The sequence below is a fragment of the Marmota flaviventris genome, chromosome 18 (genome assembly GCF_047511675.1).
Source record: "Marmota flaviventris isolate mMarFla1 chromosome 18, mMarFla1.hap1, whole genome shotgun sequence".
Classification (NCBI taxonomy): domain Eukaryota; kingdom Metazoa; phylum Chordata; class Mammalia; order Rodentia; family Sciuridae; genus Marmota; species Marmota flaviventris.
The window spans coordinates 53,904,687-53,976,775 of NC_092515.1; positions in this window are offsets into that span (position 1 = coordinate 53,904,687).

A 72,089-nucleotide genomic window follows, 5' to 3' on the forward strand; every position below is an offset into this window, starting at 1 on the left:
AAGACAAAAATTTTCAAGCTGAGAAAATTGACTCAGAAAAAGGAAGAACCTGTAGACTTTGAAGAAGCATATGTGCTGTTTACATACTTTCATCCTTCTGAAGATGTTATATATACCTGCCTTTCAAAAGAACTCATCACTGTCTGACTTTTATAAAAAGGGCTGGTGAAGCTTCACAAGCTTTGGAGAGGTCCTGCCTCCCAGGACACACAGAACAAAAGGACTTGAGCCTGATGATACAGCAGAAGCAGCTTTTCTCTACAATTTGGCAATTTTCCTTTGTGAGGTTCAGTTTTGCAGATGCATTTTCCCCATTTCGGCTCTAAATATTTGGAAAGGATATTTTCCCTCTTTCCTACACGACGACTAAAAATCAAAATGGTGTCTTATTACTAAAAAGGTTAAGATTAGGTAGTAAACCAAAAAAAAATTAGTAGCATTATTGGAGCTTCTCTGCTGTTTGTGGTGATGTTATCTATTGAAATCACTTCAGGGATAAGATTGCTGAGGCAATCAGGGTTTTTTGTTTGTTTGTTCCTTTGTTTGTTTCTTTGGGTAACTGGGGATTAAACCCAGGGGTGCTTAACCACTGAGAAACATCCCTAGCTCTTGTTATTTTGAGACAGAATCTCCCTAAGTTGCTTAGGGGTGGCTAAATTGCTGAGGCTGGCTTTGAACTTGATATCCTCCTGCCTCAGCCTCGCTGGGATTACAGGTGTGCCCCATACTGCAGTACCTTATTCACTATTTTCTTTAAAACATAAATAATGCAATATATTTTTGATAAAAGGCTGCTGTGGAGTCTAGAGGTAGAAAATGTATTCTTCTTATACTACTAGGACTTAATGTTCTGTTGTAAACATTTAAAGATAATAGTGTGAAGAAACACTCTGGCCTCCTCCTCTTTCTAGCAGCTGTGATGATTCAGAACCAGATAGAACATCATAGCCTTCCACTTACCCCTTTTGTATTCCATCTCCCAATTTTTAGGATGTCTTCCCCTCCCCCTTTAACTAATATATTTTTGAAAACTAACTCAATAGTCAAGACTTGCATTAAAACAAAAGGAAGGAAGGAAGGAAGGAGAAAGAGAGAGAGAGAGAGAGGAGAGAGAGAGAAGCTAAATTAATTTCCAATAACTATGTATTGATTCCTGGGCCACATCTATTAAAAATGGGATTCTGCTCAGATACTGAGCCATCTCTGCACAGATGAAACTCACTCACCATTATTCCAGCTTTGTATCTTCTCTTATTCTTCCTGTTTCCACTGTGACTGTCTCATCTCTCTTCTCCATGATTCTACTTACTCTTTCCAAGGGTCTATTTAAAAAACCTATACTTCTCTCAAAGTCTAGACCCTCAAATTCAAATGTCAATTGTCCTTTCTCTTTCCCAAATTTCAAAATTAACTTTTTCATAAGAAATGATGATATAGTTTGATCATATGGCTTTATATTATTTTGAAGTTGTTTTTAGCCTTATTGCTGTCCTCAGAGTTTAGAGTGTGGATTATTTTGGAAGTAAGGCTAATTCCGTTTCATCTTTTTATGTACTTAAACTCATACTGGACACGGACACAGTGAAGCAGCAATGACAGTGCCCCTTTCTCTGCCACCACCAGCCTGCTGTATGCTCACACATTAAGCTTCCTTCCTCTTTCATAGTATAAAACAAGATAGCTCATCCTCAATGCCCTGCACCACAGAGCAATTCCTTCAGAAGATTTTAGGCATCAGAAAAAAAAAACAGCAACAATGTGATTCAAATACCATGATAAAAACTGGAGTTTCTTACCTCATTAACAGAAAGAGCATAATGATCACACACACTTTAAAAAAAAAATGAATGTGTGTTATTTCACAACGGAATTCTCAAAAATTTTCAAGACATGAAATTATAAAGACTATGCTATTGGATCACATTGCAATGAAATTTGAAGTCATAACATAGGGCTTTTAAAATCCTATGTTTTATGGGAAATAAAAGAACACTTCTTTTTATCTATCAATAAATTTGGACAAAATAGGTAATTTTCTTAATTAAAAGTGAATGCTCAAAATTGATCTGAGAAGTAGAGAAGTAGAAAATTTGTCCAAAAGAAAATCCAACAGTGATGAATATATTTTCTCAAAGTCACCTTGTGGAAATAGAAAGTTTTAACAAACTTTCAAAATCCACATAATGACACAAAGATCTCTCCTGATAATTTTGTGATGATAACGATTCCACCAGAGTTTAACAGTTTGCCAATTTTCATTTGGGCCAGGATTAGAAAACTGAAAGGTGCATTTTGAAGTCCCACTTCCTTAAAAACAATCACAGGCTGCTGATATACTTTCAGAAGTTATGCACACAAATTCACACACAGTTGTCCAAGACAGCCCTTAACGTGCAACACTTTTGAAAGGTAAAGATCCTACTTCACTTTGGATCCTACATCCTGCTGTTGGATCCTATTGGAGAACCATGACATTGAAACTTATGGAAGAGTTCACCTTGAACATTACCAGCAAAAATAAATCCACAAATATGAAAAACATCACAGTGACAGAATTAATGTTAAAGTATTAAAAAAAACAACTAACATTATGTAAAATATTTATGAAATACATTGTGAAATTTTATTAAAGGACATAAAGGATACCTTAATAAATGCAAAGATATTCCATGTTTATGTAAGGAAGATGCTACACTATAAAGATAATATGTGGGTTAATTTGTAGGCTTCTGTTTGTCTAAAATTGAAGGCAATTCCAAACAAAAATCTGATCACATTTTCTTGAGAATTTGACATGCTATTAACATATAATATATTGATAAATGATTATATCAGTAAAGTTCTGAAAGCATTAAAATCTTGAAATCAAACTATCAAGGGGAACTCACAATGTCATAGTAATAAAAATAGCAAACATTTGGCACCAGAACAAAAAGCAATAGATCCACAGAACTGAATAGGGGGCTAAGTTTATGACAATTTAGTGTATGACAAACCCTGCAGAGAAATAAATTCATCATTTTGAGGAATATTGAATCCCTCCTCGCAATATAGGTAAAAATATATTTCAGATAATGAAAACCTATCAGTGTGAAAGTGAAGCTCTTCTGGATTAGAAGAAACTGCTGGATGAAAGTGTGTGACTTTAGAGGAAGAACAGACTCTTTAAGTAAATCTGAAGGAAAAAAAAAACAACCCATGAGCATAGAAGGAAAGACTCAGGACTATGCTAGGACTATTGATATGTTGTAGTGAAGGTTGCTTTAGACACAGTAAAATTAAAGGTTTGCAGCAGGTCTCGAGAGGATCTTGTGAAATTAATATTTCATAAAGGAATAGACTATGTAAAAATGTCCTAAATATCAACAACAACAACAATGCCCTTTATAGAAGCACAAACAGAGAATGTAAACACACATTTCACAGAAAAACAGACCAAGTTAGCATAGAAAGAGAGTTAGAAACTTTAAGGGTGATCAATGAGATGAACATAGCAAAATACCACAATTTCTACAGCAAATTTTTAAATAGCGGTGTTCCTGAGACTTTGAGAAATGCAGATCCTTCCGCCTTGCTCTTTGTAAGGTCAACTGGTACAGAATCCCATGAAGCATGGTGACAGCCTTGGAAAGAATCAAAAGTGCCCATGGGTACAGGATGATGTGTAGTTCATCCTTCTTTCCAATGGCCAGACACTGGAAGCAAACTAAACATCCATCAAAGTGAAATGGGGAAATGAAATTTGCCAAATTCAGGAAGCCAAATACCACATAGCTGTAAAAGCAGTAAAACAAATCTCTGTACATCACTATAGGTAGATTCCAGACGCATAATCTTGAGTGAAACAAGCCATATTCAGAATGAGGTCTAAACTATGATACAATCAATGTATGTTTCTAAAGCAACACAGCAGAACATGTACATATTGGAAGGATATTAAAACTGTGAATAAGGGGCATAAAACAGAGGGAACGGAACAGGCAGTAAGAATAAAGATGTCACCAAAATAGATTAAAAAATAAAAGTCTTATGCCAATGATGGTACTGCTTATCCAATTGAGGAGCACAGCAAATTAAATCAATCCAATTGTGTACACTGATGCCCTCTGCAGAGAAATTCAAATCAGTTAAAAAACGAACCAAAGGAGATGTTTACATAGGGAATGTCAAGTATGGGAGAATCCAGGGGGGGACATCTATTGATCCTGTGAGGGAAAGGTGTCAGGACACGATGATGAGTAGATAAAAAGAAGCCATGTCCCTAAACTCAGAAGAAGCAGCTGAAAAAGAGCTGTGTCTGGTGTGGAGGAGCTTGGTGGAACATTGTGCTAAACATTACTTACTTGAGTTAATTTTCTCCTGCTGCTCTAACAACCAAAAACCTAGTCAATTGGAACACAGATTTATTCCTTGATACTGCGATAGGCTACAGCTTCAAAATGAGTCTCCCTGGGCTAACATCAAGCTGTCTGCTGCCATATCTCTTTTTGGAAGCTGGAAGGGAAAATCCATTTCTCCATCTTTTCTCCTCCCCGGCCTCTGGAGGCCCTCCCTCTTCTATCTCCAAAATCAGGGACGTTGTACTTTCTCACCATTATTCCCTTCCTGCAACATCTGCCTGTCACTCTCCCTCCCATGTTCAAGGATTCTGGTGACTAGATTGCAATCTCCCAGCTAATCCAGAAGAATCTCGCCATTTATGGTCATTGTCTTATCATCATTATTCCCTTCCATGGGTCACGTACCTCATGCACAGGTACTGGGCATTAGATGTGTGCATCCTTGGAGAGTCATGATTCTCTCTACCACCCTGTTCTTGAAGGAAATCAATAGATTTGCTATAAACTTGACAAATCAGGAAATAGCCTGGAAAGCATATTCTTTAATTACCCCCAGGTAACCAATAGAACTAAAACAAAATGGCAGAAGAAATGAAGTTGAAAGTTCTTTTCGTTAGAGGGGCAGGAGTGTGAACAGAAAAGGGCAGGTCAGGGACCCTTGCATTTCATTATATTCTCTTCCTGCCACCCCAAGGTTTTCTGTGCATTTTAGCCACACCCATTTAATACCCTTTTCCCTCTTGGTCCAGTCTTGGCTTCTCAAAGGCTTTCTTGCAGCCTCATTCAGCCAGCTCCACCAAGCCCATCACTCTAGTTATTTCAGTTCCTCAAACACACCAAGATCCCGGCCCTCCACTCTCTGTACTTGCTCCATCTGCTGGGACATTTGTCCCCTCCTTCCACACCTATCGCAGCTTCTTCCTTCTCTTTGGGTGTGATATCGACAAGCTACCTCCTCCTGAAGGTTTCCCCTTGTCTGCCATATCCCATGTTTTTTCCAATCTCTTTTATTATAGGTCCTTCTTTTTTTTAACTGACTCCATGTTCTTTTCTCAGTCTCTATAAGAACTCAAAATCCTTCACCCTGGGTTCTCCACATCTTCTTTTCTCACGATGAATGCAGAGCATAAAACACATCAGGTTCTCAGGATGTCCTTGAAGATTGGAGAAAATGAATGCTAGCTCAATATATCATTACAGTCAAGTTATTCTTGAGTGTCTCTTGGGGGATGGGAGCTCGCCTTCTCAGAGGACTATCCATTCCTTTTGGTTGATAACTGTGTCTTGGAGAGTATATAATGTGACATATGCAACATTGATCTTACCTTTCCCATAACTTCACATCATTTTGCTACAACTTATCAGATAAAAGTGTTGACATGATCAACAATTAGCTGCAATTTGTCATTCTTTCTGGATTACCAACCACCAAGGGAACAGAGAAAATGGTTTTGCTGTACCAAGTAAAGGGATTGTGGGGCAATTCTCTATTTCCATGAGACAAGAGGTGCAGGTGGAAAGCGGGTAAACTAGGTGTGATGATGCTAATCTGGCAAGAAAAGAGCCACTGAGCTCACGTTCCACAGCCACTTGCCTGTTTTCTCGGGATCATCTCCCCCTCAGCTACCTGCCAAGTGTGATTATGAGGTTCATCCTTTGCTTTGTCTCCACCAGCTAGAATGTATCCTCTAGGAGCCTCTAGGAGAGTAATGCTTCATGTCTGTTCTGTTCACTAGCATTTTCCAAATGCCTAGAAGAGTATACTTAGCCGACACTCAGAAAATATTTCTGGAAAGAAGGAAGGAGGAGAGGGGAGGCAGGAGGGAGGGGTGGAGATATTATCAGGAAGCAGAAAGAACTGACTTCAGTCATTTTTATATCATCGTGGGGGAAATAGATTGAGAAGTTCTTGCTATTTCCTTGATTCTTCAAGGTCTTTTAAATAAAAGAATAGATTCTAAGGAAAGCTGTAAAATTCTCCTCCTACCATGTCGGATGACCAGTTCTAGAATAGGAATCATGTAGGCTGCTCTCTCAGGACAGGACACAGGTTATCAAGCCTCCTTCCAGGTCCAGGACCCCACTGTATTCCTCTTTAGAAACATTAATGCCAGCTTCTAATAGCTGTTGCAATGTGGAAGATAAAAGCAAGAAAAGTAGGGATTCCACCAGAGAACCTCACTGTGCTGTTCCCTTCCTGAACTCGTTGTGTTGAATTTGCTCAGGACTTCCTGGCCCAGATCCACTGTTCATTCTTTCAGAAAAAGAAAACTTTTTTGAACTATTTTCTTTTGAGATGGTAGATGATAAATGGGGCTCTTTGCCAAATCTCTACTGCTTCTGTGTTTCTCTTTGGTTCTTAAAAAGTTGATTCACCACTCAAATGAAATCTTGGAGGGTGGTGTCTTTTCCACGGTCACTGAAACACTGTCATCAGTTATGCATTTCTGATTAAAGAAATTTCATAGATGCCATCATATTGTAAGTGTGGACAATATCAAAAGAAGCCAATTTTAATAAACACGTCCTTCCAAAAAGATATGAGAAGCATCCTCCTTCTGCTGTGATAAATACTTCCAGGTGGTATTTGATGGACAATAAGAATTCTGTGCAGCTGGCATTCAGAGCAGAGTTTGGAATTAGAATTTCAGATCATGCTGGCAAGCCTGTGTAATTCTTTAATTCTTCAAATGGAACACAATTTGCTCAATCTTATACAGCATTGTGATTCTAATTAAAATATACTACACAATATAGAAATATTACATCGACTTGCAAATCCCTACTTGATGGAAGTCGGGAGGGAGAAGGGCATCAAAAACCACTGTTTAGTTATTGGTACTATACTCTATCAAAAGCATCCACCTCCAGAGGGACCACAGCAGTTCAGATGATTTATGAAGCTAAGCATTCCCCAAAAAATGCTGCATTGCCAAACGCAGTTGGGAGCCAAGTCTTCGTCTTCTTAGAAAAACTTTAAAAATAAACAGGTCTGCTTCTTGGGCAACTAGGTTTCCCCAAAACATTTTTTTTTAGTCAAATGCTATAAATGGCATTTTCAGGAATAGCCACCTAGGGAGAATAACACCAAATTTAAGACCAGATGGTGCTTCCTGCTTTGAGCTGATGATGGAGGTCTACTCGTGAGGAGTCTAAGGGGGCCACGGGGTGGTGTGATCAGTTAATCACTAGCCTTTGAAAAGTTGCCCATGTTATCAGTAAATGCTTCATTTAACTGAAGAGGACAATCGTGGATCACCCAGGAGCTCAGTCCCGTCCATCCTCCTGTCACCCTGAAGAAGAAAAGGAGACAGAATTTGTGCTCAGAATCTGGATGGCAGAAATCTAAGAACTCCTAAAACATGACTCTGGTGCTTAGAACTATTGCACAAACATCAGTGTCGGGTTTTTCAATGCTCCAAAGCAATTTTATTCTGGCTTGAAATAGAGACTGGCCTTGAGGGCTTCTTGCTCAAAATAAAAAATTTTTAAAAAGTGCATATTTTGAGCTCTCAGACAAGTATAAGATATTCTTGTTTGACTATAAATATGTATTGAAGACACATTTCTATTTGAAGAATTTTACCAAGTGACAGGAACATCCCCAAACCGGAGCTTTCATAGGCTGCGTACCTTTCTGAATGTATGAATGAATTGCAGCCCGTGTAACGGCCGGATTCTATAAATCTTCAAGACAACTGACTCTGGGATTGGACCCTGTACTAGGACAACATAATTCTTTAGGTTTTCTCATTGAATTGTACAAAACTTGGGGTTTTTACTTCTAAGCTTGACTTCAATAAAGCAACACTCTCTCTTTATTCCACAGAATCCAAAGGACACTGAGGCTAAATATAACGTCTTTAGATAGCATCCTTGCTCCCAAGTAAGCTCCTTCATCTCTGATCATTCTCTTGTGACTTGTAATGCCTCCTGTTTGGAAGCGTAGGCTTCTCTGCTCCATAAACAGCAGGCTTCATTACATGATTTGCATTAACCAGTGGAACATGATGGAAGTCAGGTATCGCACATTCATTTGGAAGCCATAGATTCATTGCTTCTTTGTCATTGCTACTTTTCCCCTGTGCCAATACTGTGTCCCAGTTAGTGGTAGCTCCTTCAGGCTAGATCCTGGCAGGATTGTAACATACAGAGCAAAGATGCACCTAAGTGGCAACCATTAAAGTGATGCACAAGACAAATGAGATATACAAGTTATTTTGTTATAAATTCATGGATCTTTTGTTTATCAGCCCCAAATCTTAGCAAAAATTGATTAATATAATACCGTTTTAAAATTTGTTACTGTCATTCCAAAGTTATTAAATTGCAAGTGTATTAACCACATGGTGCTAAATACATTCACACATGTAATTTTATTTTTAAAGGTTGTGGAATTTAGAATCTGGAAGACGAGAGGTGGCAAACTCAGCACCACGCAACCTATGTCCCTAATCTTTTACATAAAAAATAACACTGTGCTATAGTTTTGGAAGTCAACATGCTTGGTTCTTTGACCGTTCTGTCCTCCTCATAATTCTCTGAAGATACCCTAGATTTTCCTGAGTGTTTTTCTGACATTCAGAAGGTCCCCCATCTCCCACATGACTCATCTGCACCTGTCACAGTCCTTCATGTCATAGATTTGAGCTCAGATGCCACCTTCAACTTAAAATCTTGGATCCTCCCAGCAGATCCCCCCTTTTTTTTTTTGCAGGGGTGTGGGGGGTATTTATCGGGGATTAAACTCAGGGGCACTTGACCACTGAGCCACATCCTTAGCCCAATTTTTTTGTATTTTATTTAGAGTCAGGTTCTCACTGAATTGTTTAGTGCCTCACTTTTTACTGAGGCTGGCTTTAAACTCACATCCACCTATCTCAGCCTCCTGAGCCACTGGGATTACAGGTGTGTACCACCACATCCAGCCAGAGCCAATTTTTACCATTTCTTCTGCCTTCATGCTAAACATCTTTTTGTAGGCTAGTGAAGGACACTAGTCTGTAAGCTCCATGAAGTCAGGGACCTTAGCTATTATGTTCCTTACTCTTTTCTGAATGCCCAGAACAATGCCAGTCAGCATCAGGTGCCCAGTGCACATGACAGGTAAGGGAAGTGCCACATGTCCACAAGCCTACTCTGCTGTGCTGACGTCTCACCATAGAGCTCATCCAAAGAAGACAAGGTTGTTTATCCCCACACCACCTTACACAGTGATTCGAACATGAAAAATACTTATTACCCAATGTGAACTTAATTTTAAAGGATGGTAATATGGTGGGTCTGTTTGCATCGAAATTCTTTTATTCTTTTAATGGCTTGTTTTTATAGCTATCTTAACAGTTAAATTGTCTGAGAGCAAAGGGGCCTGTAATATATGTGTTAGAACAATATTAAGAGATCATGGATCATTTGTGAGATTGGGGAAGGTAGGTCAATCTAGTGAATCTAATTCAAGAAACCAATAGTTCTTGCCACTAAATTTCTAGCCTATGGCAATGGTCATTCACAGCACTCTAAATTCTAAACATTGGACATCTATAATTGTCACAATATCCCCTTGGCTGCCCTTCAGCATCTCTTACTCTTTGAGTTGGACTTTTCTGCCTTGAGTCATAAGGAGAAATTCTATATGGCTGTGTTGGCAGGTTTACACACCCTTCCTGAGAAGGCTAAAACCTGAACAGATAACCAAAAGGAAGTGCATCTGCCTGGCCCTAGTGTCTGTGGATGCCTTTTTCTTTATCTGTCATCCCCCCAGCAAATCTTATCACAGACCATTTATTCAACAGGTGGTCAGTGCACAGGTAGGGTACAGATCAGCTGGCTATCCTGCAGGCCAAGACCAGAGGGATAAAAGGGTTTTGTTTTACTTAGATAGTGCTTGAAATTCAAAAGCTTGATCAAATGGCACATTTTTAAACCAGAAGATATAAGATAAAAAGCGAATGTCTTGTATCTCTAGGAAAAATCAGACAGGACCACACTGGAACTTCATTATTTTCTTTGGAAAACCCATCCCTGGCTCTAATAATAACTCATTAAAAAAAATAATATATATATATATATATATATATATATATATATATATATATATATATATATATAACCAGGGTTTGAACTCAGGGGGCACTTAACCACTGAACTACATCCCCAGCCACTTTTAAATGTGGAGGCAGGGTCTCACTGAGTTGTTTAGAACCTCTCTAAGTTGCTGAGGCTGGACTTGAACTTGTGATCCTCCTGCATCAGCCTCCTGAGCTGCTGGGATTACAGGCATTAATGTATCATTTTGTGGTTCCTGAAATATCCAGTCTGTATTCCGACTGCTACTGTAGCAATTACCACAGACTTAGTGGTATAAGACAACATAAGTGTGCTACCTTAAAGTTCTTTAGTTCCCAAGGCCAGTGGAGTTCTCATCAAACAAAATCAACACCCAGGCAGGGCTGCATTTCCTCTCTGTAGGGAAGGATCCCTTGCCTTACTTATTTTCAAATGAAGCAGTGGTGCATATCTCTGTCCTTCCTTCCATATTTCCATATCCCTCTGATTACAGGAAAGGTTTAAGGGACCCTTGAGATCACCCTGAGGAATCTAGGCGAACCCTGCCATTCTGGATTTATTCATAGCAGCTAAATCCCTTCTCCCTTGTAAGGTGACACTCTAAGGCTTCAGTAATTAGTACATGGTCTTCCTTGGGAGCCATCGCTGTGCCCATAACACAGTCAAATCAAGTAAATGAACTGCTTCTTCATAAATCCTGCCTGTGAGTCAGCACTTGACAACACCGCAGTCTTGTGGCATAGCAGCAAGAGGTTTGTAATAGACTATCTTTGTCACACTGAATCTCCTGAAATTTACAAAAAGCACCATCACTCTGAAAACTAGCTGTATGTCAGAGAAACACCAAATCATTTGGTCTCGAAATTTTAAAAAAATCAACAAATGTGGAAAATTATTTTATGACATCATATTTCCATTAACTCTCCTACTACATCTCTGGCCCTTCATAACCATGGAAGGAACTCATTTCACATTGAAAATCATGTTCTTTATTCTGGCCCACACTGTCCCCAGAATAAAATGATAGGAAAAAAAAAAAAAATCGGACTCACATACTGCCATCTTCTCCCCTTCCCTGACACAGACACACATTAGTTTTTGGCTAAATTGAATCTTTCCTGTTTCTTTGAATAAAATTTGACCCTATAAAAATCCTGTGATTTCTAATGACAATTGAAGTTACCTTTAACATTTGCTGTGTGTTTTTAACCAAGTGGGTCAATTACTGTAAATCACGTTCCAAGACACAAACAACCAACCCTGTGAGGGTCAGGACCTGACGGGATGGTACAATGACAAAACCTTGGATTTCATCTATGATTTCTTGGTCTGGCATCTTCCAGCTTCACTCAGTTTAGTAAAGACCATCATATTTGAGCAATCGGAAAATAATACCCATCAGAGTGAAGATGAAACTGGGAATGAATGTATTAAAGAAAAGACGAGACGCTTCGGTACCAACTCCAAATGCTGGGCTGGTTTCCCACTGCAGACTTCTATCTGTGGCACCACTGAAGGTGGACTGTGGGACTTAGGCTGTTTACTGCCCCCTCCCAGTGCCATTTGGTCACCCCAGTGGACATCTGGGTCCTGCCTGAGGATAATAATCACAGCCAAAGGTTTGACTATCAAAATTACATGGTGTTTGCTGAGCATGGTAGCACACACCTGTAATACCAGTGACTCAGGAGGCTGAGACAGAAGGATCATAAGTTTGAGGCCAGTCTCAGCAACTTAGTGAGGCCCTGAGCAACTTAGTGAGACCTTGTCTCAAAATTAAAAAAAAAAAAAAATTAAAAGGGCTGGAGATGTATCTCAGTAGTTTAACACCCTAGGTTCAGTCCCAGGTACCAAAAAATTTTTTTTAAAAATCATGTGCTTTTCATCATCTAATGAAGAATTACAAATACAAATTATTTTTACGAATAATGTGCTGCTCTCTTTTCCTTGTGCATGGCAAGTCCAAAGGCTTCGCTGGGGTCCCTTTAAAGCATCTCACGGGGTCCAGCATTCCTTGATTGAGAAAACAGAATGGGCTTTCTCACGAGAGTGATTTTCCTGTCGCTGGAGACAGGCAAGATGAAACTGAAAGATATTTATTTTCTGAGTAAGATGGGACTTTTTTTTTTTAATGCAATTTTGTTGCTGTGGTTTGGAGATGGTCTGACTGTCCCCACGGGTCATGTGTCAGAGGCCTGGTTCCCAGGGTGGCCATGAGGGGAGATGGTGCAGATCATTGAGAGGTCAGGCCTAGTGTGAGGGGCGTAGGTCTTGGGGTGCTGTCTTCAGAAGAGAACGCTGATCTGCTGGAGCGAGTTCCCTCCAGAGTGAGTCGTCACAGAAGCTTGAGTCTACACCCTGCATCTCTCTGGCTTCTTGTTTGGAGATGTGACCTCTTCCTCCCACATGTATTCCTGCTGTTCACTACGAGACCCTCGCCAGAGCCAGCTCTGAAAGGGTTTGATCTTTCGGCCTCCAAAACTGGGAGCTAAAGAAGCCTCTTGTCTTCATAAATTTAGCCTGTCTCAGACATTTCATTATCATAATGACACACGGACTAATATACTCATTTTAATGAAAGCATGTCCACAAGCTAGTTTTAACAACAAGAAAAAAAAAAAAATACCGTACAAGTTAGATTTTAATTCAATTGTGAACCTTTCATGAAAATGATGCCAAGTCACGCTGACAAACAAAAATTAATGTGAAATGAATAGTCGACCTCAATGTAAAAGCAAAATCTATAATATTTAAAGAAGAAAACATAAGAGGTCTCTGTGACCTTGAAATAAGCAAAGATCACTTAGGACACCCAGCCACGGGAGGTGAGGAGGCTCATTGGATTTTATTAACAAAACTAAAACCTCTATTTCTCATCAGATATGTTTCAGAAAATAAAAAGACAAGTCACGGAATGAGAGAAGATATGTGCAATATTTCTGCCTGACAAAGCACTTATATCCGGGCCGCATAAAGAATTTTTACAACTGCATGAGAAGACAAAAATGAGTTAAAATTGTCACAAAATGGAATGGGCACTTTACCAAAGATGTAAGAGTGGCCAGTCAGTACAGGAGAAGATGGTCGATTTAATTAGTAATCAAGGAAGTATAAAATAATACCGGCAGATACCACTATCAAAGAATGGCTGAGACTGAAAAGCTAGCAATCAGCACTGGAAATCAGAGCTGCTGGTTCTCAGGGCTTCAAGCTAGGCCTGGAACCTCACGGTGGCATTCCTGGCCTCCAGCCTGCAGATGACAGATGGTGAGACTTCTCAGCCTCTGCAATTTTGAGAGCCATGGTAAGTCCATATGTGCATGCCCATCTCTATACTCCACGGTGCTGCTGGCCTGGAGAACCGTAGCTGACACACCCCTCCATTCCTGATTTCGAGAACTCTCCTAAGTTGCTTGAAGCGGGTCATTTTCACACTGCATTTCTTCAGCAAATGGCACATACACTGGGGCTTGTGTTGTAATTGGACAAAATCCAGCGCATAATTACATCTACGATCACCATGTTTACCACGGTCACACAGGGAAGTTCTGACTCTTTGGGCGTCACTAACATATCTCTATGTGTTGTCTTCGAATTATGCTGCGTACACAAGATAATATTTTGTTTTTAAGGGGAAAATGACTTATCCCTAATCTTTGCAACAAAATCAAAAGAGAATAAAATTGCAGGTGATTTTTCATCTTTATCTTGTATCTGGAGAAACTGAATCTAACTTATTAATTTCATAGGCGCCTCTAGGTCACTAATGAGTCAGAAATAAACTCAGAGACTTAGTTTCCATTTTGCTGATTTTCACACCATTTATATCTAATTCCCAAGGACTTAATAATAAAACATCAACAAAGTCACTCGAAGGCAATACCATTTCTTCAGTGCTTCTAAGTGCTTTCCTCTAGGGATAAACAAGCATGTCTTTATCTATTTAATAATAACTCTAAATTGTGCAAATAAAATAGCCCTGATAGCCCTATTTTTAAGCTCAGAAAATATCCTGACATTATTTTCATATTTAATATTTGTATACAATCAATAAAAATATTAGTCCCCAAACAGGATTTAAATTAATATCCTATCCTATATTCCTATTAATAGATGGACAACCATGAAGCTTCAGTGGTCTCTTTAGAGGCCTAAAGTTATATTTTTGTTATAAATGTAAACAGTTTGTTAAGAAATAGCCTCACAAAATATTAACATTTGAATTATTTGAATTGCCCCTCTCTAGTTCAAAAGTCTACTGTAACAAAGAAACATCAGCACTCCTACATGCTGGTGGGACTGCAAATGGGTATGACCACTCTGGAAAGCAGTGTGGAGATTCCTCAGAAAACTTGCAATGGAACCACCATTTGATCCAGTTATCTCACTCCTAGGTTTATACCCAAAGGACTTAAAACCATCATACTATAGTGAAGTGGGCACATCAATATTTACAACAGCTCAGTTCACAATAGCTTACTATGGAACCAGCTGAGGTGCCCTTCAACAGATGAATGGATAAATAAAATGTGCTCTACATACACAATGGAATGTTACTCAGCCATAAAGATGAATAAAATTATGGCATTTGTGAGTAAATGGATGGAGCCAGAGAATATCATGCTAAGTGAAATAAGCCAATCCCAAAGAACCAAAGGCTGAATTTTTTCTCGGATATGCTGATGCTAATTGACAATAAGAGGGTGAGGGAGATAAGAGGTACTTTGGATTAGTCAGAGGGGAGTGAAGGGAGGGGAGAGGGCTTGGGGGTAGGAATGATAGTAGAATGAATTGGACATTATTACCTGATGTGCATATATGATTACACGACCTGTGTACCCCTACATCATGTACCACCAGAAGAATGAGAATTTATACTCCATTTATGATTAATGTATCAAAATGCATTGTGCTGTCATGTATAACTAATTAGAACAAATTTTAAAAATTTAAAAAAAAATACCAAAGAACCATCAACTGAGACGTTTAAACAACAGAAACTTATTTTTTCATCATTCTTCAGGTTGGAAATCCAACATCAAGGTGTTGGCAGGGTTGGTTTTGTTGAGGGATGTGAGGAAAACTCTGTCCCACACCCCTTCCCTGGTGTCCTGGAGGGCGTGGCAATCACGGGTGGTCCTTGCCTTACAGACGCCTCATCCTCTGCCTTCATCTCCATGTGGCATTATCCCTGTATGCTTACACCCCAATTTTCCCTATGTAGAAGGACACTCAGTCATAATGGATCAGGGGCCACCCTACCCCAACATCCCCACCTCTTATGTTATTAAATCTGCAACGACCCTACCTTCCAACTAAGGCCATATGCAGAGTTCTGGAGGTTACGACTTCACATATGGATTTGAGGGGCATGTAACTCAAGCCCACACAGCCCCAAATCATCTGTTTAGTTTCCCCTTTATACGTCCTCGTTCACACACATCTCAGCCATATTTCCAGGTGCACAGTTTTAATATAAAACAAGTGGGAGGTTCTTAGGGACACTGTCCACTCACCTGCCCACCTCTTGAGATGCAGGGTGGTCCTAACATGGGGTATAACTATGCCCAGGAGCTCCACCCAGGGCGCTGCAAGCTTCAGGCCTCTGTTCAAGACCACAGAAGGCACATCATGCTGCTAGACCCCACGGTAGAAGCTGCCCGTCCACACCACACCTTTCCGTGCCAGAAAAGGGATTCCCTTCCCCAGCAGGACGGCATGGAAATTAGGTTAAAGAAGCACGGGTGCCCAAGGGGTCAGGAACCAGATGCAGGCATGGGGCAGTATGCCAGTCCCACGTGCCTCCCCATCCCTATCCCTCATCCACCAGCAGAGTGACCACCACCCAGGCCTTGTGTGCTGTGCCCATCTCAACCTTGCTGCCTTCTCTCACCCTGTCCCTGATTCAGACTGAACTGAAGCTCTCAGGTACCTGGCCCCCACCATGGTGTCCCCCCTTTAGCTGCACCCTGCTCATGGCCACTACTCCTACCCCACTCGTGCAACACCTGCACTTACTCTCCACTTAGACATCCCTCCCTAACTCTTGACAGCACCTCAAACTTACTCTTCCTGCCCTGAAACTGCCTCTTCACTTGCTGGACTGATTCTCTGTGTGTAGGTTCTATGGGGGAAGGACAGGAGGGATGTTACCTTCATCTGCTAGCTGTGCTCTCCAACTTAGGTTAGAGCCTTGTCATTGCCCAGCAGATAACGGTGGGTGAGTTAATGAAAGCAGAGAGCATGTAGTTGAAGGGCACTTAATATATCCAGAATGTACAAAGAACCTAAACAGGTCAATATGAAAATTAAAATAAATGGGAAAATGAAAGGAACAGACACTTCTCAAAAGAAATGCAAGTGGCCAACAATTATAGGAAAAAAACACTCAACATCTTGAGCCATGGGGAAATGCCTATCAAAACCACACTGAGACTCTAGTTCACTCCCATCAGAATCACAGTCATCCAGAAAACAAATAATAATAAATGCTGGTGAGGATGCTAAGAAAAAGAAGTTTAGACATTGTGGATGGGAATGTAAATCAGTACATTCACTATGGAAATAAGTATGGAGGTTCCTCAAAAAAAACTAAAAATAGAACTCCCATTTGACCCAGCTATACCACTTCTCTGTGTTTACCCCAAAGAATTAAAAACATACTTTAGAGATACAGGACTACCCTTGTTTATCACAGCACGATTCACAATAGCCAGGCTATGGAATCAGCCTAGGTGTTCCATCAACATATGAATGGATAAAGAAAATGTGGTTCCTATACAGAATGGATGCAGCCATCATGAGAAACAAAATTATATAATTTGCAGGAAAATGGACGGAACCAGAAAGCATTATGTTAAGGGAAATAAACCAGATTCAAAGTGACAAGTATCATGTGTTTTCTATGTGGAAGTTGGAAGAAGGAAAAAATAAAAAGATGTCATGAATGTCACAGTCAGACTACTGGGGGGAAGAAAGGGATGGGGGAAAGCAAAGGGAGGTAAGAGGGATGAACTTGATCAGATCATCTTGTAAGCATGCAGGAATATACCACCAAGAACCCATCATTCTCTATAATTAAGATGTACCAATAAAAATAGCACTTAATGCTGTCTGTGTTTTACTAACTGTCTTCACATGATGACGAAACCCTTTGCTTGACAAAGCCTTTCCTCACTGGTAAATAGCACACAGTTAGACCCCCATGTCAGAATTGGAAGCTATCTTAGACACCATGTAGGCAATGACCCCTCTTATTTTTAAGATGAGATAAATAAGTTTCAGAGAGGAGGAATGACCTCCCTGCGCCCAGCCAGATTTTTGATAGAGCAGAGCTAGAATCTCGGTCTTGTCTTAGTTGCTAATGCCCAACTCTGTCTCAGGGGATCCCAGGATTGTATACCTGCCCCCCAAGTCCCCATTCTGCTCCATGAGATCCAGCCACAGCCATGCCATTGGCGTCTGCTGGTTTCATCCTGCATCCCACAGGCTGCCTTGCCTTCAAATAAAGTACTCAAAATGGCGTCGCAGACATGTACACTTCTAATAACACTCAAATAATGCAATTCAAGCTGTTTCCCCAATCCTCAGTTCTCTTGCTTCCACTGCCTTAGGCTCCCTTTAAATGCATCTATTTTTCTGTGATTCCGACAGGAATTTTTCCATCTTTGGACTGCAGAACTAGCCCCACGTGCATGTTTATATCAATGTGCAATCAATCAGAGTTTGTTCTTTTTAAAATAGTTTTCTTTTTAAAGACTCAAAGCCATTTTGCACATTTTTCCCCCAAGCTTTAAGTTTTTGAATTGCTGGTTCACATCCATTGGTCACTCAGGAAGGAAATTAACACTCTTTCTGATTGCAGATCAAGATTTTCTTTTCTTATTATAATTGCTATTATTTCATCCTGAATACAAAAGTATTCTAGTGCTATAGAATTATAAAACAACGGTTTGGTAATGAGTTTTATATGAATTGCAGATACAGAGCAGGGAAAAGGGACATCTGAGAAAATGGCTCTTCTAAAAAGAGCAAAAGTTGAATGGGAACCTACAATAAAATGCAGATGTGACCAGAATACATGATGCTGGTGCTATATTGTGGTCAAAATAGTCTGCATCCCTGTGCAATACAAATGAGTGCTTAACATTTAGCAGCAATGGAAATCAATAACAATATTACAATGTTCTTTGACAGGGGGACTTGTGAAATAGTAGCTTCTAAAACCTTTTGAATTTGTGGAATTTGGGGTGTTTACCAATCGCACTTCTGTGGCTTATCATCTTGATTTCAACATTAACGGTAACAGGGAAGTGTCTGTTTAAGTCATCAGGCAGAAAAATGACCTGCTACCTAACCAACAGAGTGGAGAATCCACTGGCAGGAGGACTCATGACTTTGCGAGGTCGACTAACTGTGCTCCCCACCTGATGCTGGGATCACAAGCCCAGGTGTGGAGATGCGTCAGCATCACAGGATGACTGTTGAATGCTCAGATGTGCATGGAGACATTCTCAATTCTAAGTTTACAAGTTCTAATTTTAATTTCCACCTTTCTTTTCCAACCAGTAAATCTGAAATATCCTTGAAATGTAGTCAGGTACCTAAATTATAATAGAGCCCCGCAATTTTGCACCTTGGAATTAATGCACATTTCACCTGCCTTTTCAATCCTTACATCTTCTTTATCATCAAAAGACAACCATTTTAACAAAAATTCATATATACAACCAAGGCCAGGTGTTCATTCCGTCTAATGACACTGACTTAAATGCAATCAAGTATTGGTTCCTTTGTATTTTGTAAAACAGAGATATTATTTAAGACATTTCTAAGATGATTCCGTTACCATCCGAGTAAGAGAAAATCCACAGCTTGTCACCTAGAGTTTATGAAGCTTGGAGGCCAGTCAGAACACCAAATCTGCTAAATGTCAGTTCACCCACCACCAAAAAATATTATACAAAACGAACTACAAATTATCACCTTAGCGGTAATAATAGTTGCCAACTTATTGCTTACTCCATATTTAGCCCGAATCACATTCTAGAAGGTCCAAATTTATTCCACCCACATGAACACATACAATTAGAGTGCAGTCTCGTATATCTCCCAGCATACATGTAGCCCACAGGTCTCCCTTCTTATATTCTGTCCTGATGCATGGCTCTTCTGTCCACCTGATTGGCTAACCCATAAATCTGGCAGTCAAGTCAATCTCTTTTCTGTGCCCTTTCACAGATAATCAATATGATGTGCCCATAATTTGGCCTACTAACAGACCTTGAGATGCTCTCTGGTGGTGTGTTGGCAAAACCCTTCTCTGTGACAAACTATTTCTCATAGCATGTTGGGAAAAAAAATGAAGCATTAGAAGAAAAATTGACAAATCTAGATTTTGGAGAGCAACAAATCAAACGATGTAGGGGGCCAGGCCAAATGTCTTCAATACAGACTCTTCAGAGAATCAGAGTATCGTGCTACAAACCCAGCTGTTGATCTTGGCTCACCATTCAAAAATTTGCAGAGAAACTTCATGCAAACCTAGTCTTTAAATGCACCTTTTCTATCCAAATGGGCCTTCTGTTTTCAAAATAAATATCTTGACTTTATAAATTTTTTAAAATGTAAATGTCAATTGACAGTTTTCCCTATAGGATATCTACGCAGGTTTCAAAAATGTCATGACTTCTTGTCTTGGAGGTGCCTTTAATTTCCTTAATTCCAGAAAAATCAGTAACTGAAGGATTACCATAACTGCCCTAACCTCAATAGTACCGTTCTAGTCATTTCTTGATCAAGGAGACCCACTATCTTGATTTCTTAACATAGTAGATTAGGTTTGCCTGGGTTGGGACTTTATATTAGGGACTTATAAAATATGTATTCTTTTTCTGTCTAATGTCTCTTACTCAGCACAATGGATATGAAATTGATTCATGGTGTGTTATGGAAATGGTTTGTTCCTTTTTTATTGTTGTGTAATCTTCCATTGAATAAATACACCACAGTTTATCTATTAACCATATTGATAGACATTTAGACTATTTTCAGTTTGGACCTACCCAAAGATGCTTCTACAAATACTCTTATCCATGTCGTCTGGTGAAGATGTGTGTATATACTTATGGAGCAAAGTGTTAGATGAGTATACAAAAATTTAACCTTATTAGCTATTCTCAGTTTTCAGGGATATTGTGCCAACTGGCATTCCTTGAAGCAGTGTGTGAGAATCCCCATTATTCCATTTCCTCACAAGCATTTAAATTTATTCATTTATTTTTTAGTGTTTTTCATTTTAACCATTCTGGCGGGCATTATGCTATAGTGTGATGCCTTTTTGTTTCCATTGAATAAAAAGTATCGAAGACGTTTGCACATGTTCATCTGTTATTTACATAACTTCTTTTATAAATTACCTGCCTAAGGTCTTATACATGTTTAAAGGTTCTCCTTTGCCTTGCTACATTGTAGGATTTTTTTTTTTTTAATCCGAGATTGAACCCAGGAGCACTTAGCCACTGAACCATATCTGCATCTCCAGCCCTTTTTATTTTTTTGTGACAGGATCTCACTACGTTGTTTAGGGCTTCGCTAAATTGTTGAAGCTGGCTTTGAACTTACAATCCTCCCCTCCCAGCCTCCTGAGCCGCTGGGATTACAGATGTGCTCCACCACACCTGGCTGTAGGAATTCTTTATATAACTTCAATACCGGTCCTTTGACTGATAAGAGCATCAAAAGTGTCCTCTCCCATGCTGCTAGTCTGCCTTTCCACTTTCCCAGTGATGTTTTATGGTGAAAAAACAGAGGTTTTTTTTTATTTTTTTAAGTTATTTTTATTTATTTTCTTATTTTAATTTTTATTGACACATAAAAATTATATTTATTTGGTATCATGTGATATTTTATACATATTGGGTAATGTTCCAATCCAGGCAAGTATTTCTGTGTCCTCAAATATTTATCATTTCTTTATTATGAAATCCCTTCTTCTGGCTTTTTTGAAATACTGAGTTCATTATCACTCTTTGGTGTCTTCCTACCATGTGACACAACACCAGACTTGTTTCCCCTCACAACACCTTAGAAACCATTGATCAACCTTAAGCTCTTGATAGAGTTCAATTGGTCAGTTTTTCCCTCCAAGGTCAATATGGTTTGTGTCCTGTCACCAGCGTCTCTGCTGGCCCAGACTCCTTCCTCCCAGGGATGCTGGCGGACATATCTAGGAAGCTGCTGATCCAATAGGTTCCAAAGGTGAAAACAAGATAAAATCAAGAATGACTGTGATATCAAGTTCTGTGCTGAGCTATAAGATTTCTTGCAAACTGTTGAGACATTCTCTACCTTTTCAAAGAAAGGGGTATAAAGTCTTTTAAAGGTGAACTGGTTACATTATAACCAGAGTCTCCTAGTGATGCTATTTATTTTCTGCAACACATATCTTTTAAACAAAGATAGGTTCAATACATGACCCTATTGGTCACCTGAGTTACCAAAAAGCAGGGCCTTAGATAAACTATGGAGCATTTTAATGTCAGGAGCAGGGAAACCTGTGAAAAGAGTCCTTGGCTTATCTTAGAATTCCTATAGAACTTCTTTTAGTGATATACGGAAATTTTTTCCCACAAATGTGGTTTGCCATGATTTTGCAGTTGGTTCCTTTGAGATAAGAGTGCTTCTTAGAATTTTTTTTCTTGCAATCACATTTTTTTTTAAAAAAAATGTTTATTTCCATGCTGAAAATTGGTAATGTGGCCAAACTCGTCATCTATTTGTGTTTGCAAGAAATGGAGTGAGACTATTATAAAGTGTGGAAGGGGAATTATTTGCCAGCAATAACATAAATAAATTCAGTCGATTTTTGATTGATGGCAGTGTCCTGCTTGGTAAATAGAAAACCGGGGAAATGCACAAGAGCTGGACCCTGATGTGTACTGCAGCCTGCACAACCACATCATGCCGGCTAATCACAGGCGTAGAGTGGAAATAACTGTTGTCACACAGTCTTAATAAAGACCCTAAATCAGAGTTATTTTAGTATCTCAGTGATGATGAAAGAAATAGTCCCCCAAATATGAGCAAAGTGATTAGTTATTCAATAAAGGTGAAACTACGCCTGATAAACCATCTGACATGAGATCTCTAAAAACTTCAGCATTAACAGGAGGGGGAAATAGGCTAAGTAAATCATCAAAACATACACAGACCTTCATTTTACGGTACTTTGGGCTGCGTGCTTTCAACTTCTCTGTTACACATTTTCTCAGTTGGAAAAAAAATAAAAATCTCTCAATAGTAAGACCTGCCTAGGTCCCCACTCCTGCTCAGAGGTGTGAGTATCTGAGAATATTCACCACCAGCCACATGGGAGCCTGGCCAGCTCTGTGGGCCATGCCTGATAACAGTCATCAAAGGGGCAGTCCTGGTCATCAGGATCCTGTGACAATGCTCAGAGCCGGCTTGTTTTGTGCACCATGGTGCCTTGGCACCATCAAGTTCACGCGGTCGGCGATGAAGACACCTGCTCTGCGGATCATTGTCTGAGTGAAAGACAGGCTTTCTGAATTCTGAAATGAAAAGTCTTGAAAAACGTTTCCCACCTACCTTCCAATTCCTGGTACTAACTTGAAGCAGAAAGAAAAGCCCAGAAGCAAAGGCAAGACTGACGGTATGGTTTTAAGCTGTCATGCTCTTGAGCATTTCAAGAGTGTTCCGTAGAGATCCCCCTTGAAAGCACCGTTCTGCAGAAATAATGCTGATTTCCTAAGACAAGGTCAAAATGACCTTCAATTCCCTTATGCTTTAAACTTCAGATACAAATTGTGATTGTAAAATTAGAATAATGAATCTAAATCCGCTGGAGTACTCTAATGCTGTTAGTTTATTATTCGCTTGTTTGGGACACCATCTCTTCCCTCAGGGCCAGCTGAGCCTCTTCACAAGTTCCCCATAAATGTGTCTCATCTCCCTAATGAACCTGCTAATTGCCATTATTCACAATAAACCTCCTGTCTCCTCCATGAGATGGTCTGCAGAGGACTCTCCCCGCCTGTGATCCTGCCTCTAGGAAAAGCTCCCTCACCTCCGTTCTGCCCAGATGCACCTCCTCCCCATTCAGGACGCCCAAGGGCTCTGGGCCTGAGCTTGTGTCACTGCAGGTTGCCTGTGACCTTCCTGGAGACTGGATTTTGCTTCTGTCCCCAGTGTCAACTTCCACACACCCTGTTTATCAACATGCCATACATTTCAGAAATCTCCCTGCGAGGAAGAATGCCTTGTGTCACCTTGGCTGGACTGCAGGGCACACTTGCTGGTCACTGCTGGCCTGATGCTGTGAGAGCGTGTTTTGTAGATGTGAAGAACACTAAAATCAGTAGACAAGGTGCTCTCCATAAAGTGAGTGGGCTGCATCCAATAAGTTGAAGGCCAAGGAACAAAGACTCAGGTTTCTGGAAGGAGAAGGAATCTTCCTTAAGATGATAAAACAGAAAAGCTGCCTGAATTTCCAGGGTGCGAGCCTGCCCTGCAGATTTAAAATTTGCCAGTCCCCGCCATCGCAGGACATGGTTCCTTAAAATCTCAATCTCTCTATGCACACATACACTCACATATAAGTATGCATATATAAACATTTATATGTATAAATAAACATAATAAAATATATAATATCTACTTGATGCATCCTATTATGTATGTAATATAATAATAAAATTCTAAAGATATATATATATATATACTATATGAGATAATACAGAATATATATTATAATTTATATAATATGTATATATTATAATACATACTCTATATAATCTATATAATATATATACTCTTTATATTTAAGGTACAGTGTATGTATTCTGGATATATAGACTATATATTCTAGGTATTCCAATATACCCTGCAGTTCTATTTATCTGGATAAATCTGACTAATATGTTAGAAGTCATCACTGTGGGCTTGGGCTTGACCTCTTCTCTGAGAACAGACATGTGCATCCCACCATGAACTGTTCATAACACAGCAAACCGAAGCCGTCCTGAGCAGAGCTCCTGTCCTGTCTCTCCTTGGACTTCTCCAGCCAGGGAACAGCAATGCCCACCTCTAGCCACATGGGCCTCTTTGTGGGCTCTCTATGACTCACCCACCTGTCCCTTCCCAATATCCAGTCCATCCCAAGTCTTGCCATTTGGTCTCCTCAATATCTGCTGAATCCAATCTGTTTTTTTTTTTTTTTTTTTTGCATTTATTGACATTTTCCTGATCCAAACTATCACCAGCATTAGTGACCTCCTGAAGTGGTCCCCCTCATCCATACTTCCCTCCTCCCACTGGTCCTCTATGCCCTGACTGAGTGACCTTCTCCCACAGAGGTGGCCTGACTGTGCATTGCTCCTACTGATCTTAGGAAAAGCTCTGAGTTCGTGCTATGGCCTCAGGTGCCTGCTGCCCACTCCCAGGGTCCTGAGCTTCATGCTCCTCCCGTCTCCATCTTGGTCTTTGTTGGCATGCTGTGCCCTCTGCTACTCAGCATTGATCTTTTTCTTTCGAAACTCCTCAACTCCTTTCCCCAGTGTCTACCTTTAATGGATGCCCTCAAGCACCACGTCCTCATTTCCTTCTGTAATCTGCTCTGCTTCCAGCACTTTCCAGAACAGTAATCATAGAGTCATTCATTGAACCATTGGACTATGGCATTTCTCTCTCGTCTCATTACCAAGTCAACCTGTGATAACAAGGATTGGATGTGCTGCTCCTCCACTTTGTGTCCTGAGTATCAGGACCAAGCATGTTTTTAGTAAAACTAGGGTCATCATTCCCATTTGATAGATTAAAAAATAAATGAAACTCACAAAGGTAGAATGTGATTGCCACAGCAGAACTTGAACATGAGCCTCCTCGGGCTTTGGTTTCCAAATAAGTGGTCACTCTCCTGGGCTCTAGCATTGCCCCTTTTATGTGACATAGCAGTTATTGCTTTTAGAAATAGCACACCCTACCCCTATATCACATCCAACAATTATTAACCACCTCTATGGAAATCTCTGCTAATTAATTCAAGGGACATAAACATACATCATTCATTTAAATGCCATTCATATAAATATATTAACTCCATTTTTTTCAACCACTAAAAACAGTGTTTCCCTGTAACTACATGATAATGCAATTAAGGTGCTTTTCCTCTAATACCATTCTATATGGAGAAGCTGCAAAGCACAATTACTGATTTTTAGGATTTCTTTTACAAATCAAATGGGTTTTTCCTATTCTTTAATCCCAAATTAGTTAAAGGGTAAAGATTTAACCTCTAAATAAATACTCAGATTTACTTCTATGTCCTCAGACTATTTGGTCACTAGAGAATAGGATATTGCCTTTGAAAACAAATGGGTAACCCCGTGGAAAAGCCACAGAGGGAAGGCAGCTGTGGCTGGTCAGCTCAGCCTCTGGTGACTCTGGGATGGCTTTTATGGCGCCAGATGGAGCTGCCTGTTTGTGGGTCCCCACAGCCCAAAAGAGGAGTTACTAGAGAATAATTAATTACTGTTTTTTTTTCTTTTCGGTGGTTGCACATTTAGAACAATTGTTTCTATAGGTTTCATAGAACTAGGTCAACATTGCATTGAGACTAGGGCCACTTATCAATGAGAGGAAAGTGTTTTCCACCTGTCCCTTGTCCCTGACAGGACCTTGGGTCAATCCCCCACAGCCTGGGCCATCCATCCTGTTTGACCCACTTCCACGCACCCCTCACGCTGCCCCTCAGTGATTCAACTCATGCTGCTGCTTCTTCCTACCCCAAACCATGAGGTGTTGATAGCAGGGAACCTACAGGTCACCACATCAGCAGGCAGATTCCGATTCACAAGCATGTCCGAAATCAACTGCAAAGCACTGTGTCAGCCATGACTCCTAACACAGGGTGCAGGGTATAGCCGGAAATCAGAATGCCCCTGGGTGCATCCCACCCCTGGTGCAAAACATAAATGACTACTCCCACTTCCTGGACCGATCTATCCCACGACATGTCCTGATAGCTGTTTGAAACCCAACGTTGTAGAATTTTTATTTTTATTTTTTATTTTTTGGCCTTGATAGAAATGACCCTAGGGGGAAAAGGCAAAGAAGTCCTTCACTAGAGGACCTTGAGGCCATAGTTACATCTTGATAATACCTCCATGCATCACCTCCTTCTTGGATGTATGTGTCAACCATGTGCCTCTTGAAGTCCTCCCACCCCTCTCTCCTGCTAAGGAGGGATGGTGGAGGCTGGCGCCCCCTGGTTGTGTTCACTGGACACGTGGATGGAGAAGCCTTCCCTGTGATGTTATCCTGAGCTCAGATGGAGGACCAGCATCAAGGAACCAAAGCCATCTTATGAGGAACAGATGCTCCTGTGATGGGCAGCACAGAGCCTGCCCTGGCCTTCTCAGGCTCCTCTCCCCTGCTTGATTCTGAAGCTGAGTCCAAAAGGACAGGGTGGGAAAGCAAGCAGAGGATCCCAGCACCCACGCTGGCTGCAGAAGACCTCCAAGCAAGCCCCTAGCATCTCTGTTTTACAGATGCAGCAGCTGTGCCCTTGAGACAGAGCTGGGTAAAGAAGATAAAGCACAAGGGATGGGAGGCAAAGACACTCAGGAGTGTTCCAGGAGGACTGTGGGTTCCTTTGCATGTAAAGGCTTGCTTGCAGCCCAAATGAAATACTTCACCAATTGGGTTAAAAGAAAAAAAAATCATTACTTTGCAGTTTTATTTGAAAGAAAAGACTCTAAATCAAGGTGAAATTGATATCAAATCAACATAAATCACTTTTAAAATATAATTTAACTTCTCAGCTCTTGTAAGAATGTGTATTTATTGTTTTATCTTACCTTAACATAAATTCTATGCAGTGTGGCTTTACAGACACACGCACCTACTTGCACACACACACATGCATGCACACATGCACACGCATGCAATTGTTTTGAAATAGTCTTGATTTAAACAGTCATGGTTCCAAAGGGTAAGAAAAAAATAAATGGAATCACCAAAAAAGCTTTAGTGAATTTATTCTGGCCAGATCAGATGGAGGTATCATGTCTTATCTAACCAAAAGAGGAGCCTCCTTCACGCTAGAGCAATGTCAATAATCCTCTATCAGGAAAAAGCCCAGGTTTCCTTTATCACTGTATCAGCTGACATCAGTTCTACTGCTTGAGCTTCCCTGGCTTGTCCTTTGCTTTTAACTTGGTAATGACGTTCTTTGATACAATAAAGGCTAAAAAGACAGCCAACCCTATTGAGATGTTCCTTTATGGTTTTCACCTTTAATAACATGCTTAGAAAGGTTTTCCCACCCCTCAAATGTACTGCCAACTCTATTAATTTCAGAGTGTCTTCTAGGCCTGTGTTCTTTCTTTATTTCACACCGCATTCCACAAAGGCTCCCTTGGAGACAGTATTTCAATGCAGTATGAATCCAGAAACGCATCTGCTTTGGGGGAAGTTGCTAATGCACAGCTCCCTCTGGCTTCAGCAGGTCTCGGAAGGGTCAACATGTCATGGCAAATAGACAGTCACCCTGTCAATCAGTAGGTCTTTATGGAGCAGCTGCTCTCTAGAAGGCACTGAGGCAGGGGAACCAGGGGGCAGGAAAGGAATAAATGACTCGGTCCCTATTCAGTCAATGCAAAAGTGAGGAAGTACAACAGAGGTGCCCAAAGGGTATTTTAAAAAATATGTATGGTGTGTGTTGGATTTTGTTCCACCCAAAAGATATGTTTAAATCTTTATCCCTGGTACCTGGGACTTCAGCCTTATTTAGAAGGGGTCTTTGCAGATAGAAACACATAAGTCAAGTTCATCCTGGATTTGGGCAGGTCCTAAATTCAAAGACTGGCTTCTTTACAAGAGAAAAGAGAGAGGACTTGGACACAGGGTTGCCAAGGAGACACACAGAGGGAAAAAAGCTCTGTGAAGATGGTGGCAGGGTCTGAAGTTTTACTACCTCCAGCTGAGGAATGCCAAGTGCCACCAGAAGCCAGATGGGCAGGGAATTCTTCCCTACGGCCCTGTTGATACCTTGATTTTGGTTTTCTGATCTCCAGAACTGTAAGAGAATACATTCTACTGTTTTAAGCCACTCAGTTTGTGCTATTTGATTATGGTAGCATCTAATGCAGCATCCCTTGGTCCTGTTGAATGATTTGCCAAGTATTTTAGATTTATCTCAGGATGTCCCTGAGTTCTCTGAGCTGAGCCATATTAGAATGTGGATTTCCCAATCAAGATGGCAGGGCAGATTCATAATTCATAACCCTTGCTTTCCAGATTCTCAACAAAGAAAGAGCAAGCATAATAACAGAAAACTGCAAAAGAAAAAAAAAAAAGATACATGTGATCCAAGATAGAAAATAAATAGCTCTCTGAATCAGACATGGAGCAAAAGTTCCAAAGGGCTAAAGGTGTTCAGAGCTCAGTGTGCTGGTCCCCAGGGGTGATTTCCAACCTGCAGCACTGGAAGAATACACTTGTATTGTTAGAGCCACATTGTTGTGGTACCTTTTGCAATAGTATTAGGACAGGATACATCCAGCACAACTGCAATTAACCAAGAGGGGTGGGATCCTAGTGTTGAGAAGTGGGGTACAGAAGCACATCTCAGCAAAGCCATTTGCTGGCTCTGAAGATGAGCTTGCCCTGACCCCACAGCTTCTGTCACAGTGATTGCTTAGAAAGATACCTGTTTCAAAAGGGGATCAGAATGAACCCAGAGGGACACCAGCAAAACCCACCCACAGGGTGAGTGGCAGAAGGGAGAGGGAACAAGAAAAAAAATAAAAATTAAATTAAACAAAAGAAATCCCTACACGGATGGGGCTTCCAGTCCCAGAGTCCAAAGCCACTTGAAAAAAAAACAAACTTAATGCTAAGAAAGACAGCCGATGCAGGTTCTAAATAGGAATTCACTCCTGGTGGTCTTCGTTTTACAAGAACTGTCCAACAAAATGTTATTAAAATAAGTATTCTGAAATAGTTCAAAGTGCCGAAAGGATACTGACATAAACCAACCAAAATAAAATAACAGAGTCATTAATACAAACATGCACTACACCAGGTAAGCTCAAGTGTGGCCAGAGAAGAAAAGTAATTCTCAGAAAGGACACAAAGTGGCAGGTAACACAGAAGGACAAAATCCCTTAACATAAACCAGTCCCTGGATGAATGTGCGTGTATGTGGGCAGACATGCATGCCCTGGGTGTGTTCTTCAGTTTAATTTTGCAGAATCCAATAGGGCCTGAGATGGATGCCTTTCCTGATAATAAACATCTTCCTTATGTAAGAACATCTTGTCTATTCAGAAGAAGGCATCGAATTGGGAAGTTGTAGTCATGACCTAAATTTTAGACATGCTGTAGTCACCATCCTAATTTGAAGGTCCTTAACTCCAACATGAGGCAAAGGGGAACCCGGAATGTTGGAAGCAAAGGGCAGAAAGGTTTCTGTCCACTTTCTTCCAGCTCTTCTCCCCCTTAGGACCTGGAACCAGTAATCTGCTGCCTTCTGACCAAGGGAGACGTATGGGAGACTTACCAGAGAAGAAACAAAAGGCAAGAAGTTATAGGGCACCCCAAGGTAGAAACAGCATTCTGAAATAGTCTCAGCCTCACTAGCAGTATGAGTACAGAAAGGCATTTGTTTAGAAGATGCATTTGTTTCAAGACAGCCAATTATGCCATGGCTTCTCCTGAGGACCCAATAAACAAATTATCCTGAAGAGAATTTTGCTCGTTGGGTTTTGCAGACTAATAAGGCAGGCAGTGCCACCAGCGCACCCAGGGTCCCAACATGCCTTGCAGGAGAAATGTCTAGGACATACTCTGATAAATTAATTTTCTAATTCTGTCTCTGCCACCAGCTAATTTAGCTTCTTTGGATTAATGATGCCACATCTAAAAATGTTGGGATTAGACTAGATATTTCCCTCTGATTTCATCTCTTTTTAGTTTTCTAATTCACATTATTCTGTTTCACCGTGATATTAAAATATTCCATATCCTGAAGTCTTGCGTGTATGATTTATAAGAGGGTAGATTGAAAAAGAAGGATATAGAAAAATTCCCAAAATAAGCGTCAATTAAATGAGGGATTATTAATGTCCTCACCATACCATATAATATATCAACAGACAAGACAAGAGAAGTATAGGTTTTCGATTATTATTAATGATTGAGTACTAGATACCTGCAAGGAATTTTCAAAAACTGTATACAAACTACATAATATAAGCTACACCAAGGAACAGAAAAGCAAGTTTTAGTTTGGGTTAAGTTTTAAATATTGTTCCATTGTTTCTCCTTAATCAATATAAATTGAAAACAGATTCATCTAGTTCCCTTCAAGAACCTAATGATGGATTTGGAAAGCCAATTCCTGTTCTCCCAGGCATTGAGCAAAAAAATAAAACACCAATAGTCTTCTGTCAATGAACTTGAGGCATGTAATAAAACTGTGGCTCACCATAAAAACTGAAAGTGTGCCCAGCAATGCAGGCTCAAGGACTTCAGAGACTGTGTGTCCCTGGGCACAGGGAGCACAGGAGGAAAAACAGGAAAGTTCTACATTGTTTCAGGAAAATGAGACATAAGGAATATGGAATCACTATGGATAACACAGGTTGGCATTGGTCAATCAACTCAAATAGAGTGTAATTACTTATCTCTAGTATTAAAATCACACAGCTTTGCATAAATTCATATGACATTCACAGCCAAGATAAATTTCCCAGTTATTTATTATTGTATAACAAATTGCCCAAAATAAATGACTCAAAACAATAATAATTTATGTTACTCATTAGCCTGGTATTGACCGGAGTCATCTACAGTTCATACTCAGGTTCTTTCCATGGCCACAGAAGATGGTGATCAGGGAAGGGGACATCTTGAAGGCTTCTTCATTCACACATCTGGTGATTGTGTTGGAAAGAATTAAATGTTTGGGCAATGGAATCCCCCTCCATCCTTACATGGTCTTTCCACATGGAAGCCTCAGACTTCTTCAATGATGATCAAAGGCTCCCAGGGGGTCATGAGATAAACCATCAGGAGCATCATGGCCTTTCTTGACCCCATCCTGAAAGTCATGTATCACCTCTGCCATATTTTTTTTTCATGGTGGCAGTCACAAAAGCCCACCACATTCAAGAGAATTGAAATAAATTTCCCTTCTTGATACAAGCATAGTAAAGCTTTGGAAGAAAGTGTGGGACAACAAATACTGCTGCTGCAGTCATTTTTAGATAACACAATCTTCCAAAAGCTGGTTAGGATGAGAAGACTCTAATGACATTAAAAAATCATTTCCAGTTTAGGGGAAGAAAATAAAGAGTTTGACATTATATTAATTTCCATCCAGTGTCATGATGAATTGCCACAAACTCAGTGGCTTAAAACTACAAAAATTTGTGACATTGCGTCTCTACCATTCAGAAATGAGGTTTGGGTCTAAACTCAAGGTGTCACCGGGACAATGCTCCTTTCTGGAAGCTGTAGAGGAGAATGGGAGTCCTGGCTCATTCATATTGTCATCAAAATTTAGTACCTTGCAGTTGTAGGACTAAGGTCTCCATTTCATTGCTCACTGCCAACTGAGGTCCATTCCCAGTTTCCATAGGTCTCTGAATTCCTTGGCTCATGGTTTCCTTCTGCCATCTTGAAAATTGGCAACAGTGGATCTTGCTCTGTCTCACACCTTATATCTCTTGCTTTTCTTCCATCATATCTCCCTGACTGATCCTTAGTGGAAAAAAAATTCTCTGTCTTTAAAGGTTCATGTGATTAGACTGAAAATCCTAAGTCATCTCCCTATCCCACAATCTGTTACCTAAATCACATCTACAGAGTTTCTTTTATCATGTAAGGAAACTTAGTCTGAAGACTAGGATTTGAGCATCTCTGAGACCCATAATTCTGCCTACTGGAGGCATAAGGTATTTGACTAAAGAGAGACTGTGGCAATGGAATTAAAGAAATTGATGTTAAAACTCAATGATTCTGGGAACTGGATGAAGTGATTCCACTTCCATTAAGCACCTCTATTTTAAACTAGTGATTTCCTTTCTCATACGTGGTCAGAACTCTACAATTGCAAAGTGCATGCCTTTAGGTTCATGAGCCTCCTCTCAGTAGAAAAATCTTTTTTGATAAAATTTAATCAGTTTAAAAATATTTTATGTGCAAAATATTTTTGTGATAAAGTTTCCTTGGTTTCTAAGTGGAGATTAACCCAGCTATAACAAAATAGAAGTGGTGACTATCAAACAGCAATGACAACTGACATCTGGCAATGAGGAGGCACTCAAAAAATTATAAAAAATGCATTACCTGCCTCTCATTCATGAACACAAATAGCACTCAAGAGCCATTTGTTATGTGGGTAGACATTGCTACACTAGTGAATGTGACTATCCATCACTGAAAAATGAGATTTACGCAGAAAATTATTTTTCTGAGTTTATGACATACTACAAAAATTTTACAACATCAGAAAAGGTTAAATTATTTTTTTTAAAAAAAAAAGGACAAGGTTACATGTGGTGTAGTGGACATGTTGGCAAATTGGGCTGCTTCTATCATGCCCACTGAGAAGGAAATGGACCATGCAACACCTTCTGTGGACATGCGTGTGTGTGCACTGTGGGAAGGGTGACTCAGACTAGGGAAGTCAGCATGTCCTTCCTGGGACAGGCCTGTGGGCATGGAGAAAAGAGTCAAGTATCTCCTCAAGAGAAGCCAAGATGTACAAATCTGACTCCAGATAGCTCTGAGTTTCCAGACCGAACTCCTGCAGAACCCAGGAGCACTCTCCGTCTTGGTGATTCCTAGTGCCCTCCCAGTCATTTCATTTTTAAATTTGTTTTAACCCAACCACATTGTAGTAAACTTCTCTTCCTGATGACCAAACAATTCATCATTAAGACAAATGGGCAAATTCTCCATCATCTATAAAACAATCCAGCTATCCAAAAGGATCGATTCTCCAACGGCTCCAGATGGCTGTCAAATTATGTATTTGTGGTTTACCAAAGTGCTTTTTATTCAATATGAGTGTGTTTCTATAAACTACCCAAGCCTTAATTAGAACAATATGGTTTCCCACCTCAATAACTAGCTTTTCATAAAACAGATGTCTGCAATTTTATTTCAAAGATTATCCAGTAAGGGAATTTGATCAAAATGAGTTGAAATACTGTGTTATTCAAATAATGTATTTATAATTGGTTTTGATATGTCTCAACACACACCTTTCTGAGGTTGAGAAATTAAATCACTGTTGGAATTATAGATTTAAAAGAAAGCCCCAATAATATCTTTTTAAAATCAGGAAATCTATACTTTTTGAAAAAATAAATCATATTAGCACTCTAGACAATAGGTTTTATTCCTCTAAAAAATCATTAGTAGGGTTATCATTCCAGGATTTTGAAGGTTAGTGAGTTTTTACCAGTTAAGGTCAAGGCACAAATACAGAGATCACCCCACATAATCTAATAGAAGGAAATCAAAATGGGGACCAGTAACAATAAGTCTTAGAAGGTGTGGAACAGGGAACAGAGGGAAGCCATCCAGAGAAGAGCCACAGCAGCAGGGCTTGCACCACATACCACTGGGTTAGAAAGACCAAGGAGGAGGTCAGAACCAACAAGCCAAGTGGGCGCTAGAATCACTCAGGAGACCCAAGGACAGCTGAAGACCCCACACAGAAAGCAAGGACAGAGGGAGAATACCTGGCTTTTCCCATTGGCTGCCCACAATTGGCAACCAGTTTGCAATGGAACCCAGACAAATAAATTAGCAGGGTTTGAACCCCTGCAAGCTGGAATCGCAGAACAGCTGGAGAAGGTTCAAAAGGCAAAGAGACAAAGAGCCAAACCAATGAATGTAGATATTTCTACACCTTAGAAAATGCACTAAAATAGAATGACAGAGGGAACTTATCCTAGCATAGAGTGCATTCTAGCTAATGTGTGTGTGTGTGTGTGTGTGTATAAATATATACATACACACACATGTCCAATTATGATGCTATGCTATACCTACACAGATATGCCTGAAATATGCAAGATAACCCAAAAATCAAGTGGGAAAATTAACAAAGATGTACCTTATCACCCTCTGGCATACATGTACAAAGCCAGGGCTAATAACCAGCACCTTAAGCAAATAAAATAATTATTATCATGATTAGTATATTTCTACAATCATTACATATTAATAATTATAACTCATATTTATGAAATATGGTAGAAAACATTATGGTTACCTTCCCAAACCAGCCCACTCTCTTTCATTGTTTTGCATCCTACGGTTTGGATGGGTGTGACCCCTGCCCTCTCTGACAGGTCAAGTGGTGATGTCTAAGATATATGTTGTTGTCATCTATCTTACAATGGTTCAGACACAGCCACTCAGGCATAAGCTAATCTGTATGATATTTCTACAGCTACAGAACTTGTTCAGGCATGGACCATTCAAATTGTGGTCAATAACTGAAGCTCCCTCTCCCTACCCTAAGAGCAGTTATCCTATAGCTATCCTGAGATCCTTGAGGACTCTGTGGAAACAAAGCCTAGCATCCCCTTGGTACACAGAAGTGGTCAAAAATAACATGATCATAAAAAAATGAATACAGAGCCCTCATCCAATTATGCCTGGCTTTCTCTACTTCCAAATATTTCAGATATGTGTCAATTATTCCACTAAGTTCTTTAAACCAATTAGAGTTTGGTTTCTGGGCTTCCACTTTCTGTTATTAGTAATCAAAATCAAGCTGGGGATGTTGCTATTTGCTTTAATTGGGCTTTCCTCACTAAATTACTACCAAAAGTCCAGGGAAGTAGTTTTCATTGCTCCTTCCATTTTCTATCTGAGGAAAGTGAGAAGTGCAATTGGCCTGACTTTCTGCAGTTTTTGAAGAGTAAAGAGAGCTTGAATCTGGTCTGCCTGATGTTACAGCCTCTGCTCTGAACAGCAGCACATGTTTCCCAGCATGCCTTGCTGCACCAAGAAGGTTCTTCCTTGGGTGGATAACCCTGTTGACCTTCAAACTGGAGAGTGATTTTAAAAATAAGTGACTTTTTAAGCCCAACCCCAAAAAACATGGGGGCAAATTAGAGACTATTCGAGTATATATAATCAAAATCAAGTTAAACCACATAATCAAATTTATCAGCTTTCAACAAAACAAATCATTCAGGGACCTTAGGTATCCATGAACCATCTTGACCATACAGATTGAAATGTTAAATCTTACCCCAAAAAATATTTTTAGAGAAAATACGTAGAAATGGATATCGCTTGGGGGTCACCAAATTTTGTTTTGAAAACTGGGGGAAGTGTCGATTTTTAATCTAACAATAGAAGCATCATAAAATGTTGGAGTCTCAGAGTATGAATTGCTAGATTAAACCGATGGCTTGCTAAACAGAATTTAGTATATGTAATTGAAAGTCACTCTTACATAAAAGTCTTTTTTTTATATTTTTGGCAAAAAACACCACATATATTATTTATATGTACACATATATGCACACATAATTCTATATACACATTTATAAGTATATATATGATTCATAAATATTATATATAGACTTATGTGATTACACATTCATACAAGCTGTGTTTCATGTATATAAATTATATGTACAATAAGGTTTGATATATATATCAAATTTTTTCTTAATCCCCTACACATACATGAATTATGTATTTCTTAGAGCATTCTTTCTCATATTCAAGTAAATGTGACATCTACTCCCTCAGGTCTTACATTGTTCCCCCCCAACAAAAGCATGTGCCACTGCCCACGACACACATGGTCTCTTACAAAACTAAGTATGAGGTGATTTAACTACACAGGATGGGTTTCTTCACACACCCAAGATATTCCTATTTCTCTCTCCAGTAGTTAGAGTCCCAAATGTTCCCAAGGATTCAGAACATGCTGCGGCAGTGTTCACGAGAAACCAGTTAGTAGCTATTCTTGGCAGAATTTCATTTTTTTTTTCTTTTGATCTATTATAGACATTTGATTCTATTGTGTGGCCATGTTCCCTAAATAGAAAGCACAAGGTCTATGCTGAATCTTTCAAAAAGAGGAAAAGGTAGAAGCTTCTAGTGAAAAAGGTAGAAGCTTCCATCTTGGTCTTGGTACACCAGGTTGTGAGAACAGGAAGCTAGGACAGTATATTTCCCACTGATATTTCTTCTGTTGAAAGAAGCAGTAACATTGGGAAGGCTCAAAGCCCACTAGATGCCATATAAGCAAGTGCTAGTACAAGAAGGCCATTTCTGCCCAAGGGGAGTTGGATAAACCAAAGCCCTATTACCCGCCACTGGCCAGTTCCAGGACAGAAATGGCATCCAGAGAGTCAGTCATGTCTTATGAAGAAAGACCTGGGGGGCTTTTTTCAAGGCATCTACTTCATGGGTAAACTTCCTGTCACGTGGACAAAAGTGAATCTTACAGTGATTTGATACAATACAGACAAGTTTAGAAAAGATTTCCTGCAGAGAGGGTCAGGAACATCCTGGAATATGTCATCGCCGAAAAAATAAGACAGCTCAGGATGCAAATGGAGGCTGGTACCCGAGCAGGAGCCGGATCCTTGGAATCTAGCAGAGCTGAATTGACACCTGGATTCGCTACCGGTATGTGACACTGCAACATTAGATGGATATTTTAACAGTTCTTGCCATGCTTTGTTGTTCTCAGTTTTAAAATAGAAGTGATACCTCTCTCCAGGTATTACTGGGATTAGATGAGTAGGGTAGGTAAAGCTCTGGGCTCTTCCAAATCTCAGAAAGTGACAATGGTCAGGCCTCTGATCCCTCACTTCAGATACCTCTCACCTTCAAGTACAGAGCTATATCCTCTAGTCCAAAAATGCTCCCTGATCTTGCCTTATGGCTGAAAATAATAAAAATGGTACCCAAAATTCTACATCTGAAACCCCAGAATCTGTGAATCCAATGAGATGCCACTGTCATCACCAGTGTCCTCAATGCAGTACAGTGCCCGTGTTGTGCCATGTGGTACAGTTAACTTTGGCATAGGGAGGTGACCTGGGGCATCACAGGGGTCTTTACAAGAAAAACAGCTTTCCCAGCAGTTGGAAAGGGGTTAGCCAGAGATCTGAAGAGTGAGAAGTTCTCAACATGCATTGCTGGTTGGAAGATGAAGGGGGCCACAGGAGAAGGAATGTGGGGTCTAAAGGAGATGCGAGAGAGGCCCCCAGCCTGCAGATGGTGAATGAAGAATGGGCTGTCAGAACTTCCCCTAGGAGGAACTGCTGCCCACAGCTCCAATGTGTCCTTCTGTGCTACTGTAGCAAAACACCATGGACTGGGTAGTTAATGGAGAGCAGAAATGTATTTCTCACTGTTCTGGAAGCTGGGAAGTCCAAGATTAAGGTACCAGTATCAGTTGGGGATTTTCTTGTGGTTTCCTCACCTGGCAGAAGGCAGAAGAGCAAGAGGATCCAACTCCCTTCATCAAGCCCCTGTGTAAGGGCACCTAATCCCACTCACGAGGGAGGAGCCCTGGAGGCCTAATCTCCCCTGAAGGGCTCCACCTCTTATAGCCATCCCTCGGCAACACCTAGGAGGGTGCAGCTTCAAACCACAGGGGCTTGGAAGTGGAGGCTTCCTCCAAACTCTAGGAAGGGAGGTAGTCCTGCTGACACCTTGATTGAACCCTTGTCAGATAGAGGCACAGATCCTAGCTGAGCCACATCTATGGGCTTATCTATGTTTCTAAAGCCACTGTGTGTTTGGCCACAGAAGACTGATGTGGGCGAGAATGAGCAAGTGGAGCAAAACCAGCAACTGATAAGTTATATCTCTGGTACAGAGTGAGAGACCTCTTCACTTTTCTGTAGATGCAACTTTTCTGTAGATGTGTAGCAAAATAAAAAGTTAAAAATAAGTTAAGCATGGGCTAAAATAAAAAATCTTTGGCATCTTTGTAATGGCCAGTAGATAATGCAAACTCCTTAACCCTCCCTGAAAGTGCATAGGAGTCTGGGATGGTCTGCATGCATGGTCCTCAATGAGAACACAAGTATCATCGAGGACCAGTGACTGTGAGAACAAATTCAGGTCTATTCCAGACAGCATGAAGTCAACAGAAGGCATCTCCTTTTCATTTTGGTATCAATGTCTCTTTAAAAAACAAAGAAGGATCTCTGTCAGAATCCAATTGTAGGATGGTCATGACTTCTATCAAGAATGTTATGGGGCCATTAATCTGAAGATACAGCATTGTGCTAATTCTGAATATCAGCCAGAATATCAAGAAATGCATGATAGTTTCCTTGGTGATGTATAAAAACACATTTGTGTGTTGAAGACATAATTTGTTCCATACTAAGAACATTTTAGATGCCAGTTTACTGAGTTTGCAATGCAGTGTCTCAAAAATTAATATAAGCAGCTATATTGGTCCATTTTCTATTGCTGTACCAAAATACCTGATGCAGAGTATTTACAAAGAAAAAAAGTTACAATAGCTCGCAATTTCAGAGGCTGAAAGCCCAACATCTGGAGGTCTCATCTATTCAGACTTCAGTGAGGGGCCAAGAGCTAACTTACCTCCAGACCGGTATTAACCCTTCCTAAGAGCAATGCCCACTGTGCCCTGATTACCTGTCCCTAATCCCCACCTCTATAGGGGCCCCATCACCTCTTTTGATACAGAGATACAGGAAATTAAGCTTCTAACTCGAGAGCCTTCTGGGAGGGGGGGAAAAAAGAGCGCATCCACACCATAGCAGCAAAATTAAATTAATACCTGATCTGTTCATTGGTGGCTTTCAGTGGAACTTCTAAATAAAGTAAAACAAACTGGTACAAGCACAGTCTGCTCACTCTTGATTTCTTTGCTTTGCATTTGTGGGGAGATACATCTGAAAAAGGTTAGCATGTTGCTCAAGATGTGTTTAAAAATATCTTGCAAGTCCATTTTCTCTCTTTCCTCCGTCAGTTCTTCCCGTTCTTCATTTTTCATTGAGCTTCTTGGATTAACTTTCATCTTGTACCTTCTGTCAATAGGACCCTAAGATATCTTGACATCGATCATCAACATCAATTTTAGTGTGATGCCATCTGTTAGGCACGGTGGGACTTCAGCTTGTCTTCTCGCTCCTTCCTTCTTTTCCCTGAGCTCATTTGAATTCTTGTGTTTCCTGGCGTGCAGAAACATTCTGCTACTACAAAGGGTTTTCAAACAGAAGAAAATCAGACTTTACTTGAGCTCCACCACTTTTCTGTCCATAGAAAACCATCTTCCTTGCTTTTAAAAACTCGCTGGTGACCTAAGGACGGAAACCAGGGAGCTGGTGAGTCCCCGTGGGCTCTCTTGCGGGCTGCAGCATAAGGTATGCAGGAGAGCCCTCTGTTCTTCGTTCCCTGGAGAGGGCTCTTTGCAGTCTGAGACAATGATGATGACTTAGGAAATACTTCCCTGTGTGTATATGAATCCACATCTCTGAAATTTCTAGTTATCTTTCTTTGGACCTTTGCGTCCACATGTGTTAAGATGATTTCCTCTTCCAAATGGGAACTGTTTGAACATGTGACAATACCCTATTCCCTCCTAGTCTCCAACTCCTCTCCTTCCCAGTGAAATATACCAGGATTTCCAGAGGCCTACCTATGAACACCTCTCAGGTGATGGTCCATTTGATAAGCATCTAGGTGTCTGTGTGTGTGTGTGCCTGCCTCATGTTATACAGTACCTTAAAAATTCCTGAAAAAATGCAACAGAGCTAATATTATTTTGTCTTTCCTATGATTGAGCCTTTATGTCTGTAACGATCAGCCAAGCACACACGTCAGTCTTTGTCATGTGAAAGGATTGTGTGTTTGTGTTGCTTGTGATGCTGTGTCATCTTTTTGAGAGGATTATTCTGTCACTATACACATCCGATGCTATCAGAGAGAGTTTCAGTTTTGAATCTAGCTGAAATAACCGAGTCTCTACAATCACTCATTTTATCGTTGCTTGGTGTTATCAGATATTCAAATGAAACCATTGCTTCATTGTGACAAGGGACACACACAGCCAGTGTCACACAAGTGTCAATCAATTCTCCATCCCTTCATGTGGGAATGCAAGGACACCTATTTTTATTTGTTCTCTTACAGAACTAACCATTTTAAAAACAAATGGTCTATTAGCTCCCCCCAAATACAGCTCTTTGATAGGGGACCCTGCAGTAGACAAAATAAATGGTACCTACATCATAAAGGGTAAAATTGAGCCACATTCTGGACTAATTGAATTTTGTTAATGTTCTCACCATACTCAGAGTGTAATTCTAAGAAAGCTACATTATTTTGTTAAAGCTAATAGGTCCAGAAGTCTTCTGGGCTTTCATCTTTCCAGGCAGCCTAAGTTATCAGTAATTTCTTGCGGTCCTGCTACTGGAAAAAAGATCAATCACAGTAGAACATTTCCAGTGATTGATAGAACCAACCTAAGTTCACACAATCCGGTGGAAGGGACAGCGGCAATCTTCATGCTAAACATTCAAAACTGTGATTCAACATTTGGGTGGGACCTACTTAAACACATTAAAATGTTTTATTTGGAAAACAGAAGAATGATAGTAAATTCTATGCTTTCATATGTGAAATTTTTTTTGAGCAAAGAAAAATAATCACATTAGTCCAGAAATCTTTTTTATATTCTAGTCATCTTCAGGTAAAGTGCTAGAATTCCAGTGATCTTTGTGGAAAATGCAGAATTGGAATTTTTGGCTGAGTATGAACTTCGTTTGCATTTTGGAAAAATGAACAATTTTGTTTTCACCGCTCTTGCCCTTTCTCAGATTCTGAATAAGAATGTTCATATACTTGGCAAAAGAAGACCTATGGTTGATCCTGAACTTACATTTGAAGATTGTGATATAATACAGAAACATGAATATGTTTACCAAATGCAAATATTCTCCACCCCCTACAAAATTAAAATCACCAGTTCCAGGGAATTCTGCTATGAAGTCCATTGATTTTTCAGCAGTTGCTGTTTCTTTCCCTAGTGTCTCTCTGCAGTTGTAACCAGCTGTTCTTGTTATTTAAATGTTGGATAAGGAAATACCTGGAAATAAATGCCTTCCACAGGGAAGTATGTTGCATTTTTGCCAAAAAAGCAAACAAAATTTCCTCCAAAAGAAGAACATGAATGGTTACAAGTAAAGAACTTTGTTGCTCCATTTTTTTAAAATAGTATTTTACAGATTTCATATGCTTGAAAACTAACTTTTATAAAATTTAGCTCATTCAGAGGAATGCTAGCCTCATAATGTCCACTCTTCTATTTTAATCCAATATAATTCCTATAATTGACTTCAACTTTTTTGTTTCAATCCTCAGATCTACCATATATATGGCTAATGAATTAAAACTGAAATACTCAATGCATACTTTCAAAAGATACAACATGGAGAACTATATACATTTTTCTGCTTTGAACTTACATGTGCCCTTGCTCCCTGATACTGAGATGATAAACCACACCCTCTACTTTTCTTCCTGGAGTCAACAATCCCAAAAACAAAACATAAAGGACAGAGACTGGCCAGGTTGCAAGGAAAAAAAATCATTGTTATTTGTGGATCTGGGATTTCTTGGCTTATGCCAAGTGTGAAATGTAGCATTGTCTTGTATTGATGTCCAGCGCAGAACCAGTATCACACAATCTCACTCATAAACATACTCACACACATGTATTCATGCACATGGTCATAGGCCATGCATACAAATTGCATGATCTGTGGAAAACTTAAGGGAATAGACCTACCAAATTACCCACAGTATCATCTGGTGGCTGAAACTGGATGTGAAGTGGGGCAGAAATTGTAATTTTGCTACATTAGCTTTTTCAAAGTTTCACATTTAAAATAACCAAAAAAAGAAAAGTAATTTTGCTACCAATAGCCTTATAATGAAAGTTTTTCTTGCAATTAATCATATTGCCACCATACATGGGCCCAAGATTGCAGGGCCAACATCAACTGTTTTCTCACATATCATCACTACAGTTCTTTCTGACAGCTCTCTGCAGCGGGTAGGATAGATATTCCCATTTTTATTGTATGACTAGTACAATAGTCTTTAAACAAAATCCATTAAAGACTAGAAATTTTGCAGGGATACAAGGAATTGAACCCAGACCTTCTAAGGGCAATTGTTTCAGCTAGACCCTGCCCCTAAAACAAAATGGCCAAACTTGCTGGAAGCATTTTGTTCAGAAAAAGTTCCATGAGTGTTGAAAATGTTCTGGGGAGTAGGGTGGGGGAAGATGAAGTCAGCAGGTATTTCAAAATATTTTTTGGAGAAGCACCATAGACTAAAATGGAATAAATCTGAGTAATTATTTCTGGAATCTGATACTGACAATCAAGTCTTACAACCTCAATGGATTTTTAAAAGGTGATCACTGCCACCAACTTTAGCACTTTCATAAAACTGCAGTGAGTTATAATTTTTAGTATTGTTTGCTTTTTTTACCATCTTCTTTTGGGTTAGGTATGCACTTGAATTGGTGTATTCAGTTGATTTGGGATTATTATTATTTGACATATCTCTTTATACCAGGCATCTCTTGCTTTGCCCTTTGATTTTTCTGCCAGGTTTTCAATCACACAAGGATTCATTATATCTTCATTATGTCTTCACTGTGTAATTATTCACTGTGCAGTTTGTGCTGTCTGTGACTATTCTGAAATATTCATAGCATGTTAATTGTTTCACCTGAATAACAGACCTCAACAATAGTGTATTCTGATTAGGGTATCACTCGAGTTTATTATATACCAAACATATCTTAAGCACTGACTAGCATTTTGGATGGTGGTACAGGTATGATGCCTTAAAAACCTCTGGCTTCAGAGAAACAATGCAAGTAATAACATAGGAATCAAGTAATTATTTGTAACGTAGCCGATGCCAAAGGACACACTAAAATGCGATGATAATGTGCCAGTGCCATACTTCTTTGATACTTGGTTACATGTTTTAAAAAAAGAAATCCCAAAGACAGATTATTGTGCTATCCTGCATCTCTTCTACCATGCACTGTGATAAAGCATCAATATAACACATACATTTGACTAAAACATCACCCCAGGCTTCAAGGAATGAACAGGCAAAGGTACCAAAAGGGAGCCTTTCACTAAAGCAAGGCTGTTGCTCTGATGGAGACAAACAGGGATGCTTTGAATGTGCATTGAATGGTGGTCAGAAAACCCCTGGGGAGGAGCCTGCCCTAGGGAAATGACACTTGAGCCGGGCACAAATCACAAGCCACTGAAGCAGGAACAAACTTTATTTCTGAACTCCACCAGCACACTCCACACGCGCTCCCCAGGAATTCACCCAAACGCCAAGCGGCTCGTCCAGGAACCAACAACCGGAAAATCCCTCCTGCGGCACTTCCCCAACCAATGGGACCTCTCCGGGAATCCCATGAGAGCTCAACTGGAACTCAAGGAGAACTCCGGGAGAACTCGCTGGCGTCACTACTTCTGGCAAAAATGCCATGCGTCATCCCGACTCGGCTGTGGCCCTCAATAACTTGAGCCAAAGGTGTAAGGGCGAGTAGGAGTTAGACAAATGGCGAAAGGAGTCATTTCAAAAGCAAGCCCATTGTCATTCCCTGATGCTCACAGCACAAGTGAAGATGTCTGTTCCTTCAGACTCAGAAATAAATAAATAAGTGCTTTTTAAAAATCCAAGTTGAAAAAGAAAAAAATATTATCTCACTTGGAGTTTAAATATGCAAATTCAGAACTCTTAAAAGGATGACATTACCTTACAGAGTCTAAGGGAAAACTTAAGACTGCAGTCACGAGGCAAGCAGATTACAGCCCCACAGAGCCAGCAGCCAGGGAGCAAGAGATCTGAGAACATTCCCTCCAAATCCAACATCTGACACAAGTTTTATGCCTTCAAGTTATCTCGTGAAGATTAGCAAAGTGGATCCAATAATGAGCTTTCCTTTAAAAAAAATTGAAGATTTTGGTCATAAGCTAAATTTAAAAAAATATATATCACCTTTTATACTCCAGAACCTTTGGAAAGATTCAGGCTGAAGAATTGAATACCTATAGTATTCCAATTTCATCATGCTATTTGAAGACCTAGATTTCAATAAAACCCTACTTAATAGCACTATACTGCCTAATAACCATAATAATGATATATATCATTTCCTGAATATTGGATTTGAATATTACTTGTTCAACTGATTAACCCTTAATTTTCCTGAAATCTTTCTTATATACACAAATAAAATAAGCCACAGTTTATCCATATAATCAATTCTAGGCCTTGCTAGATTAATATCATTAGATTAATGCTTACTTTTATTTTGATGTTGCAAAGTAGCAAAAGGATATTGCCCAAGTTGCTAAACAATGTGAAAATTTGATATATGACATTGCTTAAATATGACTCAATCAAGAAACAGTAGGAGAAAAGAAACAGATCAAAGCATTAGACCATGTGAAAATAGTCATGAGATAAAGATACCAGAACAAATAAAAAGACAAAAATGAATAACAGGAAAATGTTTTCAATTTATATCACGCCAGAGTTTTAATATCCCTAATATGTAAAGAGCACTTAAAAATAGAGAAGATTCTAAGAGAAAAAATGATCAAGTGTCACACACTGCATGCAAATAGTGGTTATTCAAGGTAAGATAAATGCAAATTTAGAACACTCATATATTATTCACCATTACCTGTTGCAAGGAGTGGTGTTCTAAAACTTACTTGTTTAGAAGAAACATTGTTTATAGCAATAAAAGTATCATTAATTGGAATGTATCATTGATGGGAATAAAAACATTGATAGAAATGAAAAAGGCACAACACATAGAAAGAAGAGTATAGTAGTATATAAGCTAATTGCATCAACATTAAATTGGGGGGGGTGAGCTCCATGATGGGATAAAATTAGCTTTTTAATAAACACTACTGCTGTCCCATCTAACAGAAAATCAAGTCTGAAGGGATCAAACAGTCTCCCAGTAACTTATTCCCTAAAAGTCAAAAACAAAGTGAAACAGATAAGCCCAATTACCAGGGTAATTTCTTAGCAGCCCAGTAAAAAGCAAAGTTAAGAAATTTTAAATCATTTTGAATAATCTTAGTGGCAAAAATATAGGTACTGTTAATCTGAAACTGTATATGTGTGTATATATTTATATATATGCAAGTACTCACATTATATATATATATATATATATATATATATATATATATATATATATATGTATATATATATATGCACATATAAACACTCATAGATTTATACATACATAGTAGAATCAAGGAAATGAGGAATGATTTTAATCAGGATTTAATTGTAAAATACATGTAAATATTAAATACAAGAAGCTAAACTCCTACGATTAATTCTAAATGTAAATTAGCAGTAGTATCAACTCTAATAATAGTTTTTTAGAGAGTAGTACCTAGACAGGTTCATAATAATTGCCAAAAGATGCTTTTTGGTACTTTGGCTAGATGATCTGATTTGGGAACCATCACCAACATTGCAATTGGACTATTTGGGACCAACACACATAAAAATTCCACTGAGACAGGAAGCCCTACCCAGCGGTCCCAGCCCATGGCTGCCTGCTTGAGCCCTGTCACAATTAGAAAATCAGAATTGGCACCTGTGGAGACAGCAACAGGAATGAGTTCCATCAACCTCAGTTGAGAATGATGAAGCTGGATGTGGGGACCATTCCTAAGCCAGAGAGAAGCAGCAGCCCTGGGACAAACTGTGGGGAGAGAACTTTTGAAGATTAACACAATCCCCTGCGAAGAAGAGCTCATACAATTAGTCATGTTAAATTGCTAAGGTACATTATCAGCATGAGCCCACAGCTGTCCCGTCACAGCGCCAGGGAATGTTATTTTTACTCTTACGGTTACAGCAAGACTCTAATTACTGAAACTGCGATGTCACCTTAATTACAGTTTTATTTAATGATCACATTGGGCACTGCTGTATGATGTGGAATTTTTCAAAGTAAAATATGGCAGAGAAGTGAAAGAGGAGAGCTTAGCTCCCAGCGTACCACCATGCAGCTCAGTGGGGGCGCATAAACTTAAGAGGATCTGGCAAAGGGCTGCAGTGCACAGGGAGTGGGGTTGGGATTTAAATTTAGCAATTGTTGTGGGAAAGGTAGGAAAATTGCACATCTGAAAAATGCAAGTTCATGCTTTTCCAGCCCGTCATTGGAAATAATGATCGTTCATACTTTATTTCTCAGTACGTGGAAATCTATTAGAAACATAACCAAAATGTGTGGGGAAGTTCTTGCATGTGCTAATGATTTGCACATTTCCTGAATGCCACAGAACTAGGAAACTCCAGGAGCTTGCAATTTAATAGTGGGAATGAGTGACGAAGACGGATATTAACTGAATATAAACAGCTGGGCACTAAGCAATCACTGCAATGCTGGGAGGGACTGGAGAGACTCCAGCCAGTGCCATTCATCAAAACAAGATTTCTTATTGTAATGCAAGTCATAAAAGGTTTGGGATGGGTTCCACCTTAGGAAGCAACTCTTTCATCTCCTTCCCTTTACTGGTGGTGATATTTGAGCACATGGAGATCAAGCCTTTCCCAGTAATTTCTGATAAATTTGCACAATCAATTAGTGACAGTGCTGACATTATTATCCAGGGGTCTCTGAGACTCAGTGTCATGTGTGGTCAAATCTTGAGCAACATTTAGAAGAAAATGGAGAGGGCATGTTTGTGTCCCTGCATGTCTGTGTGTGACAGAGGTGCCAAATATAGATATGTCTTTATGCAAATGCTGTCTCCAACATGCTCAGAGAGAGAGAGAACAAGTGTACATGTCATGATTTGTTATGTAAATAGAATAATGCAGAAAATGGGAGAAAACTTGGAAAATTAGGATAATGAGAGAAATCTGCTGTGAACAATTTCCTGAATTTCAAGTGACCATTGGAAGCCATTTCAAAATTACCAAAAGAAAAAAAAAATGCTTTGCATGATCAAAACTTATTTTGTTGATATATCCTGCTGGAGTGAGTAGCGCAGATTAAATGTGGAAAAAAAAATAGTGGAGCAGCTAGAACCCCAGTCACAGGGCTGCTGCTATCAACTGCTGGGTGATTGGGAAATGGAAACCACATAAAGATTTTGGTGGCAGAATAAATGAATATGTGCTGGAGATTATAACCTATGTTCAAGGACAGCAAAATGTATTTTTTTTTTAATCTAAGAACACAAGTTTGTAAGTCAACTTGTGTTTTACTTGACCAAATAGTGGAAAAGTAGCATGGTCAAAATATGATTTATTTTATATTGGTAGTTTTTTTAAAAATAGAGAAATAATAAAAATCTTCCTTATCCTAATCTGATACTAAGGAACCATCCTTAAGGTTTTCAGAAATCGCCTGTCTCTCCATGAGGCTAATGTTACTCTTTATGGGACATAAAACTGCCTTAGCACCAGGCTTTTTGCAGAAGGCAGCTTGAAGAGACATATTTGCCCTGCTTAAGCCTTTAAAATCTTATAAAAATAGCAAGTGCATCTCATCTGGCTTTACTGAAATAACATCCCTAAAAAGAAAAAGCATTTCAACGAGGCTGAAAAAACAAATGCCTCCCCAGAGGTCGGCCCTCGCTTTGCAGGGAAGACTTTCTGTCAAAGCTCTTGGGGAGTTTTATGTAGAACCAGATGGGGCAAATTTTCCCTTTTATTGCCTTCACCTCTAATTGATGGGTATCCAGAGAGAGCCTGACTCATAAAGCGCATGAGACCGTCTTCATCCACACTCCTTCAAGTTCTTTTCAAGAGGTTTATTTTCGGGAGGTCTGTTCCATTGACAACAGCTGAATCGATGCAATTAAAATGAACAAATCACTTGGCAGATCACACTCTAATTTCAACAATCAGCCCTAAAGTCCAAGAAGGCTTTACGGCTGTCTATCTTTCTCTATGGAATGCACATTCACGGAAGGTTAGATAAGTTGGAGTTAAGTCCAACCTTTAGGATCAATGCAGGAAGCTACTCTTAAAATCCAACCTTTGTCCCCAGATGCTGCCTGGGGGTGGGGGGTGGGGTGAACACTGCCGACTTCAATCTTCCTCCTCTCTATTACTGGTAAGGTTGCTTGTTTGTGGTCCTCATTATCCCTGTGGTTCAAGTCGACCCTTAAAGAAAGTGTAATTATCAAGAAAACCTCCAAGTTACCATAAACCACGTGTCCACACGGGCAAATGCTGTGTGGGCCCGGTCCACACCCCCTTGGCATTAGCCACTACAGTACATATGAAGGTGTCTGTTGACTCTGCCTGGAGAATTGCTCTTGGCCCCTTCATGGAAGACCAAATGAAAGTGGCAAAGAAGAAGGTAGAGAGGAGTTGGAGGATAAATATCTCATCTTCATTGTGCCTTGTTTGGATAAATTTGAGATCCATCCCCAAACAGGACTCAGTGTCCTTGGCCCAATGGAAGATCACTCCATAAACATACCCTTTAGTGGCTTCCTACCTTTCTCTGCCTCCTTTCTGACTCCTGTCAGTGCTTCCTGGCATCTCCTTCCAAACCAACTACCTACATTTAAGATCTGCTTTGTGGAAAATGGAAATCATTCATTCCACCTAAGCCCATGGAAGGCTGGGCAGGGAACCAAACTGACCAGGAAGTAGAGCCGCCCTGCTCCCTTATTCCTTCCTCTGATAATAGAGTCCTGAATTCTGAAAGAGCAATGTGGGGGCAAGTATGTGGGTTCTCCTGTGGACTGTCTCCCTGATCTCCACAGAAGATTCTGGCGGACCTAGCTGAGAGGTGAGGCTATGTCCATTCTTTCCTTTCATCCAGCGGTCATGGTAATCAGAAGCAAGCATGAGTGTGCTCTCATACAAATCAAAGCCAAGCCCAGTGTTTTACATGATAGTAGGAAATATTTTCCTTGGGACACAGTATAAGCCTGAGGTGTAATGTCCATATCCTTCTTAACTTCCTGGAATCTGGTCTGTTTACCAACTTTCAAAGAAACTCATCTATAAATGAGCAAATTGGAAATTTGAAAAATTCCATTTGCTGCCATTTTATATTTTCACAAGTGGGGCAAAATTTAATAAATTCTGGGTTGGTATTGAAGCAAACATTTCAAAAATATATAAACTTCACCAGAAGTTAATGCGCGCAAACGCGTGCACGTGCACACACACGCACGCGCAAGCGCACACACACGTCTCTCTAAACCACAATCTTCCTTAAACAGGTAGTTTTTTGGAGCATCGGTTGCCATTATTGTATGGAGATATTCCTTATCCAAAACACTAGGCTGCCTTGTAGTTGCTCATTGACCGAGTGGACACGGGGTGGTTTCAGCCCTATAGATACCTGGTTCTGTGAGCTACTAGGCTTGTCTTCTTCCTGCTCTTCCCCTTCTGGCTGAATTTCACAATCAAAGTAAAATTTATCTGCTTATTATAAGACTTTCTTTGCTCAATGCATTTATCAATGTGTGGCTGATTTCTTTCCACACAGCAGATAATCGGGTGTAAATATTTTCTGTTCCACGGGTACTAGGTAGCCCTGGGAAACTTTCATCAGGGATGGCATTAGGCCATGTAAAATGATGCCCTGTTTCCCTTCACATTCCCTTCCTCCCAACTCCTCTGTAGATTAGTAAAAGTTTTCCTTGATTTATTTTTGAAGGTTACTCCATATTCCTTTACACAGTACTTTTCTATGAATTATGCATACTGCTAAGGTCCAACACCCTGAAAAGGCAGTAGACTATAATTTCTTCTCTTATAATTTACATTACACCACCACAAATGACTTAAGCTTCTAAATTTTGCACTCAAGAGACACAGCTGGATACTGAATTGGGAGGATTTTGAGCCACCCAATAAGACAACGCTTGAGTACCATTAATTTTATTTTTATTTTGATATTTCCATCTGCTTTAATTATAAACCTTATATATATATCAAAACATAACATGTAAAATCTATATCAACCCCAAAATATAAAACATGTAAAATGGGATCGTGACCTATTTCTTTTCTACCTGGGGCAAGTGGGTGAGCTGAGGGGCAAACAGAAGAGAAGTGAATGGATAAAGGGATAAAAGAAAACTGGATGCTGGAAACTTTAGCTTTAATCATCCCAGGTTGCCCTGGCTTGCTTATGAGCCTATCTAAATGTCACCTTGTTTAACTTCTTCCCCTTTATTGCTTCAACAAGCTACATTCTACCCTGTATCTGTTATTCTCCATTTTCTTTCTACCTGGGTTATTTCCTCCTTAAGTTCTTAAAACCATAGCCTAAAAGTAACTTGGGGTTCCCAAGCCAGGAGTTCTCAAAGGATCATCATCTGACCAGTAGCATTAGCATTAACCAGTTGCTATTCCAGACCTGCTGACAGATTTGTTGGGCATGGGACCCAATAGTCTTGTAATCCGACTTCCAACAGATTTTTCTTTCTATTTTTGCAGCCCTGGGGATGGAACCCAGGGTTTCGCGCATGCTAGGCCAGTGCTCTACTGTCATCCAGGGGTTTCTGAGGACCAAATTAGGATTGCTTCCCAAGTCTTATTGCAAGAGATGCCTTCTGTATACCCTGTGCTGCTGCCTCACATCAGCAGCTACCTGCTGGATAGATGCTTTGTACAGGTGCAATCCCACAATACCTGGTCTCAGGTGCTCTCCTTCCTTTTCACTTTCCCCTTGGACACCCACCTCCAAGGATACCTGTAAAGATCAGATTCACCTTCATATTCTCACCACCTAATATGCTGGCATAACATTAATGACCTTGGTGCCCACAGATAGATATTTCTGGAACTGCCTCTTGGCTAGAAATTTTGAGGCAGATTCTCAATAGCTCTCCATAAAGAGAAGACCAACTCAAAAGCAGATCTTTCATTGGTCGGGCCTCCTTCCCTGTTGGACATTCTTGTCTGTTCAATTTCCTTCAAGAGATCATTTCAGAATAAATTACTGGCATATGAACACAATAAAGGAAATTCAGACTAAACTGGAAAAAAAAACATCTTTAAAGATGAAATGACTGACGATTATCAGTGTTCCTATTTAGGTGCACCTACTGGGAAGAATTGGGCAAGGGCTCCAGAGAGAGAAAGGGGAATCCAAAGTTTCCCTTTTTAAAATTGCAGGGGCTTAAGTTGGGTTAAGTTGGCTTGCTGGTTTCACTTCTCTCAGAGTGAGGTTTAAAGTGAGCTCTTCATTCTTCAATAAAGCAAACAAGGAAGGTGACATAGTTCCAGGCATGCTCAGTCTTTATCAATTGCTGAAACATTTTGTATCTATGCAAAGAAGTGAATCTTTTCACAAGTCAACTGGGACTAGGTGTTTTAGTAACTATGTGGTGTAATTTGTGACTCATTAGCTCCAAAAAGCTTTAACTTCTATACAAACGCTTCTTTTTTCCCTACATGTATATTGTGTGTGGGTGTTGTAAAACATTTTAGCCTCCCTACCCTCCCAAAGAAAGCAAATTCCAGTAAAAATTGAATTTAACTAGGAAGAGAAGGAAAAATCGGATGCAAATCTTGCTATTAACTTAATGCATCATGAAAATGACTTCACCTAAGTGTGTTTTTGTGCCTTATTTTCTAACATCTGAAGTATGATTATAATAATAAGCTTCTTAGAGAAGGAAATATTTTTCTTTTCAGAAAATTATTTTGCCCTCAATCATGAATATTGCTTCAAAATTTATATTTACACTCTATTCTATACAGATTTTCCTGGGCATTTTTTCATCATACAAATGTTTTAAAATCTTCACAATGAAAAACACTTTGTTCAAGTCCATAAGGTAGTTCCACTAAGGTAGCACTTTTTCATCTATGTTGCTTTGTCATTTGTTCTTTTTTGTATGTATACACATACATTTAATATATATATATATACAATATCTCTGAAAGATCATGCTTAAATGACATGAGTACAAAAGTTGCATAAGGCACATTTTTATCATTCATTTACATGATGACAAAGATAAATCTTTAGGGGCAAAGTACAATTTTATCTAAATAAACTATAAATTATGCATGTCCAATAAATCTTAATTTTCTTTTTACAAAGTTGTCATGGAAAATATTCTGCTTTGTACAATGTCTTCCTGAAATTATTAGAATTAAATCATTTAAATTGCACTTATAAAGTTATTTAAAAAAATGATCATTTAAGTGTTTAATTAATTCATGTTCTTGAAATTTTTTGTCTCAGAGAACTTCATAATTAATTTTTAATTCAAGTGATATTCTTTGCAGGGATCACCTGAAGATCATAAAATGTTCTTTCGCTGTTTTATAGCCTGTAAGGAAGTATTTGGAATTTCAGCTGAGCCCCTGCAAACCAAAATGTGAATTGCTACTGACTCTTAGGAAACAAATGAACCTGGTGGTAGAAACCTTTTTGCAGATGAGATTTAAAAATCGCTTCATATTTTCTAGACTATAGTAATGCCCTCTGAGTCCAACTGGACATGTCCATATGACTCGTGTTTTTTTTATAGAAGTCATTATAATACAGAAGCAAACCACAAATAAGGGAGAAGAAATTGATATAGAAAAGGCATATCATATAATTGATATAGAAAACACCGCATGTATGTAAGGTATACAATTTGATGATTTTGAATAGTTTCGAATACCTAGGATACCATCATCACGATCAAGGTAACAGACGTACTTAATACCTTCCAAACTTTAAAAAAAGCAGCCTGGTATCAGGGATCCCAGGATGGAATGCATTTGGTGACAGATGAATGTAATTGCATGTAGTAAGTAGAATTCTGTGATGGCCCCTGAGATTTCCTACCCTAATTCCTGAGGCTGTGAATATATTACAACCATGACTGCCACATTACATAGCAAATAGGACTTTTCAGCTGTAATTAAGATCACTAGTTAGTTGACTTTCAGTTCCTCAGAAGGGAGCTTTTCCAGATGAAGCCATTTAAAGGCAGAATTGACTGACTGGTAGCAGAGGTCAGAATGCAAACAGAATCAGGATTCCAGAGGCCTTTACTGGCTTGGAAGTTTGAAAGGGCCATAAGCAAGGACTGGAGAGAGATGCCTAGTAAGGTTGACCTCAGTGGACAATCCTCACAGTTGTACAAGGTAGGTGTGTAAGCATAGCCAATAAGGGAATGAAAGGTATACAATATTAAAATTACTTAGCCCTTTACTGAAATAAGGATGGTATCTGTATTTGAGAAACGGATGATTGTTCAAATTAGAGCTATGGGCTAAGCCAAAATAATAAGAGTTACCATTATTTATAGGAAATTAATTTACGGATCTGCATAAGAACTGTAAATTTTCTTATGGATAGTTTTATCCTCGGAGATAGAGTGGCCATGTGTCCTGATCTATCCCTGCTGTCACAACATACTGTCTGGTCCTGTCTGACTTGGCATTCGTCCTGGACTTCTCATATTTTAATAAAGTATGATTTTAATACTTGTACTCCATAAACCGAGCTGGATTGGGGAGAGCCTAGTTTTCCTCTTGGCTTCTTCCAGAGCCTGCAAAGGGAGGGTCTGAGTCCCAGGTGCAGGAAAACACAGCACTTACCCACGCAGGAAGCCCATGGTTAAATCCACAAGACAATTAGCTGTGACCTCTCTTTCTTTTCCAAGCACTTCACAGACACAGGGTAATTAACACCTCCCTTTCAAAGACAGCTTGTGGGCACTCGCTGATAAAATTAAGTGCTCTGTGACTGGAACATCCAGGGACAGTGACCCTGTCAGGTCTCCGGCAGCAGGAACAGCAGAGCTCCTCGCTGTTGCTGGTCACTTGGTGTCCAGATTGCTGTCCCAAGGACCATAAGCAGCTAGGTCACCAGACACAGGAGCAGGGGAAATCTCAGAAAATGTCAGGGTCGGCACATAATTACGAGTTAGGTATGTGAGGTAACGTTGGAAATATGCAATAATGTGAATCCTCTGGCTACAGATGTTTTGTCTTTTACTGTGTGTGTAAATCACTGTGTGTGTAAATCTCTTTCACTTCAGTGTTTTAATGCTTTTCTGTTTTAGTATAAAACAAACCTTTGACACCTCTGATCTTTAAAATACACCGTTAATTTTAAAACATCAAGAAATGTGATGACCCGTGGGCGTGGTCTCTAGATTTCTTCAACCACAGGAAAACCAGGAGGCACCGATTTGCTAAGAAGCATCAGCATCTACTTCAAAGTCATTATTTTGAGTCTTCCCAAAGTAACCAATCCACATTTAGTTGCAGAAAATGCTAGACTTTTCATTAAAATCAAGTCACTGTCTTAATTAATTTTGTTTAGTATTAATGCCAAACTTTTGTGCACATATAGAAAAAGTGAAGCAGCTATTATTAATGTGGAAGTTCCTTTTGGACATAATAATAACAGTAATATTTGTGGTATTGGCAGCCACTCCTCAGAAGGTAAGTGATGTCATTTTATATTGGGGCTATCACATGTTTTCAAGGCAAAATTATTTGTTAAGACATTTCAACAAATGGTCTATTTTTCCATGTAGTTATTGAAATCAAATTTAAAATTGGGATCATTTATTTTGGTGGAAGATAAAATACCTGTCATCATTACAGATGTTATTTAAAATGTACCAAAATTCTATTTCGAGGAAAACGTTATTTAATTTTGTAGTGATGATACAATTGAAATTTGGGTGGAGCACAGCACGTTGGTAAATGCCATTTACTTAATCACTAAGAAACCTATGGATGAGAAGTCAACTTTAATTCAACCACATAGTACATGTTCACAAGTATCAATGCACCACACCTTCTGAAACTTTGGAAACCCTCAAAAGCTTGTAATTATTGATATAAAATTCGCAAAGAGAATGATTATGATGCATATTTATTCTCACAAAATAAAGGGAACACTCAAACCTCCTGACAGATGACAACTAAAATGGTATATGAGATTTACTTCTGAACCAGTGGTGGTGAACACCTGTAATCCCAGCAGCTTGGGAGGCTGAGACAGGAGGATCATGAGTTCAAAGTCAGCCTCAGCAACGGCAAGGTGCTAATCAACTCAGTGAGAACCTGTCTCTAAATAAAGTACAGAATAGGGCTGGGGATGTGGCTCAGTGATTGAGTGCCCCTGAGTTCAATCCAAGGTACCCCTCCCTTCCCCCCCGCAGGAAAAAAAAGATTTACTTCTGGACTTTTTCCATTGTCTTAGAGTATCCCTTGTTACTATTTATAACTGGATAAATTTTTATATTCTTCTTGGAACTATATTGAGAAAGCCTGTGATTTGGTGAACCATGTAAATTTGATGAAACATTCAAAATGATCATCAATAAAAACAACTTGTTGACAAATTTTGCTTATAAAACATGTTTGACAGGAAAAAATATGCTGTATATGAAGGCAAAAGCCAGAGCCTATGAAATTATTTGGGCTGAAATATTTATTTGCTTCATCGTGAAATAAATAGAGTTGAGGAAATGCTCCATTTAGCAGGATTTGTTTTGTTTCATGCAGTGACTAAGCACTTACAGTTTTCCCCCAAATTTAAAAATATTATGATTTATAGAAATGCGTCACTTAAGCATGCAAATTTTCATTTATTAACCATGAAATTCAATTTTAAAGCAGAATGTAGATACTTTTATTTTAAAAAATAATATTTAGGAACAAGAATTAGAAAATATGAGCTACACATCATGAAAGATGCACCTAAGAACTGGTCAAAAATATATGAATATGAATCAAGAAATATCCTACTTAACTTTTTTTAACATTCAGATCATCAATATAAAGGATTTTTGTTTACACAAATTTAGACAACGTATTATTAATACATTAGTTTTATAGAAACTGTTTTAATTAAGGAAATAGTTTTGGAATGAAATTACTTAAACTATGGATCCACCAATAGGATGACTTCACTTTGTCAGTCAATAGGTATATTTTTGAAATGAGATAAGTTTAATTACTTGGAATTTTTATATTACTCTCAAAAATATCATCCAAAAGATATGGATGCTAAATAATCAGAAGAACAGGAACCCTATAAGATGAACAAAAGATGCATAATATTCATAACATTTGTGTGACTTGCTTAAAGCACGTGAAAGGTCAAGCACTTGAGTCTTTGGAGAAACATTGAGAATCCACCATCTAAAGACTCATGTACCAAGAAACATGGACATTGTTCTCAATATGCTTCACCAGATTAGACTATGGAAAGAAGAAAAAACAAGATAGAAGTCCCTACAAAGTGCAGGATATCAAATTTTATACTAAGGAACTCAGAGCACTCAAGTACAGAATAACTTAGTGCTTTGCAGACTCAGAAGAAGGCTTAGAAGAAGGTTGCTGTTAGGAAGAATTCTGAACCACACTTTGGAAGAGGAAGAGACAGGCATCTGTTCCAGACAAATGGGCTGGAGCACTGTGGGTAGGTTGGTGGGTAACTATGTAGATGCATAAATCAGAACAGGGCAAATCAGGAACCTGGGGGCTCCTAGTGGGCCGAAGATCAGAAGCCAGGAAGTGTTGAGTTGGAGATTGCTAAGGAGACTGCTGGATTTTAAAGGTTAGAGAAGAAATGCTAGGCATATTGCATTACCTATGACTTCATTTAGAGACGAAATGCTATATATATTGCATTACCTACGACTTCATTTAAAGTCGTAGGTCATGCAATTTGCTAAATATAGTTTGCAGTCTTTTGTATACATTCAGGAAACACTGTCATCTGGACAGTCGGAAGCTAACTGAACCACTCTGTGTGATGGAGAGAGAATAACGCTCTAGATGAAGTTCCTGTCTTCATGGAGGGCTCGTAGAAAAACAGTAATGTATAGAAACCTTAGATTGCAACTCACCACAGAAGGACAATGAGGGGACACAAAACAAGGGATGTGGACTACTGCGGTAGGATGCCACTTCAGGAAAAATGGCCAGGGAGTCTAGCTAAGGCTGACTTTGTTCTTTTTATATATATTAAAACACTAAATCCTCACAATTGTACAAGGTAGGTGTGTAAGCTTAGCCACCTGTCTGAGGGCACACAACTAGAAAGTGGCATCATTGCTTCAAATTCAGACCGAGCCCCACTCTAGTACATGTTTCTAATTAACATGTTGATACTAATTCATTACTTTGAGGAAATGATTCTGAGCCAAGACCTGAATTAAGTGAGGGAGTCAGTCACGGGACTTTATCTGTAGGAAGACCAGGGGGACAGCAGGGACAAAGCACGGATTTCTAGTATCCTTGGCATGTTTACAAAGCAGCAGAACTGTCCAAGGTGGCAGAAACTGAGTTAGCAAATGGTAAAGTGAGAGGAAGGCAGACGCAGATCAATAAGGCACTGTGGCTCACGGAAAGGGGAATAGATGGTGTGTGTCTAAGTGTGGAGGCAGGAAGCTCAGTGAGTGTCAGACTGTCCAGATGACAGGGGCTGCTGACTTGGATTGAGTTGGATCAAGGTGTTATGGTGGTGATGGTCATATTTTATTGATTCTTTGCATCTGTCATCATGGCTACACTGTTGTCCCATCACTCAAGGAAACACGAACCTATTGCTGTGATGGTATTTTTGTCGCGTGATTAAAATTCATAATCTGTTGACTTTAAGTCATGGAGTTTACATTAGATCATCTGGATGACCTGAGTCAGTCGGCTGAAGAGCATTGAGACCAGAGGTGAGACTTTCTGAAGAAGAAAGCAGTCACACACACACCGCCCCCCGCCCCCCATGAAAAGGAGCCACAGATCTTGCCCACGGTCGGCTCTATAGATTTCTAACTTGCCTCTTTAGTCCTAACAATTGTGTAAAACAATTCTTTGCAAGGAATCTCTGGATGTATATTTCCCACTGTGTGATAAGGCAGCAGACACTGGTCAGATTCAGAATTCATGTTGAAGGGCTGGGGATGTAGCTCAGTAGTACAGTACTTGCCTAGTAGGTTCAAGATCCTGGGTTCGGGCTGTGGCCGTGAACCAGCAGTAAAGCACTTGCCTAGCACGTGTAAGGCACTGGGTTGAATCCTCAGCACCACATAAATAGATAAAATAAAAGTATTTTGTCTATCTACAACTAGAACAGTACATTTATTAAAAAAGATAGATCCTGAATTCAATATCCAGTCCCAGTGGTTGGGAGGCATGTGGAAATTGGAAAGTGACATTAAATATTAAATATGAAGGACTGTGGGAGAAGGAGAAGTGCTCTCTTTGTCAAGAAGTCCACGTGTGAATTCTTCTGCCACTGGCTTGTCAGAAAACAATGGGGGAATCTCTGGTGAGTCCGAGGTCTTTATTTCAGTGCTTGCACACCCCTAGTCTTTGCCTTGGCAGGACGTTAGCAGCAAGAATGTAGCCAGCATCTCTGCTGTGTATCTGGGCCAGCTGTTCAAAACACCTGGGTCCGTGGATTCCTATCAGGGGTCCATATCCAGAAAGGGCATTTGGAGCCTTTGTTGCATGGCAGAGATCCTTTACAGGGATACCTAACAGGTAGAAGGGAGGAAAAAAGGCTCAAAATGTTAGAATATTTACATGAGATTTAGTCCATTCATACAATGAAAAATTATCGCGACATTAGAAAGTGATTTTCAACAGAAAAATAAATAATGAGATCAAGTGACAGCCATGTTTTACTATGAAGACGGTTGAAGCATTGTTTTTGAAATGGTAATTAAGAGCTCAAACTTTTAAGCCAAATAAGTCTGGAGTTGTTAAATCCTAAGTCAACTAACGTTACCAACACAACCTTGGTCCACTTAGGTAAACTTCCTGTGCTGCCATTTTCGTCTCTCTGGGTGAATGTTATGAATAAAAGGGTAGAAAGTGCTCGAGAGTCCACCGTCACTATGGAATTTAGTTATCCTAAATTGTACGTGCGCTGTGTACCTGTTGACTTTAAGTAATGGAGTTTACATTAGATAATCTGTGTATATGTATGTATAAATGTACATTATATTAAAATTATTCTAAAAGTAGGTGTACAGAAAGGAAATACCAAACTTGTAATACTAACAACTACTGCAAGGTATGCAGTTCCATCCAAAGTAAGATTCAATCACCCTGACTCTGCCTTCATTGCCGCAGGTTGAGTTTTCTGTGCTGTTTAACTAGCAAGATTCAAACCTCCTCCTGTGTGAAGTCCTGCTCTTATTTAAGCAGGTTCTCATGATTAAATATCCTTTTCCAATACCTCTAAGAGGGCATGGACCGATTTCCTCTGGTCCCAGGCTTCCTGGAGATGTCCCCCAGCCAGAGCTCCCTTCCAGAAGCTGCCTTAGTTTGTGGAGAGAGAGAGAGAGAGAGAGAGAGAGAGAGAGAGAGAGAGAGAGAGAGAGAGTAAGCACACAAGAGCAAATGCACACATGTGTGTGCATGTGTGTGTTTGGCCACTTCCCCTTCTACCTTCTGTTTCTTGGCTGAGAGAGGAATTATGGGACTGGAAGACACAAGATCTGTCCTGCTTTTCCTCTCACGACCCAGTCCACCTCCAATTTCTGTCTTTAGAAAGCACAGTAATGGCATCCTGCTCCTTTCCCTAAGTAAAACACATTAGCAGTTATTAAGTGGCTTTGGAAATGCAAACATGCCATTCTGATATGAAGGAGTGTTACAAATTGTGTGTGAAGCGACACTGAGGACATCTCCTCAAAGGCATTTTCCTTGGGGGACATTGCTTCCATCTCTCACAAGGAGAAGGATAATACCTGGACCAATTTCACACAGCTATTACAAAGAGCCTCTAAAATGTTATTTTAAGCTACTGGAAAATTATCCTCCAAAAAAATGTCAGCTTAGTGCTTATCGATAGTTATTTGAAATACGCAGGATGTCAGGGTGAACTATGTACTTCCGTCCTTACAGATAAAATATACTACATGAGTTCAAGAGCATTTATTCAAATGCCTCTCCTGAGAGGCTAACAGGGCTGCTGCTGCTAGAACATTCGGTGCACTCGATGCACAAAACCCAAGGAGCCTATGGCTCTGCTGGAAGATTAAGGATTCTGAGCTCCCCATGTCGCCGCAGCCCCCGGTGTGCCCATCAATCTCACCGGCAGGCTGTGCGGGCATTGCTTTCCCTGTTGCCATTTTATAAACAGGAAGAAGTGAGCTATCGTCGCCATATACACTCATACCTGACTACCAAAAGATAAATGCCTTAACTCTTCAGCGTCAGAGAGGAGAAAATCTGGCTCACCACCAAGAAATAAGAAAATTAGGACACTGGGCATCCACAGAAATGAATTCACGGCAGAATGAGCATTGGCTTATCCCTCATGCTCCAAATGGTGACTCTCCATGGTGACACCACACAGGTATCGAAGAGGCCCTGAAAATATCAGCACGGAGATGATTCGTCAATATGCATTATTTATTGTTGAGGGTTGGTTGTCGATTCCGTTTACGTTTTATTTCTGTTGCTTTCCCTCTGTGGATAAGGTTCATGTCTGAATTAATCGTCCCTCTCCCCGTGTTCCACAGCAGCTAGTTTGTACTCACGCTGTCTTTCCTGGCACCGGTGTCATATCAGCCAGTCTTCATCTGTTCTCCTTTGCAACCGCAGTCCAACCCTACTGGACAACCACCCACCGAAGAAGCATGTCCCCAGGTAGCCCCCTGTGCCTATTTCAAAAGCACATTGCCACAGAGATAACTTTGCATCCACTCTCATAACTTTGCATCCACTCTCATTTTTTTAAAAAATAAGTGTTCACAAATGACAACCACCTGGCACAGGGCCACAAGAGTCCATTGTGAACTGCCTCTACCTTCAAGATCCGCTAACTGCAAGCTTCTCTGTCCCTGGGGGCAGGACATGGTCTGGATCCTTTGTTCCCTCCCCTCACTCTCCAAGTCAGAGCATCCTGAAGGCATCCATTTCTTTGCTGCCATTCAAGTCCAAGCCACCAGCATCTCTCTGCTGGACCACAGCAGGCACCTAAGCCTCCTTTCCCCCTGAGCCTGGACATGTCCCCACACCCTGGTATGTTCTTCTGTGAGGGGGAGCTTCTCAGGGTAGATTCTCTTCTCACTCCCCTCTTTTAACACTCTGCAAAGGCATCTTGATGCTCTGGGGATGACCACATAAAGGACACAACTCTCATGTGACCTGCAGATGCCACGAGACTGTCCACTGAGGTTCTCTGCAGCCCTCTTCCTCCCAACCCCACTTTGCTGTCTTACTCCCATCTCACTCACTTCTCCTGCCCTGCTCCTTCTCTCCCTGGGGCTTTTGTTGCCCCTGAACGTGTTTCTTCCTACACACCCACACTTTCTCTCTGTGAGCTCCTCCTCAACCTTAAGAACCCAGCTCCACTGCTGCCTGCCAGGGACTTCTTCCTAGTCTCTTGACCAGGTAGCTCTGTCTGATGGGGACTCACCTAGCGCGGCCTATTCGTCCTTTCAGTTAGTGTCACGGTTGAAATTTCACATTTATGAAATGGAGTCATCCATGTGGATCTGTGTGATTTGCACCCCCCCCCCCAAAAAAAAAAAAAAACATGGGATACCTCTAATGCCAGGGGGTAGGAACAAGACCAAAAAAATGTGGAAAAGAAAACCCCAACATGCAATGAGATTCACCGGCTCATCCCCTTGTCCCTTTGCCATTTTCCCATGTAGAGTGAGAAAAATATCATTCTCATAGAGTCCATAACAGTCAATTTTATGTGTCAACTTGACTGAACTATGGGGTGCTTAGAGATTTGGTCCTTCGTTATTCTGGTGAGTCTGTGAGGGTGTTCATGGACGGTATCATTTATATGGGTTTACGGAGTAAAGCAGATAGTCCTCCCTGGGGTGGGTGGGCCTCCTCCAACCAGTTTGAAGACCATAATGAAACAAAAAGGCTAATCCTTCCCCAGGTGAGAGAGAATTCTTCCCGCTCTGCCTTCTTATCGGAAGGCCTGCTTTTATTCTGCCTTCAGATACAAATTGGAACTACACCATCTCCTCTGCATCCAACTTTTAGACTCACCCTCGAGATTTTAGGAGTCTCACGCTTGCGTAATTACACAAGCCAATTCCTCATAATAGATATGTGTGCGTGCGTGCATATGTTCTCTATTTCTCTGTACAACCCGGGATAATAGGCAGTGGTTGGGCACCTTAAATGTGACACTGTATATAAAGCTCATATCAAATAGTCAGCACTACCTAGTAGGATGTGGTTAGAAAAACAGGGAAGAGCTGAAACTCCTGCCTTTCCCCAGTGATCATTCATGGGGTGCCAAGGCAGTGTCCTGGCAGAAGTTTGGGAAGGATCCTTGCTGTCCATGATGGGCGGGGCCAGGGTAGCTGTTGAAAAAGCTGACCTTTTCCTACTTCCAGGTGGGTTCCATTCTGTCTGTCAAATGGGGTGCCTCTAACATGAGGGGTTAGGTGTCAGAGAAGTAGCATCTGGAAAGAAATAAGATTTACCTGTTCGTCTGCCCTGGAAGCCACGGTGACAGAAGGAAGGCATTTGGCAGAGAAGCACACATCGAATTCCCCAACATGAGGGGTCTCAGGGAACATTTTGGTCTGACCAACAACCAGCGGGGTCAGTTCAGTAACCACAGGACAAGTGGCTTCCGTAACTAACTTGTGACATCTGTTATAGTTTGGATCTTTAATGTCCCCTGAAATGCTCGCGTGTCAGGAAACGCAGGGATGTCGAGTGTTGAAAGGATTAGATGGTGAAAGCTGGACCCTCACTGGTGAATTAATCCATTTGATGGATTAATAGATTGAATGGACGGCTGGGTGGTAACTGTACGCAGGTAAGGTGTGGCTGGGGGAAGCAGCACTCAGGGAATAATCTTAGGATATATCTGTCCCTGGATCCTCGCAAGCTCTTTCTCTACCCGCCAGCTGCCATGAGCTGAGATGCTGTCCTCCACCATGATGTTCCGCCATGATGTTCTGCCTTCCTCAGGCCCAGAGCAGGGGAGTCAGCCAACCATGGACTGAACGTCTGAAACCATGAGCCAAAAATAAACTTTTCCCCCTCTAAGCTGTTCTTGTCAGGCATTTTGGTCACAGTGATGAAAAGCTGACTAATGCACCATCTGTGCCAGCTGCCACCATCCCTGTTGGAGACGTGGCATTGAGAACCAAAGTCATATCGTCACCGAATGGCAGAAGAGAGTCTCACTCCTTGTTGTCCTGTTCTCTCTAGTATTCTCACTTATAAGTTAAGAAAACATTTAATTAACACAATGTGTAGAGATCAACTCGTAGTATTTAGCACATCAATCATCTTAGACTTTCATTATTTCTTGTATTTGGAACATTCAAGATCCTCTGATTAGCTATTTTGAAATATGCAATCAGTTGTCAATCATAATTACATAAAAGCAAATTACCGTGCTATAGAATAACAGAAGTTATTCTTCGCCTCCAACGGTATCCCTGTATCCATTAACCATCTCTCTAACCTCCCACCTTTTCCTTGCCCAGCTTTTAGTAACCACTATTCTGCTGTCAACATCAGTGAGATCAAAATTTTAGCTTTCACATATGAGTGAGGACTCATGGTATTTGTCTTTCTGTGCCTGGCTAGTTTCACTTAACATGATGTCTTCCAACTCTATCCTTGTTGCTCCAAATGACAGGATATCACTCTCTTTTATAGCTGAATGATATTCTGTTGTGTTTATATAGCACATTTTTCATTGATAGACTAGTTTGATTCCATATTTTGGTTACTACTGTTCTTTCTTAGAAGAAGACTGTCGCAGGGTTTGGCAAATGTCACCACTTAGTCTCTCTCTCCATCTGAAGTCTTTGAAAACATACAGAAGCAGAAGATGAGGGAAAATTGAAATATTCCTGGGAAAGAGGAGAAATAGTTTGTTTGCTAAGTGGAGGGAGAACTGTCCCCAGGTGGTCCCTGGGGCCTTGATTCTCAGCTTGGACTTCTCTACATCCTGTCCTGGTCAGCACAGCCTACACAGAATGCCCTGCCATTGCACCCGTGCTGTGCAAAGTGGCAGTAGGTTATTCTAGCCCATGAATGTGCTCTTCAGGTGGAAATGACTTCAGAAAGTCTCATCCATCCCTGGTGGTAGCCAACCAGGGTCATCTGTCCAAGAGCAGCCTGTGGAAGACATGACACTAAAAGAAAATAACATCCAGGGTGCTTTAAACACCCTGATGTACACAGTTGAGATACGTTTTTGTTCAGGTAATGTTGGATATGGGGGGGGGCAAGGGCACATGACAGCCAGTGTCTCATTAAGGGGTCCTTCTTCCTGCCCAGGATAATCCAAGCCACCCTAAGACTTACAATCTCAAACAATTAGTAGCTAACAAAGCATAAATACTCAGAAATATTTACAGAAAACGAAGCCCCTGATAGATTCACTCCACATGGGTTTTCTGGAACTAGATAAAAGACAAAGTGGCCCTGGTGGCTTAATTAAAGGGGATACGTCAAAGTCAGGGATAAGGTTTCAAGGGAGGAATCTTGACCTCTTGGCAGGTCACACACCATTGGAGGTGCTGTGTGGGATCTCTGGCAGAGCTTGAAGGGGAGGTTCACCTGCATCAGGCAGTCAATCCCTGTGGGGGTGCCATGGGTAGTTCCCAATGCCAGACTTATCCTCTTAGGAGACTACTATGTGTAACAGTCCACGCACAGCCCCAGATGGCTAGTGACCAGTGACCATTGAGCTCAAAGACACCTGGGTTTTCAAGCATCTTGTAGTTTTGCATACCTTGGAGCACATGGACACTGCTCTGCAGAAGGAATTGACCCCATGGTGCTCTGGAGTCCTGATGTCCCTCCATGACCACAGGGTAGGTGACCTAAGGAACAGGGTGCCCTCAAGCTATCGCCACCCAGCAGCCATCCTCAGGGCTGCCCGAGGCCCTCCAGGTAGTCTGCCAGTGTGCACCTTCCTGCCTGGAGCACCCAGGGCTGACACTGCCCAGCCAAGCCCAGCCCCCCGACCCAGCTCTGAGAATAATAAGGAAGCCCCAGCAAGAGACATCCCTAATCCCTTAAATAGCAGGTCAAGAATTAGAAAATAGACATCATCCTTGTCCCAATCTTTGTGGTAGAACAGAGATTTTGAATCCTGACTTTGTTACTTTCTTTCTGTCTCATCTTTACCTGTTTATTTAACCTCTGCAGACTTCAAGTATGGCTTTCTTTGTAAAAGCAGGCAAAATGATAGTGTCTATATCATCAGCTTATTTTAATATTCAATTTTTTTTTAAATTGTGCCAGGTGCTGAGCGTGAGGCATGACAGTCAGCTAGAGAAACGTTAGTTGTTATTATTAAACAATAATCAGCTCAGCAGCTCTGGGTTACATACTGGACCTATTATTTGTCATTTTAGTGCCAGTAAAATAGAATAAACTTTGTCTCCAGAGACCTCTATCCTGTATTGTGGCAATAACTTAATTTGGCAAGTGCCATGTGGTCTGTGAAAGGGAAGCTAACATTACTGCCAGAAATAATCAGGCCTCCAGGAGGGACCTGCCATCCTGGCTCCCATACCCCAGGGTCCAGAGGGCACAGCCCAGTCGATTGACACAAGGGGAGAGCATTGACAAAAGCCAGGGATGGTGGCAATGGTGAAGGGAAGGAACCTCAGCACCCCACCCCAGGAAGAGGGAGAGGCAGCACGTGTTTGGTGAGTCAGCCCAGAGCTGGAAGAGCCACGTGCATCCACTCCAGAGAGCAGAAGTGGGGTCGAGCATTGCCTTCAGGGGCTGAGGGAGGGACAGGCAGGACAGGAAGGGACAGGACAGAAAGACTAGAGCAGGAAATGGGCACAGTTCCCTCCTAGAGCAAAAGGAAACCAGTACAGATTAAAGCCAATCTGGGACCTCTGTTGTCCTGAGACTGAAGCCCCTCAGTCCTGGGTCCTTCCAAATAGAGAGCAGCACTGTGGGGCTGTAGTCAACCAGAGCTAGGGGCAGATCCTCCCAGAATTCAAGCTAAGGGAGGCTCGTCTTTGGCTGGTTGGGAAGGTTGCCCGGTGACTGGAGAAGTCAGCGGGTTTCCTGAGCAGGGCAATTGAGGGCAGGAGGAGGATAATTCACAAGTGTGGTTACCTGCTGTTCGCCAGGTGTTGGGCTGGGTTCTACACCGGCTTGATCTGATCTGGTTTCTAGGATGTCACCTCAAGGGAGTCACTGATCCTAGAGCCATTTTACAAATAAGGAAACAGATGGATTTCATGTCTTAGACAAGGAGCTCCTCTTTTCAACCCAGATCTATGGGATGCCCAAGGCATTGATGATAAAGTCCCGATAGGACTAACCATGTGGCAGACCCTACATTGCATAGGAATTCAGGTCCTTCCCTTTGGTGGGCCAGCTGCTTGGCTTCGTGGTATTCTTTTGTCATTGCCACTGTGAACAAAAGACCTAACAAGAACAATTTTGGAGGAGAAAACGTTTATTTGAAGCTCATGATTTTAGGGGGGTCTCCGTCCACAGACGGCGACTCCATTCCTCAAGGCCTATGGTGAGACAGAACATCATTGGTAGAAGAAGGAGGAAAGCAGTTGGGAACGTGGTACCAGGAAGCAGAGAGAGAGAAGAGAGGGTCCACTTTCCAGGGACAACACATATTCCCCTAAGGCATGCCTCCAAAGGCGCACCTCCTCCAGCCACACCCTATCCGCCTTCAATTACCACTCAGTTAATCGTCATCAGGAGATTAATTCACTGATTGGGTTAAGACTTTCATCAACCAATCATTTCATCTCTAAATTTTCTTGCATTGTCTCAAACATGAGCTTTTGGGGGACACCTCAAATCTAAGGGGGACACCTCAAATCTAAACCATAACATGGCATGGTATAAGCTAGTTCTCCATCTAAGCAACCCTCCAAGGATGCCGTTTTTATCTCTACCTCAGGGTTGTAGCAACCGAGGCAGAGATTGAGTTAGCAACCTTCTGAGCACCAGGAGAATTCCAACACAATGCATCTGGCCCAGAATCCACGCCCCAGGCGGGCTTCTCTGCCACACTGCCACTCCAACAGTGAGTGATCCTCTGCATCCTCGAGCTGCTAAATCAGGAGGGTACAATCCTGAATATTAGAAATATATCCAACATGGAGTATTTCTGGTTTAACTCCAAAGCCATGGTAACTGCATTCTCTGTTCCTCTCTTGGGAAAAGCATTTGATTTTCATTGTAAATGTTTACCGCCTGTGTGAGATTGTTCAGAATGCAAGTCAGCCTGGCCTTTTACAGCCTACAAATAATATGGACGGACACTCCACAGAGTTGGATCCAGAATAGTAAATTTTCTGTGGGTAGAATGATAATAAAAACAAAAGCTCTACTTCAGACATAAATAAGTGAAAGAATAGATCATGCCCCTTTCTTGATTAAAATCCAATGGTTGTGCTCTATGATAAAGCGGGTATGTAGAATCTGGGGAAAGGATGGGTTAGTAAATAAAGGCTCTCAGAGACCTAGAGAACCACTGCAGAAAAACCTTAAATTGCACCCATATCTCAAGTAACGCAACAGGATGAATTCCAAGTGCATCCAAGGTTTGGGAAACTTGTGAAAATCATTTTTAAATTATAGAGCAACTATGTCTTTTTCCAGTACACCCTGACCAACACATATTTCTCTCCACTGAGTCCTCTTCAAAAGCTCAGGAAATACAGCCCTGGTGTCCTGATACATAGAGGCAGATTTTCCCCACCAGGTTTGTGGGATTCAAATTGGACTTATTTAAAAAAAAATTTTTGAACTGATGTGTACTGGCTTTAAATTGAACACCTGTTACAACTGCATGCTCTTCTGTATGCTCTTCTGTATTTTCAGTTAAGAAAAAATGGCTAAGGAAAATCAGGTTTAGTATTTACAAATGAATAAGCGTTGAAAATGTAATATTATATTTATAAATATTTGCAATGAAACAGTAAAATATCTTACACAGTAGATGCCACAGTTTTCACAATTCATGCTCTGCTTTAGAAATTCACAGGAGCTATCCCCCAAGGTTTCTTTGTCAAGTCTCTAAATGCTTCTGAGAGAATCAGAAATGGTCATGATGACGGTGGAGACGGCTAATTTCCAGGCACGGCTCTGTCACTTTCTGGTTGGATAATGGAGTGACTCACTCCTTTCACTGGGTCTTCAATTAGTCATGTGAAAAATTATAGTGCACAACTCCTGGTATTCAAGTTTTCCTGTAGCTCAAAAAAAAAAAAATTCCACGATTCTATAGCTGTCGCTGTCTTGCCACCTATTAAAATGCCCTCTAAACAACATCCCCAAGAGCAGGCTTCCTGGGAGTGTGAGGAGGTATTTAACATTTCCACAGAAAACACTCCAATGGAAATATTCAATTTGCAAAGCATTCATGAGCCCCGCTGTGAAGGAGGTATTTTTGCAGGGCACTAAGCAGATGAAAGACGGAAAGGACATGTTTCCCTCTCTCACCAAATATGAAACCAGAAGAAGTTAAAAGTTTAAAATACGATGGGAATAGTTAAATGGATTGAGGAAGGGAGGGAATGTGATCAGGCCATTCACAGCAACATGTTTTCTTACAACTTGGTATTGGTACTATATTTTCTGAAGGTGCTTTTAATAAACCTATCTGTGTAGCTTTTAATAAACCTATCTGTGTAGGTAAAACATAACTTGTCAAGCTACCTTCACACAGAGCACCACTTCCACCATGAGAGAACTGAGAGAGATAAGGTAAGCATTGTTGGTCCCATTAAAATTAGTGGAAACCAAGACATAGAGTTCATGTCCCTTATCGGGCCTTACTAAGAGTTTCAAGAATATGGACCCTCAGATGTTCCAACAAAGCAGGAACACCATGGGACATCAAGGGAAGACACCCCCACACCCAGGTCTTTCCTTCTTCTCTTTCCTTGACTAGAGATAAGTGCATTGTCTGAAGCGAGGGGGATATGATCACACACAGAAGGGAAGGGCTGTTGAGGAAGCAACTCCACCTTAGAGCTGTGCCTATTGGTGCTTTTGCAGGAAGCCCGGCCTCATCAATTCACAGATTCTGCATCTACTATGTGCAACCCTTGACCAGGGACATCCTATGAAAGATGGTTAATACATATAGATATGGTAATGATTGTGACCTGGTAATTTATTTTATTCCGCACTTGGAATGTGAGGCAGGCTTTGTGATTCCCATTTTAACAACAAGAACATGCAACAAGTACAGTAACTTCACGGATTTGGCCAGAGGACACATAGTTTAGCCCAGGGCAGGGCTAGGATAGAGGCAGATAGGTCTCCGTATTGCATCACACTGATAATAACAGCTCTCTGTCATACTTAGTGGCCAACTGGCTGTGTAGCAGGAACTGAGAGGTGGCTCCTGAAGGACTGGCCCTTGACTCACCACCATGAAGCTGCAGAACAGCATAGAGGTATCAGAGAAATTGCTCTTTTTTTCTTTTGGAACAATTTGGTATTCATACAAACATAGTGGTCCCTGCTGCCTGAAAGTGTTAATGTATACACACCCCATTCCTGCTACAAATGCATGTGGCCATTGGACAGATCGGCATTGACATTTTTATTTAAAAATGAGATGCTTTATTTAAATATGAAGGAGATTCATCATAGTAGTTGTCTATTAAAATACAAGACTAGGGCTTCTGGCCTTAATTTTACTTGGTAGGTCTTGACAATAAAGAAATAGATCATATGATCTTCTAGAAACAGCAATGCAAGACTGGGGCTAATTCCGTGATATTACTCTTTAGCAGTCTTAGGGCTGTTCACCCTGTTGAGAACTCTGCGGGACTTTTTCTTTTTTACCTTTGATGTGGACCATTTCACTCCGTGCTCCATTTTCCAACTCAGTGTATTTTATAATGATATCCATCATGTCTGTTTGTCAGTTTATGGCAGCTTAAAAAATTGCCTCAAGGCCAGTAATGAGAAGAAATCTTTCCCACTTCCTATAGATTGTTTTATGTGCTTCACAGTTTTCTGCACCAAATAATAAAAAATAACATTGCTTTCAAAACTGTCCTTTATCTTACCTCTTTTTCTTCTTCCTTTTAATTCTTTATGGTTTATTCCCCTTCTCTTTACTATATTTATGCTGCTGTGTTTTTGTTCCTGATTAACAAGATATAAAAGACAAGAATATATTCTTAAGATGGAAAGTTTTCCAAAGGCTTTATTTCAGCTGGCCTTTGGTTCAATATCAATGAGGCTGCCTGGGTTTCTTATTAAACACACACAAATGCATACATATGCTTTTACATATATGCTTATGTCTATGTTCTGTCTCTTCCTTTATAAGAGAGTCTGCTCTTTGCGAACTCTTCTTCGAAACAGAAAAGTCAATACATGCTAAAAACAACAGTGATCACTGAGAATCCTCATGAGTCTACAAGCTGACTTTAACATGGAAGGACCTCTCCACAGGACCCCCTCTGTACTGTCACTTCAGCACTTGGAGGTGCCAGTAAATCTTGGAAAGTTCAACTATTTATGATGTGATTAGAAATATGTTGGTGATGACCAGAGAAAGTTGAAGATTTTTCCAGAATGACTTGTCTTTTACTCTATTTTTATTTTTCATTTTAAATCCCTGCCTTTCTCTCCAACTTCAAGTTGTGCAGTAGTTCCATGCTTGTATTACCGTTTAGCGGGGGTTGGTATTTCCAAAAACATTATTTTTACTACCACCCTCTCATGCAAAAGCTTTAAGTCACTTCCTGAAGTCAGTAGGCAGGTGATATGTCACCCAGAGACAAATATCTTCTAAAGAATACTCCCAGATCTCTTTCCGGGGAACTAGGGGTCGTTAGCATGCTTCATCAGCTGTCCATTCTTGATTACCCAGCACTTAGGGGGAAATGTGGAAAATCAGTCTTTCATAACTAAAAGCGGCAGACAAGTAAAATTTATTTCTATTTGCTTTTGACCTCAATCCATGTAGGATTAAAAGAATGAATGAATGAGTGGATGGATGGACAGATGGAATGGGTTTGACAGCTCTTCTGGGAAGAGCCCAGCTTTCACTAAGTTGGAAAGCACGCCGCACCACCCCCCCCAGCTCCAGCTCCTACTTAATGTGTCTCTTTTCCTTACTCCTGGAGAGGAATCACGGCTCACCTCCAGGCACAGCACCAGCCCGGGGTGTACTTGCCCCTCTCTAACACCAACACTGATTTGCATACATGTTCCCTATAATCAGGGAAGGACTCACATAGACTGGAATTCCTTCCATCTCCAAATGCTCATTAGGGTAACACCCTCTATGCTAACAAGAGAAACAAGGCATGGAACTGGGTCAAAGGGCCATGTTTCCAAACAGTAATTGATCTCTGACGATCTATTTAGACACAAAATGCCATCAAGACTAACAAAGCCAGACAAGTGGTGGTGTACACCTGTACCTGTAATCCCAGCAACTCAGTAGGCTGAGGCAGGAGGATCGCAAGTTTGAGGCCAGCCTTGGCAACCAAGTGAGACCCTATCAAAAAGTAAAAAGGGCTGGGGACATGGCTCAGTGGTTAAAGCAGCCCTGGGTTCAATCCCTGTTACCAAAAAAAAAAAAACAGAAACAAATACAAGAATCCATGCCTGCCCAGCAGGACTCTCCCATGGAAAGCAGCAAAAGAACTG